This window comes from Phyllobates terribilis, unplaced genomic scaffold, assembly GCF_046119375.1.
Source record: "Phyllobates terribilis strain yellow unplaced genomic scaffold, ASM4611937v1 Scaffold_11__3_contigs__length_659146591, whole genome shotgun sequence".
Lineage (NCBI taxonomy): Eukaryota > Metazoa > Chordata > Amphibia > Anura > Dendrobatidae > Phyllobates > Phyllobates terribilis.
This window is the reverse complement of record NW_027362771.1, coordinates 353,066,699-353,138,787: the sequence shown is the minus strand read 5'-3', so window position 1 is coordinate 353,138,787 and position 72,089 is coordinate 353,066,699. Positions and strand designations below refer to the sequence as shown.

Sequence of the window (72,089 nt, the reverse complement as noted above, 5' to 3'; positions counted from 1 at the left end):
GAAGATCTCCATTTTTTTTTCTCTTTCCCGCATTTGCAGTGGGGAGGTGCAATCTGTCAGCCTATCAGCAGCGCACACACGGAGCGAAGTGCTTTTTTTCACACAAGCAAGGGCATGTGTGATTGGCAGTGTATGTCACATGTCCTTGCCCTATAAGACCAAGCCATTTTCCCCGTCGCCACCATTTTCTCACTGCTGCAGCTGCGTGTTAGACGGCACCGCTGTTGCTGTGTGCGCTATACCTTGTTAATTTCAAGCCAATTTTCGCACAAATATACAGATAGCTTGGGAGTAGGGAATAGTTGTGATTGCAGTCCTTTTAAGGACTAGGTTACAGCATTTCCTACGACTTTTATCAGGCAGGTCTGTGCTCTTAAATAGATAGATTGTGGGAGTAAAGACTAATTGTAATTGGAGTCCTTTTCAGGACTAGGTTACATCAGTTCCTATCAGTTTTTGCCAGGCAGGTCTGTGCCAGTGCTGTGCAAGTTTTTTTCACAGCATTTGGCTGAATCTAGCAAAGCTAATCCTTTTTGGCCTATTGCAGAGTGTGTTAGTCAGTGGAGTAGCCTATCTGTGTTGCAAGATATACCACCTGTGTATAGAATACCAATTTTTTTACTGCACCTAGTGAAGTAAAATCTTTTGGGCATAGCATCATTCTATTAGTCCATCTATACTGACCTCCATCAGGTTGCAAACTGAATATAATTTTTTTCTGCATCTAGCTCTGAAAAAATATTTGGGCTTCTAGCAGTGTGTGGGACTTGGTCTATTAGTCCATCTATACTGACCTCCATCAGGTTGCAAATTAAAAATAATTTTTTTCTGCATCTAGCTCTGAAAAAATATTTGGGCTTCTAGCAGTGTGTGGGACTTGGTCTATTAGTCCATCTATACTGACCTCCATCAGGTTGCAAATTGAATAAAAAAATTTTCTGCATCTAGCTCTGAAAAAATATTTGGGCTTCTAGCGGTGTGTGGGACTTGGTCTATTAGTCCATCTATACTGACCTCCATCAGGTTGCAAATTAAAAATAATTTGTTTCTGCATCTAGCTCAGAAAAAATATTTGGGCTTCTAGCAGTGTGTGGGACTTGGTCTATTAGTCCATCTATACTGACCTCCATCAGGTTGCAAATTAAAAATAATTTTTTTCTTCATTTAGCTCTGAAAAAATATTTGGGCTTCTAGCAGTGTGTGGGACTTGTTCTATTAGTCCTTCTATACTGACGTCCAGCAGGTTGCAAATTGAATATAATTTTTTTCTGCATCTAGCTCTGAAAAAATATTTGGGCTTCTAGCGGTGTGTGGGACTTGGTCTATTAGTCCATCTATACTGACCTCCATCAGGTTGCAAATTAAAAATAATTTTTTTCTGCATCTAGCTCTGAAAAAATATTTGGGCTTCTAGCAGTGTGTGGGACTTGGTCTATTAGTCCATCTATACTGACCTCCATCAGGTTGCAAATTAAAAATAATTTTTTTCTGCATCTAGCTCTGAAAAAATATTTGGGCTTCTAGCAGTGTGTGGGACTTGGTCTATTAGTCCATCTATACTGACCTCCATCAGGTTGCAAATTAAAAATATTTTTTTTCTTCATTTAGCTCTGAAAAAATATTTGGGCTTCTAGCAGTGTGTGGGACTTGTTCTATTAGTCCTTCTATACTAACCTCCAGCAGGTTGCAAATTGAATATAATTTTTTTCTGCATCTAGCTCTGAAAAAATATTTGGGCTTCTAGCGGTGTGTGGCACTTGGTCTATTAGTCCATCTATACTGACCTCCATCAGGTTGCAAATTAAAAATAATTTTTTTCTGCATCTAGCTCTGAAAAAATATTTGGGCTTCTAGCGGTGTGTGGGACTTGGTCTATTAGTCCATCTATACTGACCTCCATCAGGTTGCAAATTAAAAATAATTTTTTTCTGCATCTAGCTCTGAAAAAATATTTGGGCTTCTAGCAGTGTGTGGGACTTGGTCTATTAGTCCATCTATACTGACCTCCATCAGGTTGCAAATTGAATAAAAAAATTTTCTGCATCTAGCTCTGAAAAAATATTTGGGCTTCTAGCGGTGTGTGGGACTTGGTCTATTAGTCCATCTATACTGACCTCCATCAGGTTGCAAATTAAAAATAATTTTTTTCTGCATCTAGCTCTGAAAAAATATTTGGGCTTCTAGCGGTGTGTGGGACTTGGTCTATTAGTCCATCTATACTGACCTCCATCAGGTTGCAAATTAAAAATAATTTTTTTCTGCATCTAGCTCTGAAAAAATATTTGGGCTTCTAGCAGTGTGTGGGACTTGGTCTATTAGTCCATCTATACTGACCTCCATCAGGTTGCAAATTGAATAAAAAAAATTTCTGCATCTAGCTCTGAAAAAATATTTGGGCTTCTAGCGGTGTGTGGGACTTGGTCTATTAGTCCATCTATACTGACCTCCATCAGGTTGCAAATTAAAAATAATTTTTTTCTGCATCTAACCCAGCCAATAGTTTTGGCCTAATACCACAGTTTGGCCACTCAGCTCTGCTCGGTTACCATCCATTGTTTTTTTGTGCAAACAACTCCAGAGTTGTGAATTAGTTAACCACCAAAATGAGTGGAAAAAGGCCTGCTGCTGGTGGAAAGGGGAATAGGCGTGTTGGGAAGGGGAAAAAAGGTTGTGTCCGTGGGGTAGGTGCAGAAGAAAGACCATCTTCCAGCCAAACTAAAATGTCTACTTCTTTTAGCGGACAATGTGATAAGATCCCTTTCTTACGGCCACGCCAATCGCTACAAATTCCAGATGAGGCACAAAAACAGCAGGTGCTTCAACGGATATCAAGTGCTCCTTTAAGTGGGCTCTCCTCCACATCAACTTCAACATCACAAATACTCCAGTCCTCAAAGGTGTCACCCAAATCGCACTTGCTTCCTCACAGCTCCCAAATCTCCAGCTGCCCGTCTGAGTATGAGGTAGAACAGATGGTTGAGTCTGCAGAGCTGTTTACTCATACTATAGCCTGGGAATCAGAGGTCGACTCCAGCGCTTCTGTGAATCCAGACGAGGAAATGATCTGCACTGATGCCCAGAATCTTTATGAGTCGGATCCAGGACCAGACGCAGAAGGTTCTGACCATAATGTAGACCCTCATTCCCAAACTGTAACTCCTGTTGGTGGAGACAATGAGGAAGACGATGATAAGACTCAAATACCTGATTGGAGCGACAACTTTAGTTTTTTGTCAGGGCAGGAACAGGTTGGCTCTGAGGACGACGGGTGTGATAACGCACAGGGTGATGATGATGAGGTCGGAGATCCCACTTACTGTCAACCCACAGTCAGCCAAGAGATGAGGTCAGCAGAGGAGGTGGAGGAAGATGCTAGTGACGACGAGGTCAGGTTGCGCCTTCCTGGACAGAGACGTAGTACTGGAAGCACGTCAACAACTGCATCCTCAAACACAACTCTGCCTCTCACCACAAGTCGTGGTGGCTCTTCAGGTCGCATGGGTGCTAAGCCTTGCATAGCCTGGGCATTTTTTCAGATCGATAAAGATGACCCAACTCGTGTTATCTGTAACATTTGTCAGCAAAAGCTAAGTAGAGGCCAAAAAATACATAGTTTGAGTACTTCATGCATGAACCGGCACATGGACATGAAGCATAAGTTGCAGTGGGAAGCTCAGTGTGCTACAATGCGGTCTAGCCGGCCGGGCCAACCACCGTCTGCCATATCTTGTGCATCCGCGGCCTCTTCATCCTCTGTGACTGGGGGGACAGCAGTCACACCTGTTTTGGGGCGCAGACCTGCCACCTCTTTACCCGCAACAGCCAGCGTGATTGGCAGGTCATCATTTTCTTTGGAGGTGGTAACACCAGCTGGTCTTGAGCGCTGTCCGACATCGATAGCACCACCTTTGGATCAAGGCAACCTAACATGTCCGCCTGCATCTTCCTCACAGACCGGCAGTTTGCCGGGGACACCCTTATCAACCCCGTCTAAGCACAATAGCCAGCCCTCGGTCCCTCAGATGTGGACAAGTAAAAGACCATTTCCTCCTAGCCATGAGAAAGCTAAGAGGTTGAATTTCACCATCTGCAAGCTCTTGGCTACAGAAATGCTGCCTTTCCGCCTGGTGGACACAGAGGATTTTCGAGACTTTATGTCCGTCGCAGTGCCCCAGTACCAGATGCCCAGTCGGCACTACTTCTCAAAGAAAGGTGTGCCTGCGCTCCACCAGCATGTCGCACACAACATCACCGCTTCTTTGAGAAACTCTGTGTGTGACAGGGTGCATTTCACCACAGACACTTGGACGAGTAGGCATGGACAGGGGCGTTACATGTCGCTGACTGGGCACTGGGTAACTATGGTGACAGCAGGACAAGGGGCTGCTGTCCAAGTCTTGCCGTCCCCACGAGTTGTGCATCAATCCTCTTTATGTCATTTTTCCTCCACTGCTTCTGCCTCCTCAACCTCCTCTCGGTCTTCCACCTGCACCCAAAGGCTGTCTGGTCATGCCACAAGCTTTCTAACTGCGCAGAAGGGATCCTGCACACCTCCTTACTATGCTGGCAGTAGGGCTCAACGTCATCAGGCGGTTTTTACATTGAAATGTCTGGGAAATGTGAGTCACACAGCTGAGGAGTTGTGGTCAGCTCTGGAGAACCAATTTCATGAATGGTTGTCTCCACTGGACCTGAAACCAGGGAAGGCCGTGTGCGACAATGCTGCAAACCTGGGTGCGGCCCTTCGCCGGGGCAATGTCACACACGTGCCTTGTATGGCTCACGTGTTGAACCTGGTTGTCCAGCAATTTTTAGCCCACTATCCCAGACTAGATGGCCTTCTGCAGAGGGCACGGTCGCTGTGTGCTCACTTCCGCCGTTCGCATCCCGCAGCTCAGCGACTTACATCTCTACAGAAGTCGTTGGGCCTGCCACTTCACCGGCTAAAATGCGATGTGCCTACCCGGTGGAATTCAACTCTGCACATGTTGCAGCGACTGTGGCAGCACCGACAAGCCCTGGTGCAATACGTTCTGACGTATAGCCTGGGCCAACGAGATTCAGAGGTGGGGCAAATCACGCTGGAGGAGTGGTCTCAGATCAGGGACCTATGCACCCTTCTGCACAGTTTTGAAATGGCGACGAAGATGTTTAGTGCTGACGATGCCATTATCAGCATGACTATTCCGGTGATTTACATGCTGGAGCACATGTTAAACAGAATTCGGAGTCAGGTGGTGGCACAAGAGGAGGTGGAGGAAGTAGAGGAGGAGGAGTTGTATGCGGAAGGGCTAACATCTGCAAGGTCCAGACGGTCGGCAGCACCAAGGCGGCAGGCATGTGAGGGTGGGGGAGATGATTTTACCAGGGCGCATGGTAGCAGCCAAACTAGTGAGGAAGGTGCAGGAGCCCAGGAAGAAGTGGAGGACGAACTGATGGAAGACTCATCAGATGAGGGAGACCTTGATCACATTTCTGTTGTGCGAGGTTGGGGGGAGAGGACAGAGGAAGGAAGCATGATTGCTACCTCGCCACCAACACAACAGGGACTTGGTGCTCCTGGATGCGCAACACACATGAGTGCCTTCTTGCTGCACTACCTGCAACATGACCCTCGAATTGTGAGAATTAGAAATAATCCTGACTACTGGGTTGCCACACTGTTAGATCCCCGGTACAAAAGTAAATTTGCAGAAATTATTCCTGCCATAGAAAGGGATGCACGCATGCAGGAGTATCAGCAGAGACTGTTGCAGAATCTTACATGTGCTTTTCCACAAAATACCAGTGGTGCACGTAGTGAATCTCACAGTTCCAACTTGCCAACCGTGGGACCGTCAAGTGTTCAGCACTCAAACCGTAACAGAACCACAGTATCTGCTGGTAACATCAATTTTGCGGAATCATTTCACCACTTTTTTAGCCCATCCTTTGCAAGGCCACAGGAGACAAGAAGTCTGACACATAGTCAACGCCTAGAGACGATGGTACAGGAGTATCTCCAAGTAAACATTGAAGCCACGACTGTGTCACTGGACCCTTGCTCTTTTTGGGCTTCCAATCTGGATAAATGGCCGGAGCTAGCCACTTACGCCTTGGAGATCTTGTCATGCCCCGCAGCCAGCGTTCTGTCTGAACGTGTGTTCAGCGCTGCTGGTGGTGTGCTGACAGATAAGCGCACGCGGCTCTCCACTGATAATGTAGACAGACTCACGTTCATAAAGATGAACAAATCATGGATCCGAAACGACTTTTCTACCCCTGTGTCATCCTGGGGAGAGTAAAAGCTTGATGATTGGTTAAAATCACCCTACCAACCGTTTTAAGCTTTCAAATTACTAATCATGTTTATCTGTATCTTGACTGGAAAATAATTTGGGCTTTGTAGCAGTGTGCAGCACTGATCCTATTAGGCCATCTATAATAAGCTTCACCAGATTTAAAATTAAAAATAATTTTTAGCTGCATCTAGCCCGGAAAATAATTTTGGGGCTCCGAGATGCGCAAGACACATAAGTGCCTTCTTGCTGCACTACCTGCAGCATGACCCTCATATTGTCAGAATTCGAAGTAATCATGACTACTGGGTTGCCACACTCTTAGATCCCCCAAACTTTTCGATCAACCTTTTCATTTTAATAAAGACCAAAAAAATGGTCATTTTTGAAATTATAAGCATTAGCAGGTTGTTAGAAACTGAAATCAAACAGTTTTCAACTCAAAACTTTATTCTAGGTGATGTTACATTTTCACATAGGACCCCTTGTTCGAAAGGAGCTTCTGAACTCTCTCGTCCATTGAATTTGTCAGGTTTTGGATGGTTTCTGCTTCAATTGTTTTGCATGAGGACAGAATACCCTCCCAGAGCTGTTGCTTAGATGTGAACTGCCTCCCGCCATCATAGACACTCCTTTTAATGATGCTCCAAAGGTTCTGAATGGGGTAGAGGTCAGGGGAGCATGGGGGTCACACCATAAGTTTGTCCCCTTTTATGCCCATATCAGCCAGAGATGCAGATGTTTTATGTGCAGCATGAGATGGTGCATTATCATGCAGAAAAATGATCTTGCTGTGAAATACACGGTTCTTCTTCTTGAACCATGGCAGGAAGTGCTGTTTGAGAAAATCCACATACATTATGGAGTTCATCTTTAGCGCCTTCAGGGATCCTAAAGGGGCCGACAATCTCTCTCCCCATGATTCCAGCCCAAAACATTACTCCACCTCCTCCTTGTTGGCGCTGTAGCCGTGTTTGCGTGGGGTGTCCATCAACCAGCCATCCTCCACTCCATTCATCTGGACCATCGAGCGCTGCACGGCACTCATCCGTGAACAAAACAGTTTTGAAATCAGTCTTCATGTAATGTTTGGCCCACTGGAGCCGTTTCTGCTTGTGTGAAGTGGATAGAGGAGGTCGACAGGATGGCATATGCACAGCTGCAAACCTCTGAAGGACCCTGCATCTTGTTGTTCGGGGGACGTTGGAGGCACAAGCAGCTTCAAAAACTTGTCTGCTGCTATGACAAGGCTTTTTTGCCGCTGCTGTTTCAACCTGACGTAATTGCCTGTAGGAAAGAGTCCTCAATTTGCCCTTATCAGCACGCACACGTGTGTACTGTGAATCAGCTACATACTTCTTGATTGCCAAGACACTTCATCCTGATCATCGCACAATGTTGATTGTAGTCATGCCTTGACCTAAACACTCCACAATTTGTTGCTTCTCAGCAGCCGACACATCCTTTTTCTTTCCCATTTTGGCAGAAAATGTAGGCTGCTTAATAATGTGAGAGAGCCTTCTTAAGTAGTCTTGCCTTTCATTGGACACACCTGCCAAACTAATCAGCACAGGTGTCTGCAATTGCTTACAGTGATATAAAGAGCCCTGACACACATCACCATCAATGAGTTTAACTGACAAACAAACAAATTCTTCCCTTATCACTCCTAAACACTTTTTGCATAATAATTTGGAACGCGGTGTACATGTGCTTTTCCACAAAACACCAGTGGTTCACGTAGTGAATCTTACAGTTCTACCTTGCCAACCGTGGTCTGTATGGAATTGTTCAATAAAGGGCCCAAAATTAAGATAACATAGATGGGAGAGGTCTCTATGAATAGGAATTCCTAAGTATTTGATACCCTGTGAGGGCCAGGCAAAGGGAAAGTTGGACTGGATGGAATCCTATATGGATTTAGGGAGGGAGACATCGAGGGCCTCAGACTTCGCTGCATTGATTTTAAAATTTTACCATGTAACAAAGTGATCTATTTCAGCCATAACAGCAGGGATGGATATATGTGATTGAGTGATATATACTAGGACATCATCAGCAAATAGAGAGCACTTGTACTCGGTGCCTCCCACCTCAATCCACCTAATATTGGGGTTATGGCGAATTGATGAGAGCAGGTGCTCCGTCACTAGGATGTATAAGAGAGGGGACAGAGGACATCCCTGCCTTGTCCCATTGGTGATTGTGAAAGGTGATGAAAATGTTCTGACGCACCCCCTGGGCCTTGGGACACCCGGAGCCGGACCCTTTTTGGTGGATGCTGGTGGTTGTAGTCTTCGTGGCGGCGATCCGGTTCCGTGGCTCAGGGCGGTCAAACCAGTGGCGGAACTATTTATGTGGTTTTGATGTTTAAATGTCCGACTACGCCACCCGTGGATTGCGGTCAGAGTGAACCGCCGCTACAGGGCAGACCGCTAAGGCTGGTGTTGTGGGTGCAGCAGAGCGTAGCATAACTCCCCACGGGAGGAGTATAGCCTCAGGGCAGTGTATGCGGAGGATGGGGGTGATGGTGCAGGGCAGCAGCAGTAACGACACGGAGTCAGTGATGCAGTTCAGGGCCTTTACTCACAGTTCTTATTATCCAGACCACGTCTGCAGGTAACGGCTGCCCACGTCGTACTGTGCTCACCAGGTGAGGGGCTCAGACAACTCCCAGATAACTTTGGAGCGCTTCACAGGACCCCCTTTGTGTGTCCTTTGTCTGGCCTTTCTTACCAACACTTCTGTCCGGCTGCCTCGGGCCTCCTCTTGGTAAACTTGGCGCCAGTTTCCCTGACCCTATGTGGTGCCTTCCTAGCGGGTGGAGCAAGGGGCTGCGCCACATAAAATGTCAGAGCCTCCGGTTTCTAGCTGAGGGTCGTTTCCTGCCTCCACTAGTTCGGGGACCGGTCTCCCCCTTTGGCCTGACCCCTCCACGCAGGTGGATTCGGGCGTGCGGTGGCGACTCGCCCGTCCGCACCCCTGGGATCCCTTCATTCCTCGTTCCTGGAGCCTTCTCCGCTCCTCTTCCTTCCTTCTCCCTCTTGCAGGCCTGGGCCTCTGTTACTAGGCCCGCCTCCGGAGCAGAGCTCATGCAGAGCCCCTGCTCCCTGCCACTTCTGCTCAGACTTCTCTGCACTGAACTAAGATGGTGCCCACCTTTTATACTCCCTTCTCAATGCACCCAGGAACTGCTTCCTCCCTGCTCCTGCACTGCAGGGTTCCCCTTCCTCAGTGTTCCCTCCCCCCACTCCAGCCAGGGACAGGGACTGTCGTGCCCATCTCAGGGGCATATTGGTCGCCCTGCCCCACGGCAATGTGGTGTAATGCATGCAGGTGTCGGGTCCTGATCCACACTCCATCCTAATCTGAGAGTGAGATATCACACCTCTGGGTGAGGTGCAATACGTCTGTAGCAACCGAGCCCTCGGTGCTACAGTTCCATTTATCTTCAGCCTAGGTGACGTATTGTGATACAGGGCCGTGATTTTGGCTATAAAAGGGTCCCCTAGACCCCTACCCCAAGCTTTTTAAGAGAATCATATATGGCGTGCCAGGAGACTCTATGGAATGCTTTCTCAGCATCCAACAAGAGTATCTACTTACAAATTTTTAACTGCATCTAGCCCAGGAAATACTTTGTGCCTAGTAGCAGTGTCTGCTAGTCAGCGGATTATCCCGGCTGTGAAGCAAGCTACACCACCTGTAGTTTGGACACTTAATTTTTTCAAAGGAAATGCTTCGGGACCACGGGATACTTAGTGAAGAGCATCAGGAGGCACCCCAAGGCATAGGGGCTGGGACTGGCACTAGGATGCCTTGCGGTGGACAGCCGAGCTCGATCCTTATAAAAGCTTTTTAACTGCAGCAGCTTTAGTGGACGCTACTGGAGCTGGAATTACGCGGCTGCTGGCATGAGACTTGCCCTCCAATAGATCCTTGTAAATGGATTTAAAGTGTATTCATTCAAATTAGAGGGACAATTTAAATTAAAAAGCTTAGAGCTGCCTCCACCACAGGGGGGCTCTCTCGACCCACCAGCGGACAGGCACCAGTATTGGGAGAGGGGGGCTGGCCGTCAGGGTTCACCGCGGCTCTGGCACAAACCCGGCGACACGGAGGTGGCACGGGCAGGAGCGGACTGGCCGTCTCGGCTTCTCACTTTTTGGATTTTAGAAGGGCATGACATGCCTATATCTGTGTCTCCCCCTCCTTTTACTCCTCCACCTCTTTTCTTTTCGCATGACTATATGTACTTGTCACTTTTCCTTGTGTTAGTTGTGTCTTCTGAGCAGTTTGTCAGCTTTTGGACACCTTTGAAGGTGTTTTCTATGTGTTTCTATGTGTTTTTGTTTGCCTGCCATTGGTTTTAACGGTGTTCGAAGGTGTTCGACGAACAGTTCGACGAACAGTTCGGCGAACACACGGGTGTTCGACGAACCGAACCGAACTCGAACACTACGGGGGTGGCTCAACACTATTTACCAACTCCTGGAAGATGGCTGGAGCATTACAGAGATCGAAGGGCATCACGCGGTACTCATAGTGTCCATCCCGGGTGTTGAATGCCATCTTCCACTCATCTCCCTGGCGGATCCCAACCAGAATGTACGCCCCACGCAGGTCGAGCTTAGGGAAGACCTTTGCACCCTTTAGGCGGTCAAACAGCTCCGAGATGAGAGGCAGGGGGTACTTATTCTTGATGGTAATCTCGTTTAGGCCCCTATAGTCGATACAAAGACGAAGAGAACTGTCCTTCTTCTTGACGAAGAAGAATCCTGCTCCAGCCAGAGAGGTGGATTTCTGGATAAATCCCCTAGCAAGATTTTCTTCAATATATTCAGACCTGGCATGGGTCTCGGCCAGCGACAAGGGGTAGATTCGCCCGCGTGGAGGTGAAGCACCAGGTATTAGGTCGATGGGGCAATCATACAGCCTATGAGGTGGTAGTGTCTCTGCCTCCTTTTTATCAAAAATGTCCGCATAGGACCAATAGGGTGCTGGCAGGCCAGGTAGGTTAGCCGGAGTAGACGGGGGTCGAGCAGGACGAACTGGAACCAGATAGGTCTTATAGCATTCCTGACCCCAACGGAGCACCTCTCCCGAGCTCCAATTCAGGACAGGCTCATGTTTCTGTAACCAAGGCAGGCCAAGCAAAATAGGATGTGAGAGATCGGACAGTACGTAAAAGGAGATCTTCTCCGAGTGCAGCATTCCCACCTGAAGAGTTACTGACTCAGTGACCAACAAAATGGTTTCAGGGAGAAGCTTTCCATCCACAGAGGAAACTGCTAAAGGGTCCGCCAGATGTATGGTAGGAATCTGAAAACGCTCCACAACGGCCTGTTGGATGAGATTCCCAGAGGCTCCGGAATCCAGATGGGCAGAAAATGGTAAGAAAATGGATAGAGTCAAGGGCGGAGATGAAGAACTCTTGCCTAGGACGACCTCTCCGAGCGGTCCTAGACACTGGAGTTTCCTGGTCTCACCGGGCAAGAGCGGATCTGATGCTCAATATTGCCACAATAGAAGCAACTCCCCTCGGCACGACGGGTCTCCTGGCGAGACTTGACCATCTTGACTTGGTCAAATTGCATCAGCTCTGGAGAAGACACCCGGGGGAGTGTAGGTTGCGAGACTGGACGTTGGAGGATGGGAGCGAGGCGCGGAGGTTTCCTCTCACAAGTCATCTCCTTAGCGCGTTCCAGGAAACGGATGTCAATCTGGGTAGCTAATGACACCAGGTCGTCCATGGAGGGAGGTATGTCACAACAGGCTAGCTCATCCTTGATCCATCTGGAAAGGCCCTCCAAAAAGGTGGACCCCAGGGCCTCATTGTTCCAGGCAAGTTGAGATGAGAGGGTTTGGAAATGTACTGCATACTGGCCCACAGTGAGACTCCCTTGGCGGAGTCGGAGAAGTGAGAAGGCAGTAGAAGATTTTCATCCAGGCTCATCGAACACCTTCTGGAAGGCTGCCTGAAGATCGGACACCAGAGGATCCCCTCTCTCCCACAGAGGGTTAAGCCACGCCAACGCCTCTCTGGTGAGGTGAGACATGATGAATGCCACCTTGGCCTGGTCTGAGGTGAACTGGTGTGCCAGGAATTCAAAGTGCAGCGTGCACTGACTTATGAAGCCCCGATATAGGACGGGGTCACCACCAAAATGTGGAGGCGCAGAGAGCCGGGGTCCAAAGCCGGGTGCCACAGCGCCACTGGCTTGAGGTGCTGCCGGAGCAGGAGCGGGAGTTGACTGTCCGTAGATAGGACAGGATAGTATCCTGTTGGGATCTCTGGCGAGAGACCTCTTGGTACAGGTCAGAGAGCGAAGGAGCCTGGGAGCCTCTAGGTTCCATGGCCTGTGCAAACTGTTACGGATCCACGTGGTGGAACATCTGTGCTGGGATGCAAGGAGGGACCAGAGGGGCGTAACTAAGTGTCTACTCGGACCGACCCTGGTCGCTCCGTGTCTTAGTCGACTCCATGAACCAAGGAGGGACCGGGCAGGTGGACCAGGTGCGACTCTGGGACCGACCTTGTGTGAGAGCAGGCGACTCCCACGGGTCAGATGGCTGAAGCTGACAGGTACAGCGGGAGAGCATGGGAGGTAGCCTGACGGGTGATCCGGGTTGGCAAGCAGGCGGGCACGGCAGGTAGCCAGACGAGTGATCCGGGTTGGCAAGCAGGCGGACACGGCAGGTGGCCTGACAGGTGATCCGGGTAGACAGGCTGGCGGGCACAGCTGATAGACAGGCTGACGGGCACGGTTGATAGACAGGCTAGCGGGCATTGCTGATAGACAGGCTGGCAGGCACTGGAACCGGAGGGCTGAGGACAGTGTTAGCACACAAACAGCAACCTTGCACAGGCACCTCCATTTTGCAGGAGGTGCTTTATATAGGAGTGGTCCGCCGCCATTGGTCGAGGACTCTTTAGGACAGCGCACGCGGCCCCTTTAAGAGGGAGGGAGCACGCGTGCGCCCTAAGCACAGTGCCCGGTGCGCGCAGCAGCAGGAGCAGGGGAGCTGGAGGACGCCGGACCGGGACCACGGCGGTGAGGGGAACGGCGTCTCTGCCCGGTAGGAGGCAGAGACGCCGACGCTACACATAACATGCAGTTTTATGTGGAGTGTGTGAATCAGATAGTGTGACATAGTTTAACATACAGTGTGTAAGTATAGGTGAAAACATGTCAGAAATAACCCAACAAATAAGCAAAATGTACATTCATTCGGTGATTGAATCGTTTTGCCCAGAAGACAAAACATGATTCTCAGCAGCGCATCACCCGATGTAAATAGGAGATGTGCTGCTAACAGCATGAAACTGTATGTTGACAGAATGATCATATAAGAGAATGTTCTATACCCATTATTCTTCATTAGCCTGTCTAAAGAGGTCAGTAAACTGGATTAACGGTTTTATAACAGCTCCTAGAAATACATTCTTAATATTTTTGTGTGATATTGCAGTATGTTAACATTTAGGGCATAACTTTACATTTTTACACAGAGACACATTTTGTCTAAAGTTGGCCCTGATCCCTCTGTAACTAGCTATCTTTGTTGCTACATTCTTCACTATATCTGTATTGGTTCGGATATTGGCTGGACCACTACTTCATGAAGCTTTATTCACAGTATATTTATTATGCCAACCCAAGTGCCCAAACCTTAGGCAAAATGAACGTTCTCTAACTGTGTCACTTCTTTCTATTTGTTTTTATAACTTGCCATTTTACTTGTTTTTTACTTCACTAATTATAAACCTCTGCAGAATATGTTGTCGCTATATGGAGCTTATTTTTATTATTATTCACAGTAGAGATCAGATGTTGAAGGTTTTTTTTATGATGATGCAAAATGATTTAGAAAAAAAAAACAAATATATTCCACAGAGAATAATTATTGTAAATGTAGAAATTTATCCTGATGCAATATAAAATATATTAATAGATGATCACTACGCATTGTAATCATACGTGATGCAGGCAGAGCACATGTGCTAATGAGAAATGTATTGGAGATCTTAAAAATACAGTACATCTATCAGCAAAAATTACATGATATTATTTCTTCTGCTGTAAATGTCTAACAATGTTTACTTTTATACAAAGGCCACAGTTACATTATTTCATTTAAAAAATAACATATTTGTGCACATTATTTGACGTACAACTTACAGGTAACAGGAAATTTTACAGATTTTTAAAGTGACTAATTCTCAACATCTACTAAAGTGCTATGACTTACAGGATCAGGTTCACACTGACCTTCATGGGAAAAGGTGAATCTCTCGGTGGTTCCCTGTGCATGAGTGGGACCGAGCAGTAATAGGCAAAATACACTTGATTCACTATGTACAGACAGAAGTAACAACTCATCATTCATTTAACAAACTACCCAGTTTGTTATCTTATAAATTTGTGAATGATGGTAATATAATATTTGCATGTAGCTGATCAGTGGGCCCTCGGTGTCAATGTTACTGGGTGGGCTTTTGGCACCACAGTCCAACACTGTACAAGATGGTGAACTTCATTATTAGAACATAAATGTAACCAATAGCCTTTTGGTCAAGTATGCTGGATAGGGTGTCTTGGGAAGTTGGTGGGCACCAAAGGAAACTCTATAAGTTTGCTATTATATAAATTTATGAATGAGGGTAATATAATATTTGCATGTAGCTGATCAGTGGGCCCTCAGTGTTTTGGCACCACAGTCCGACACAGTATGGGATGACAAACTTCATTATTAGAACATAAAAGTAGCAAATACACTTCTGGTTAAGTATGCTGGATAGAGAGTCTTTGGAACTTGCTGGGCACCAACAGAAACTCTATAAGAAGGTCCTCACTTGTTATGTGTTATTTATAATAATAATACTATTGTTTTCTCATAGAGATCATTGACAGTTGCACCCCCTCATGTCATAACTGTGTATATAAAAAGGGATTCATTGCATTGCAATGATTAGCAACAACACTACCCATAATAAATTATTATTATTTGTATTAGAGTGTATATATATATTTTTAGGTGTTTTCCCATTTTTTCATGGAATTTTATGGTAGAATCAACAGCTCCAGCCTGGGCGAATTTATTCTATCTGGTTTCTCTCACAAATCACACATGCAAAAATTATTATATGTTGTTTTTTTATTCATTTATCTTGTCACTATTTTTGGAAATGCGTGCATTATTTTTCTTGTTTATACAAACCCTCATCTTCGAACACCTATGTATAATTTTATAAGCAACCTGGCTTTCCTTGATATTTGCTATTCTTCAGATATTACCCCCAAAACACTTGTAGACCTTTTTTCTCATCAGAAAACAATATCATATTTTGGATGCATAACTCAACTCTTTTTTTTTACCAGTTTTGGCAGCACAGAAAGTTTTCTTTTTGCTGTTATGGCTTATGATCGTTATATGGCAATCTGTAATCCATTGAACTATAACTTGATTATGCATCAGAAGACTTGCGTGAGACTAGTTTCTGGAGCTTATAGTGCTGGATTCCTTCATTCTCTAATAGAGACTTGTTGTACCCTTCGTCTTTCTTTTTGTGCCTCTCGTGTCCTCCATCATTTTGCTTGTGATTTTCCTCCCTTACTAAAAATCTCTTGCACGGACACTACAATTAATGAAATTGTTTTGTTTACATTTTCTTCTTCTGTAACAATGTCTTCTATCTTGATCATTGTTGTCTCATACATTTCCATCTCAGTGGCAATTTTAAAGATAAGTTGCACTAATGGAAGGAAAAAAGCTTTTTCAACCTGTGCTTCACATATCACAGCGGTGACCTTGTTTTATGGCACAGTACTATATGTATACTTAAGGCCCAACTCTACATCCTCTGTAGAAACCGGTAGTGTGGCAACAGTTTTTTATACGATGGTGATCCCCATGTTAAATCCACTGATTTATAGCATGAGAAACAAAGACATTAAAACCTCTCTGCAAAAATTATTTAATAAAAGGATAAATTAAATTCATACATTGTAACACAAAGGAGAACGGCAATTTGATTACTCTCTTAAAGAAGTTGTCCTCTACAATGTTTACTGGGCAGATCGATTTAAACCTTGGAAATAAGGCTTTCTTCAAATACCTTGCGTTTCCAAATATGCCTGTGAGCAGCGCTATCGCTGTCTGCTCATACCTATCACGTGACCCCCCAGATGCAGCTGCCTCTGATGTTTGCTGATATCTCGGCAACTTCCGGAATTAGAAGCTGACTCGGCATCACCGAGGCAGGACCTAATCTACCTGAGTGACCGGGCTGTGGGCAGAGTTTCACCGCACATCATAGCCCGGCATACGTTTCCTCTGACTGTTCCTCTCCTGGTTTTGGCTTTACAAATACTGAGGTAAAAAACCCACCAGTTACTGAACATGTGCACGTGGTCTTAAGTAAATTAGATTACTAGCAGTTTTTGATTGCGTTTTTTTTACATGCGTTTTTATCACATTTTTCATGCTGCATTTTTTTGTCTATTTTTGGTGTCTCATGTTTCAAACAAAGCTGCTTTGTTTTGATGCTTCCTAAAATTTGGATTTGACGAAACCTTACTGATATAGTCAGGTGTCCTTTACATGTATTTTTGATGCATTTCCGACACAGAAACGTATTAAAAACACGTGTTTTTTTACCTGTGGATTTTCTGCATCTAATGCAAATCTATGGGAAAAATCTACATATAAATGTCAGCGTACCAGCAAGAGAAAATGACATGTTATGGTATTGAAACACGCACCGCAGGTCAGTTTACACTGAGTAAAAACGAAGCACAGTAGGCATGAGATCTCTAGAAATCCCATCCACTTTGCTGGAACTGTAAGATGTTTCATTTTTGTTGCAGGGAATATAAACAGCGGCTAAAACTCAGTAAAAACCCATTCTGGGGATACAGCCTAAGAGATCTATTTAATAATGTACGACATTTCTATTGTGAAACCTAGTGACAGATTTGCGCTAATGAACACTATTGACAGGCAGTTGAAGTCTGACTGCATGTAGCTGTTCATTTGAAATAAGAGTAGGTACATGACTCCAATAAAAGAGAATCTGTCACAATTGTAGGAAATTCTTGCATTACTTCTGTAATAATAATTCTGGAGAATTTTTTATCATAACTCTGCATTATACTGTTTCTTTGTTAGGATACTTTCACATTGCGTTTCCTGGCCCCATCGGAGCTTACATCCGAACCCCCAGCAAAATGGGATTCGGGCGTATGCTCCGACGGGGCTATAGACTATGAAAGTGCTGACAGAGCTAACGTGTGCTCTGCCGTGCATAATTTTCGGGCGTGCACGCCTACTGGAGATGGACACCCAGATGCAGTCTACTACGTTTGAGCGTCCGCCACCTGTAGGTGTACACTTCTGAAAATGATGTAGGTCAGAGCGCCCAGTGCCCAAATCCCGTTTTGCGAGGGGTTTGGATGTAAGCTTTGATAGGGCCACTGAATGGGTGCCTGAACGCAATGTGAAAGCACCCTTATTCTTCCTGAATATTCATGAATAAATTGTCATCTACGCATTACCATCCAACATACCCTCAACTGATAAAACCCAATTGTTAACTTATTTATAAATTTCTTGGGCAAGAAAGAGAAGATTGGTATAATTCAGAGACCTAAGAAAAGATGAACTAGAATTGGTGTTTCATGAATAAGAAATACTCACTGAATTAGACATGTCATGATAGCTAAAATACAACTTTACCACAATTACAATGTTTAGAGCAGAATTACCATCATCCTGACTTATCTCATCCTCACACTTCAGGTACTAACTGCCAAAATTCAAGCGACACTACTCTGTCCTTCTCCTCCTGGACCTGTCATCTGCCTTTGTAGTAAGAGGGAATGGTCCACTGTGTCAGACTCTCTCTTCTCTTGGCATCAAAGACATGGCCCTAACTTGGATCTCAATGAAGAGAAAAGAGGAAAATCTTCAGCGTAGGATAAAGTTAAAACATAGTAATTTATTGCGTCCAAGATAAAAAAATCTTTGAGTTCATCCGAGAAATACAATCATCACATCAATCTGCTCCAGTGAGGAATTGCATCAGTCAAATCGACACGTTTCAACTCAGACGAGTCTTATTTAGATCATGAATAAGACTCCTCTGAGTTGAAAAGCGTCGATTTGACTGATGCAATTCCTCACTGGAGCAGATTGATGTGATGCTTGTATTTCTCGGATGAACTCAAAGATTTTTTTATCTTGGACTCAATAAATTACTATGTTTTAACTTTATCCTACACTGGAGATTTTCCTCTTTTCTCTTCATTGCACCGACCCGAGCCAGGACGACTCCCTGCGAGGATCTCTGGACAGAGGATTTGCAGACTGCATTCCGGTGAGCTGACTCTCCCCCTCTTTCCCTCCCTGTTTCCATATATCTTGGATCTCCTCATACTTAACAGACAGGACACTCAGTGTCTCCCACTCACACACAACCTCCTCATCTCACCCCCTATCTGTCAGTGTCCCCCCACCAAGGTTCAGTCCTAGGACACCTGCTGTTCTCCATCTACACCTTCGGCCTAGGACAGCTCATAGAGTCCCATGGCTTTCAGTATCACCTCTATGCTGATGACACACAGATCTACCTCTCTGGACCCGATATCTCATCCCTACTAACCAAAATCCCACGATGTCTGTCCGCTATCTCATCCTTCTTCTCTGACAGATTTCTAAAACTTAACATGGACAAAACTGAATTCATCATCTTTCCACCGTCTCGCTCAACGACCCCCCCCCCAACTGACCTATCCATCAAAGTCAATGGCTGCCCACTCTCCCCAAGCCCACTGCCTCGGGGTAACCCTGGACTCTAACCTCTCCTTTAAAACAAATATCCAAGCCCTTTCCACTTCCTGCTGACTCCAACTGAAAAATATCTCCTGGATCCTTCATTCCTCAACCACGAATCTGCAAAAACACTAGTGCACGCCCTCATCATCTCCCGCCTCGAACAGTGCAACCTCCTGCTCTTTGGGCTCCCTTCTACCACTCTCGCACCCCTCCAATCTATCCTAAACTCTGCTGTCCGACTAATCCACCTGTCCCCCCGCTATTTGCCGGCCTCTCCTCTCTGTCAATCCCTTCACTGGCTCCCCACTGCCCAGAGACTCCAGTTCAAAACCCTAACCTTGGCATACAAAGCCATCTTCAACCTGTCTCCCCCATACATCTGTGACCTAGTCTCCTGGGACTTACCTACATGCAACCTCTGAGCCTCACAGGATCTCCTTCTCTACTCCCCTTTTATCTCCTCTTCCCACAATCGTATACAAGATTTCTCATGTGCATCCCCCCTACTCTGGAACTCTCTACCCAAACACATCAGACTCTCGCCTACCGTGGAAACCTTCAAAAGGAACCTGAAGACCCACCTCTTCTGACAAGCCTACAACCTGCAGTAACCCTCGCTCCACCATTCGCTGCACAACCAGCTCTACCCTCACCTACTGCATCCTCACCCATCTCCTGTAGATTGTGAGCCCTCGTAGGCAGGGTCCTCGCTCTTCATGTACCAGTCGCCGACTTGTATTGTTCAAAATTTATTGTAATTGTGCTATGTATATCCTTTTCACATGTAAAGCGCCATGGAATCAATGGCACTATAATAATAAATAATAATAATATTTGGGGAGGTCCCAAAACATTGAAAATGGCAAGCAGAAAGAACAAACTTCGGTGGATTATAACAATGGCTGGGTGCGGCTGGTATACATCTTTAGTCAGCCAAAGGTACAGACAAGTCTTGTGGGATCCATGCCTGGTTCATTTTAATGAATGTGAGCTTGACCTCGTTGGCTGTGGACAAGCAGATGAGCCTGGCTGTGATCACACCCTTTGTCATGCTAAATACATGTTCCAACAGTACACTTGTCGCAAGGCAGGCCATCACCTCCAAGGCGTAAAGGGGAAACTCAGGCTATGTGTCCAATTTGGAGACCCAGAAGTTAAATGGGGCAGACAAATCACTCAGTAAGTGGAGATGCATGGACATGTACTCTGCCTCCATGTTGTTGAAACTCCGTCTCCTGCTAATACGAACCATATCAGATGATAGTGCCAGATGTTGTGACATGCTTAGGAAGGTCTTCCACATTTCGGGCATACACTACTCCCAAGGTGATGCCAGTGCCCCAGCTGCATTGGCGACTTCCTCCTCTTCCTCTGCCTTGTTCTTCCAGTGAACCCCTGCTTTCAGGTGGGAATGTCAACAGTAGTGTGTCTACCAGCTTGCGCTTGTATTCCCGCATTTTCCAATCCTGCTCCAGTGATGGCAGTAAGAATGGTACGTTGTCTTTGTAGCAGGGATCCAGCAGGGTGGCCACCCAGTAATCAGCACTGGTAACAATATGGGCAACTTGGTGGTAGTTGCGCAGGCACAGCAGCATGCATTGGCCTCTGTACACCCAGCCATGCTCCAGTGATGCCCGTGAGCTGCTTTGAGTGCCACCCTGCTGTAAACGCAGTTCGTCCTCCTCATTCTCCAAAACTAGCCTCCGGCTGGACACTTGTGTACTTGGACTCTGTTGGTACAGGGACCCACCATCCGATCCAGGTTTGGATGACTGTCCTGATCATGGTATGAATGGTCCATCATCATCTGAAGCATTTTTTTAAAGCAGGTATAGAAGTGGGATAGAAACGCTGATGATGTCATCATCGGCGCTGGCCATGTGGTGGAGTACTAGATGCAGCACTTGTTTCCCCCTTGCTGTGCTGAAGTTGGTGGTGCAGGTGTTCCGCTGACCAGATGAGAAGGTGGTGGAGGAAGCAGAATAGGAGGTGCTATGACATGCAGCAGAACCCCTACCACCTCAGGCCCAGCCACCACTACATTTACCCAGTGGGCAGTTAGGAAGATATAACGTCCCTAGCCATGCTTACTGGTCCATGTATTGGTGGTTATGTGAACCTTGCCACTGATGGAGTTGTGCAGTGCACACGTGCTTTTGTCCGTAACATGTGTGTGCAGTGCAAGGATGGCTCACCTGGAAAATTAGTGGCGGCTGTGAACCACATACTGTGGACAGCCACCGACATTAGTTTTATAAAACTGTCCATCCCCACCAGTCGGAATGGCAGCATTTCAAATGCCAGGAATTTTGAAATGTTGTCATTGAGGATCATGGCTTGTAGGTGGATAGTGGGTACTTTCTCTTTCTCTACAGTGTTTGGAGGATGCACAGCTGAACGCTTCCATGGGACAGCGAGGAGATGCTCGGTGACACTGCAGGTGGTGATGCTATCACATACACTCTTTGCGGTTAGCTAGGAGCCCTTGTTGATTAGGAGTTGGAGGAAATGGCCGAAAACACAGCAGGATGAGCCTCAGATCTTTCCTGGTTTTTCAGGTGTGTACTTCATTGCAGCTAGTGCTTTGAATTCAGATGCCTCATTATGCAGGTGGTGTTCAGGTTCAGAACATTTATGCCTCTCTTCAAGCTGTGATGGCACAGCATGCAAACCACCAGTCTTTTGTCATCAGCACATTGCCTGAAGAAATGTCATTCCAGGGAGCTCCTTTGATATGCTCAGTTTGGCGGCGTGGTGGACAGAAGCAGCCTACGTACTGGCTAGGGGCCGTCCGCTGTGCTTTTGCACCCTGCTCCCTCTTTTGCTGGGCATCTGGGGCAGCGTGTCCACCTCCTCTTTCTCCGATGTGTGCACATCACATGAATGACATTTTCCCCATGTGGGGTCTAGGACCTTATCCCCTGCATCATCTTCCACCCACTCCTCACACCTGCCCTCGTTGCCGACCTGCATACTACAGAAAGACGCAGCAATTGGCACCTGTGTTTCGTCAGAGATGCGCTGCAGTGTTCCGCTGAGCGTGTGCACTAACCCTCTCACGTTCTCATTCTCCAACTGAACAAGTGGTTGGGCATCAGTGCACCCAATCTCTTCCACTTGTGGGGCAGGGCCAGGTGGACGGCCCATGGAACCACAACCAGCGGAGTCATCAAAAAGCAGAAGTGACTGCTGAATGACTTGGGGCACAGACTGCTTGGCTGATATTAAAGTGGGTGAGGTGGAAGCCAGATGACCTTGGCCCACAGGTGCCATCTCTGCTCTTTCAGCAGGGGACCAGGTGGAAGATAATGCAAAGGAACTAGAGGCACTCTCAGCCATCCGATCAAAAACCTCCTCAACATGTTCTGGCATCACCATTCGTGCAGCGGTACTCAGCCCTATGAAGTAACGTAAAACGTTCTGTCGCTTGCATGCACCAGAGGAAGGTGTTTCATTTGGGCTAGTAGCAGGCAAAGAATGACCACATCCTCTTCCTGAAGCAGCTACACTACCACCACCACCAGCAGCTACACCACTACGACCAACAGCACCATGGCGAATTCTACTTCCCCTATTTGATGCTCTCCTCATTTTTTCCACACCAAAAAAGTGCACAGTAGAGAACAAAAAGAGTACTTTTGACTGAGTACTCCGACTGAGATGCGTGCAGAGTACACACAGGCTTTTTGGCACAGTACTCACACAGAGGCGAATGCAGAGAACACGCACAGGCTTTTTGGCAGAGTACGCACACAGAGACGCGTGCAGATTATACAAACATGCTTTTGATCAGAGTAATCACACAGGGATGGGTGCAGAGTACACACACAGAAGCTTTTTGGCACACTACTTACACAGAGCCGCATGCAGAGTACACATAGACTTTTTGGCAGAGTATTCCCACCAAGACGGGTGCAGAGTCAGTGGGTGTTCTTGTCCGCTGGCCCAGTTATCTGTAGAAAGTCCGCATGGACCAGGGCTAATACCACTGAATGCCTGCTTTCTTTTACCGTGGGCAGAACACTACTCAGACAACACAGGGTGATGGTAAACAGAGTGGCAATAATTTATTGAACCACCAGCAATCAATAACATATAGAACAGTCCCAGCAAAACACAAGATGGTGCAAATTTCAGAGTCTAACCCTTCCACTGGCCCATCGGCCATTGTTCAATGACCCTGAGTCACTGTGTTGCAAAACTGGCAGACAATACGTTGTAGATAACAGCTATTCATCAATTACCAAATATCAACTCAAGTGATCAACATTCAGGATTATTCAAACAATAGTATGTGTTGACTAACCAAAGAAGAACACAAATTTAAAAGTCAACATAACAATAAAGGTATATTGTTCCTTGCCTAGGCAATGCATGTCTGGCATAATTAAGAAGAAAAGCTGTGTCATCACAGGCCATTTTTATTTTGATGAACTGTGCACTGGTCTATGCCATACTTTTTTAATATATCAGCAGAAGATTCAAACTAGAAACGTTCCTGTGTCTACCCTTGTGAGCAGCCGAGTGAGCGAGTCTACCACTGTGCAATCTGAGGTTTCACAACTCTACAGTCACATAGAGTGACTGCAAACTTGTAGCCTAAAACCGGACAAAACCTTTAAGCATAAGTACAATTGCCATACCTATAAACAGCGAACAGTTAACTTTTAAACCACATGTATGATAATACTTGTGCATTAATATATGTTACATAATCACTACATCAGACTACCACAGTGCAAAACTGCTGTTACATTGGATTCAATGCTCATGTCAATAGCATCATTAGTATATTAATCTCCTAGTTTCTGCATCACATATACTTTACATTTCACATATTATTCTCATTAACCACATGACAGGTTATACTTCTTTCCTGGCTATTGTAGCAGAGTGCACGCTGTAAAATACGGACAGGGCTGTCATTAAGGGAAAGAGGTACAAATTGGGCAATTGCCCAGGGCCCCCAGCGTGTACAGCAGAATTACATTGATATTGGCTTTGCATTATTAATGTAATTTCCGATGTTGAGACTGATTTATCTGCATATAGGTGCTCTGTGTATGCATGTACAGTGGTGGCCAAAAGTATTGGCACCCCTGCAATTCTGTCAGATAATACTCAGTTTCTTCCTGAAAATGATTGCAATCACAAATTCTTTGGTATTATCTTCATTTAATTTGTCTTCAATGAAAAAACACAAAAAGAATTGTCCTAAAGCCAAATTGGATATAATTCCACACCAAACCTAAAAAAGGGGGTGGACAAAAGTATTGGCACTGTTTGAAAAATCATGTGATGCTTCTCTAATTCATGTAATTAACAGCACCTGTAACTTACCTGTGGCACCTAACAGGTGTTGGCAATAACTAAATCACACTTGCAGCCAGTTAACATGGATTAAAGTTGACTCAACCTCTGTCCTGTGTCCTTGTGTGTACCACATTGAGCATGGAGAAAAGAAAGAAGACCAAAGAACTGTCTGAGGACTTGAGAAACCAAATTGTGAGGACGCATGAGCAATCTCAAGGCTACAAGTCCATCTCCAAAGACCTGAATGTTCCTGTGTCTTCCGTGCGCAGTGTCATCAAGAAGTTTAAAGCCCATGGTGCTGTGGCTAACCTCCCTAGATGTAGACGGAAAAGAAAAATTGACGAGAGATTTCAATGCAATGTGCGGATGGTGGATAAAGAACCTCGACTAACATCCAAACAAGTTCAAGCTGCCCTGCAGTCTGAGGGTACAACAGTTTCAACCCGTACTATCCGTCGGCGTCTGAATGAAAAGGGACTGTATGGTAGGATACCCAGGAAAACCCCACTTATTACCCCGAGACATAAAAAAGCCAGGCTGGAGTTTGCCAAAACTTACCTGAGAAAGCCTAAAACGTTTTGGAAGAATGTTCTCTGGTCAGATGAGACAAAAGTAGAGCTTTTTGGGAAACATAGAGTGTACAGGAAAAAAAAAGAGGCATTCAAAGAAAAGAACACGGTCCCTACAGTCAAACATGGCGGAGGTTCCCTGATGTTTTGGGGTTGCTTTGCTGCCTCTGGCACTGGACTGCTTGACCGTGTGCATGGCATTATGAAGTCTGAAGACTACCAACAAATTTTGCAGCATAATGTAGGGCCCAGTGTGAGAAAGCTGGGTCTCCCTCAGAGGTCATGGGTCTTCCAGCAAGACAATGACCCAAAACACACTTCCAAAAGCACTATAAAATGGTTTGAGAGAAAGCACTGGAGACTTCTAAGGTGGTCAGCAATGAGTCCAGACCTGAATCCCATAGAACACCTGTGGAGAGATCTCAAAATGGCAGTTTGGAGAAGGCACCCTTCAAATATCAGGGACCTGGAGCAGTTTGCCAAAGAAGAATGGTCTACAATTCCAGCAGAGTATTGTATTTTGGCTAAAGGTTGTGCAACCAAGTATTAGGCTGAGGGTGCCAATACTTTAGTCTGGCCCATTTTTGGAGTTTTGTGTGAAATGATCAATGATTTGATTTTTGCTTCATTCTCTTTTGTGTTTTTTCCTTGCAAGCAAATTAAATGAAGATAATAAGACCAAAGAATTTGTGATTGCAATCATTTTCAGGAAGAAACTGAGTATTATCTGACAGAATTGCAGGGGTGCCAATACTTTTGGCCACCGCTGTATCTGTATGTAGGTGCTCTGTGCATGCATGTGTCTGTATATCAGTGCTCTGTGTATACCTGCATCTGTATGTAGGTGCTCAGTTTATAAATGCATCTCTATGTAGCTGCTTTATGTATGCATGCGTCTGTTTGTAGGTTCTCCATGAATGCATGTGTCTGTATGTAGGACCTCCGTGTATGCTTGCATATGTATGTAGGTGATCTGTGTTTACATATACAGTTTGTCTGTATGTGCTCTCTATATACATATATGTGTGTATGTGCTCTGTGTAAATACATATGTGTGTGTAACATGCAGTGTGTGTGTGTGTGTGTGTGTAAATGTGTGTGTGTAACATACAGTGTGAATGTCACATACGGTGTGCGTAGCATTCACATTTATAAATGCCAGCAGCACAGACGAGAGTTCATAGGTGTAATCATCGGCAATCGCCCAACGAACAAACAAAATGCTGCTCATTCATTGGTTGATTGGATTGTTTATGGGGGAACAAAATCATTGTTTTTCAGCAGCACATCACTGGGTGTAAACAGCAGATGCTGATAACATGATATGTATGAGGGCAGGTTGATCTACTAGTGATGGTTTTTTCCCCATCATTCTTCCTCAGCCTGTGTAAGGAGCCAGGTAAACAATCACCAAATGACTTGAATATTCTCGATCGCACTCATTTAACGGCCTGAACTTAATCCATGTAAATACAACCTAAATGTTTTTTTGTGATGATTCAATATTTTAGCATTTGGAGCCCAAGTTTAAATTTTTGCCCAGGGCCCCACACTGTCTAAAACCGGCCCTGTATACAGATGATAGCTGCTGAGGATAGTGCAGGCTCAACTTTTAAGTTTGTGCTATTCCCCTGCTGTATATATGTTGCAGACTGACTCAGGTACGTAATATCAGTGGCTCATCATATACAATATATCATATATTATATACAGTGCCTTGAAAAAGTACTCATAACCCATGAACTTTTCCACAATTTTTCACATTACATCCACAAACTTAAATGTATTTTATTGAGATGTTTTGTGATGTATCAACACAATGTAACAAGTATTTTGGAAGTGTGAATGAAATTATACATGGTTTTCTAAATATTTAAAATATATAAATCTGAAAATTGTGATGTGTATTTGTATTCAGCCGCCTATAGACTGGTACCCCGAAATAATATCCTCAAAGGCCAATTGCTTCCAGAAGTCACATAATTAGTAAGTTGAGTCCACTTGTGTGTAACGTATTCTCAGGATAACTATAGTTACTCTGTGAAGGCCTCAGAAGTTTGTTTGAGAACATTAGCGATCAAACAACATCATTAAAACCAAGGAACACACCAAACAGGTCAGGGATACCAAACAGGTCATGTTTTTTGGATTTCCTTAGTATTGCACAGGTGAGAGAACCTGTGGCAATTTCTGCTGCCTTGATAATAATTGCATCACCTATGCAATACAAGGGAAATCTTGATCTGCTGGGGGCCGTGACGACTGGAGTTTGGAAAACTCTGGTTTAGATCAATGCATATTCATGTGTTTGAATGGCCCAGTCACAGTTCAAACCTAAATTCTGTTGAGAATCTGTGGCAAGACTTGAAAATTGCTGTTCACAGACGCTCTCCGTCCAATGTCACTGAGCTAGAGCTGGTTTGCAAGGAAGAATGGGCAAAAATTTCAGCCTCTAGATGTGCAAAACTCATTGACACATACCCCGAAAGACTGGCAGCTGTAATTGCAGTGAAAGGTGGCCCAACAAGTTTTTGACTCAGGGGGACTAAATACAAATGCACGTCACAATTTTCAGATGCATATTTTTAAAATATTTAGAAAACCATATATCATTTCCTTTAAACTTCACAAATACTTTGTGTTGGTATATCACATAAAATCTCAATAAAATACATTTAAGTTTGTGGGTGTAATATAAAAAAATGTGGAAAAGTTCATGGGGTATGAATACTTTCTACAGGCATATATACTTTCTCTCTCTATATATATACTAGATGGTGGCCCGATTCTAGTGCATCGGGTATTCTAGAATATGTATGCGGCTGACCGGGCGCAATCAGTATAGCGGTATTTAAATTTGGCGCCAATATCGCTGATTGGTCGCGGCTGGCAGCCGGCAGTGTAGTGTACCGCAAGCTGCCGGCAAGCCAGGACGGACCGAATAAAGACTGCGGGGGCCATCGGAAGGTAAGTTTAGATTTTTTTTTTTATTTTTTACCATTCTTTTACAGTCACACTATATAAATCCATGCAGTTTGCATGGATTTATATAGTGTGACCAAATTGTCAAGCACTTTCCAAGTGATGCTAAAATTGTTTGGAAAGCGCTTGACAACCCGCATGCGGAAATGCATGTGAAAAACGCTTCACATCCGCTTGTCCCTGGCAGGAAAAACGCTTCTACAATCCGCATGCGTTTTTTCTGCCAGGGAGATGCAGAAATGCTTAGGAAAAAAAACAAAGCATTTCTGCATGGTGGGCACATAGCAGTAGTGTAGCAGACCTATCTTTCGTCAAACTCAATTTGACAGGTGCCACGCCCCCTATCAAAGTGTATCAAAGTGTCTAGCCACACCCCTCATCCCCTCCCCTATCAGTTTGTGTGTTGTATCTTATTCATCATTTTATATGAATTTTATGAGTTTGATGCTGCTATCTGATTATTTACTCTTATTTGATAGTGTATGAGTTTATATGAATTTTATTGTTCCAGCAGCTCTGTGTTTATATGAATTATATGGCCAAGTTACAACTACCCCCCAAGTATATAAAGTGTGTGTTTTATACGGATGTAAAAAGCAAAGACACAGTAAAAGTATTAAAAGATTTTATTGTTTTAAAGATAAATACATCTCCAAGACATTTCAAAGACAAAAACCACACTTTCACAAATGGTGAGATTCATGAATCAGGCATGTTACGCATATTGAACCAATTTCTGAACACGTTGAAATTGGGCATATTATGTATATGGCCAAGTTACAATTCTCATTTTATATGAGTTTATAGCCTCAACATTTTATTCTCATTTTATATGAGTTTTATAGCCCAAGACTTTATTCTTATTTGATAGGCTGATACTTATTGCTTGGGCATATTATGTATATGGCCAAGTTACAATTATCATTTTATATGAGTTTTATATCCCCATACTGTTTATTTGATAGTGTGGATCTTATTGCTTGGCCATATTATCTATATGGCCAAGTTACAACTACCCCCAAGTATATAAAGTGTGTGTTTTATACGAATGTAAAAAGTAAAGACACAGTAAAAGTATTAAAAGATTTTATTTTTTTAAAGATAAATACATCTCCAAGACATTTTAAAGACAAAAACCACACTTTCACAAATGGTGAGATTCATGAATCAGGCATGTTACGCATATTGAACCAATTTCTGAACACGTTGAAGGATGGTGATGCAATTAGTTGTGGCCACACAGGGAAGTGTAACATTTATAGTTCTTCACAGACCAGATGCCGAAAGATGGTGAAGCAATTAGTTGTGGTCACAAAATCGCACACATCTCTGCTTATAAAGACAGCTTTTATTATTATACTTTGAATGTGCAGATAAGAGTGATGTTACAAGACCTGAGACTATTGCATCATTTTCACGCTTATTATCACCAAAACACTTTAAGACCTTATTGAAGGACAAACCACGGGCTAGATTAAGTTTATAGCCTCAACATTTTATTCTCATTTTATATGAGTTTTATAGCCCAAGACTTTATTCTTATTTGATAGGCTGATACTTATTTCTTGGGCATATTATGTATATGGCCAAGTTACAATTATCATTTTATATGAGTTTTATATCCCCATACAGTTTATTTGATAGTGTGGATCTTATTGCTTGGGCATATTTTCTATATGGCCAAGTTACAACTACCCCCAAGTATATAAAGTGTGTGTCTTATACGGATGTAAAAAGCAAAGACACAGTAAAAGTATTAAAAGATTTTATTGTTTTAAAAAATAAATACATCTCAAAGACATTTCAATAATATAAAAATCCTTACAGAATATTATAAAAAGTATCACAAGTACAATTAATATACAATTCTTACAAAATAATATAAAAAGTGTTACATTCACATGTACCAAAATGCATGTAATAATAATAATATACATTATTACATTTCTTGCAGATTAATATAGAGTGTTACAATTCAGTCAGATCATTTATCCAATACAGCACTTACATCGTGAGCCACATGGATTGTAGTAATGGTAGAGACCTTTTTTTTTTAGGCAGCAAAATTCCTTGTGTGATACCTAATGATGGAGAGTGTAAAGATTGAATTGTGCGGGTTGGTGTGGATACCGTCCGGGGTGTAGATACATCGCTACCTTCACTGATGGAAATTTTTAATCCATCTAAAAGCTGTCTAGTAGTGGGATTGGCCACAACTGTAGATGGAATATTTAGCTCTGCCATTGCCTGCATAAATGAATCCCAACCCCGAGGCAGATTCCTGCTAGCCAGGGCATGGCTCTGTGTTGTACTATGTACCAAATCCAGCAAGTTAGATCCTGGTATTACAGTTCCTTTGAAAATAAATTCGCTTTTATCATTCCAGGATGTAACATTTTTATTTTGCAGCAGCCTGTTTAGTAAAAATTCAGCATTCTTTTTATATCGTTCGTTTACATGGCTTACAATTTCACTGACCTCTTGATTTTTATCAGGGCCTGAATTTGGCAATTGTTGCTGATCAGATTCAGGAGGGCTAACGAGATTTAAAGTTGTTACTTCTTTTGAACTGTGCCTCGCATGTACCAAGTATCGTTGTAGCACGGAACTATACATTTTAATTTTCACATCATCGGGTATGTCACGACGTTGTAAAACTGCGCTAATTTCGTCATCAAGACAACGAATAACACCAGACCCTCCACAAATCTGATGTGGGGAAAAGAGAGAGAGATTTCATCATATAGTTTTTGCCAGCATGAATAAAACCAAACAATATTATTGGGTTTGTGAGAAAAATGAGTTTCAATATTATGTAACAGCTGTTTTACAAAATAGCTCTTTCCAGAATTAGACGGGCCGGCTAGAATGCAGGAGAATGGGTGTTGTAGCCGCGGATCCATCACAATACTCAACTAATAGCCAAATGGCAGGGTGGTGAAGTCGTCTAATAGGCACCGCTTTGTGTAAACGCACTTTTGTGTTTTGCGCAGTGGCCTTGTTTCAATGTCCCAGTACTTTTTATTTCTCACAATGCCCGGCTGTTCTACGACAATTCGCTTCTGTGTTTCTGTGTCAGAATTATGCGGGTAGTCCAGAACTAAATCTTTCAGACTGCTAAAATTAATAGATTGAGTGTTACCGACATTTAGTGTTATACCCTTAACTTTTAAGACAGTTTTACCAGTGTTGAGTTTGTATCCGTAAGTTTTGGGACCCGCAGATACAAACTCTGTGATGTGAGTGTCATCGGGTATCTCACTGGTCAGGTCACCCAGGTAATCGCCTAAAGTCGGCTGCCACTCACCTTCCCTCTGCACAAAAATAACCGAATCTGTGTCGTGATAAAGACACCTCTCCTGCAACCGGCCCAGCAGAGAATAGAGCTCTAGCCGGGCATACGCGGTTGTAAAACACGCTATAAAAATGTTTGTGTTTTTGTTGACCGTGTGGTGTCCTTTTGCATATTTCCAGTTAATGGTTGCAGTTTCATCATCAATGAAATGTAACATTGAAATGTCATAGTAAGGTAGAAACACATGCTGAAAAAAGCATCGGGGTTGCTAACAATGCTGGTACATGGTAAATTAGATCTCTGTGCAAACTTTCCCCATAAAGAATTTAAGAAAAGTTTGGAGATCTGTCTCTTTGCAGGATTCACGCCTATATTTTCAGGCCGTAATTGTACACCTTCTTTTTCAAGAAAGGAGTCAATGTACTGTTTTTTCTTGACAACGTCACTGCACCAGCTGGGATAACCCGAAGCCTCCTGCTTATCCCGAAGATGTAATTTAATGTAGGGGGCAAACAGATCATCAGTGCTGTTAGGAAAATGCCATATTTCGTAGATGTGTGCGATCCTATACCCTTTTTCTATGGCCAGCTCAAGCTCTATAGTGCACCATGTACCTGTCGGGGAATGCTCTTCATCACTATGTGCACAAACATCCGTTTGTGAATTTACAACGCATGTGTAGCAAAGGGGGAACATTAACTTTTTGTTGAGTTTTACAGGGAGAACTGGAAAGAATAAATCTCTCGGAGGGTAGACCTTGACTTTAGCAATGCCAAAGTATTTTTTAATGAAACCAAAATCATCATAGATGATATCTGGGTGGCCTACAGGGTATGTTTTAGTTTTGTTTACAAAGGGATAAAGACTGGTGAAATCATAGTAATGTAATGTCTCCCCATCTCTCAGACTGTGATAGAGTTTAATGGCGTTAGTTCGCCCGCCATAAAGAGCATCGCGTGGGTCTAAAGGTGTTGGGAATTCCATTTGGAGAAGAAATGTTTGAAGGTTAGAATCTTTTTCAACCATTTCACCCCAGTCGTGCTCCCACATCACTCTTACGCTGTATCCGCAGCACTGCAAGTAACGCTTTTTAGCTAAAAAGGCGTAATATAACTGGCCATAAGATGTATTTGTGACTTTATTTGTGTCATTTTCATTGTAACATACAGGACACCCATGATAAAAACAACCCTGAAATTCAAATGCTACATGCTGTTTGTTAACATAGGCGTAACCATCTAAAAAATATCTCCCGACTTGTTTTTCGCCGCCCCTCAAAGCATGCTGAATGGTAATGTTCTCTGTATGTGCTACATACATGACCCACTGTATAGCGGGTGACGAGTAGCGCTTTTTTGTCTTGTGATAATTATCACCGGGTAAAATGGCGATGGTTTTTTTTTTTGGTAGAAATTTAAATCTGTACATTGCCATACATACAAAGGCCAGGGTGATGAGTTGAAAAGGATCAACACATCGGGACACTACAATTTTTTTCTTTTGCAGCTTACAGTATGTTTTAACATTTTTTCTCGTCATTTCCATAATACGCTCTCTGTAAAGTTCACACGAGCGTCTCAAAATCTCAACATCTTGCTGACAATAAGATTTTAGCTCAGCCTTAAAGTCAAAAGTTGAATTTTTCCCGGCCTTTTAGCTGCTTTAGAATCGTGGTTGGTTCTAGCAACAGACCCCGCATGAAGCAATTTGCCGCCTGTATAAAAATTTTGTATTTAGTTTCATGTGTAAATACATATGAACAACTGTTGTTTTTCAAAGAGACGTGACCTTTTCTTTTCCTATTCATCAGGTGGTGTGGTGTTCTCGACTTTTTAGGTGGATTAGAAGTCAGCGTGTTTTCCGGCGTATACGTCGCCTGCAGCACCCCTGCATCTGTATACATATTAGAATTTACATTCATGTATAAATACACAGGATGACACATTGTGTAAATAGATAGGTGTGTGCATATATGTATTTATATAGTTGGAGCATACCACTGATCGGCTGTTGTAAATTAGTTTCGCTTGTCTCTCCTGCAGTGCTGGTACAGGCCATAGTTTCTGCAGCTGCGATACCAGTAACATCAATATTCATATCTGCTAGAATATCGTCAAGCTCGCAATCCATATACGCCGCTTTAACAAGAAAGAATGAAATATAAAAATAATATATAAAACATCTACATATAATTGAAATAAGATAATAACAATTCTAGCTATATTCGATGTAATGCATACCTAATTCTGTATCTGTAAGCATGTCAACGTATGGATCCACAAAATTTTGTCCTTCCATCTAAAATAAAATTAAGTATGTGTGAATTTTCTGTGCTACCTGTACTAAATCTATAGTAATACAATAGTGATTTGAATGACGACTGCCTGCATTCAAGTACGGTATAATACTGAAACTAGCAAATTTTCTGCATTTTATATAATTAATATAACTTTAAAAGAAGTAGATTATGTTACACATCATGTAAATTAAAAGCAGCCGCATAAATACCACTATATTAAGCAAGCAAAACTACCAAACTAATACAGGGTAAACTCTTTATACATGATTAAACACTGTGCAGTGAATGCTCTATTTAGTGATCATTAACATCTAGTAACTATTATGTTATTTCAGTTGTAGCATATTGAATATATGACTAAATTATTAAAACAAATAATACCTTTAACTATGCACGCTTAAACATAATTAAACAACTGGGTATAGTGGTAAGACAAAATAACTAGATAATGCGTAATGGGCTGATTATACTTACTTTTAGACCCGATCTGAGCTGTGAGGAATGTTGCTATGGATCAACACTTTCTGTCTCAGAGCTGTGTGTCATGCTATCAGGCTGGAAGAATACATGAATATAAAGGAGGCTACCAGAAAAACACACCTTCTGTTAACTCCCACAAACACCCACAAACACAGCCCAGTTACGCCTCTCCACAATGATTCTTGATTGTACGCGAGCTTGACGATATTCTAGCAGATATGAATATTGATGTTACTGGTATCGCAGCTGCAGAAACTATGGCCTGTACCAGCACTGCAGGAGAGACAAGCGAAACTAATTTACAACAGCCGATCAGTGGTATGCTCCAACTATATAAATACATATATGCACACACCTATCTATTTACACAATGTTTCATCCTGTGTATTTATACATGAATGTAAATTCTAATATGTATACAGATGCAGGGGTGCTGCAGGCGACGTATACGCCGGAAAACACGCTGACTTCTAATCCACCTAAAAAGTCGAGAACACCACACCACCTGATGAATAGGAAAAGAAAAGGTCACGTCTCTTTGAAAAATAACAGTTGTTCATATGTATTTACACATGAAACTAAATACAAAATTTTTATACAGGCGGCAAATTGCTTCATGCAGGGTCTGTTGCTAGAACCAACCACGATTCTAAAGCAGCTAAAAGGCCGGGAAAAATTCAACTTTTGACTTTAAGGCTGAGCTAAAATCTTATTGTCAGCAAGATGTCGAGATTTTGAGACGCTCGTGTGAACTTTACAGAGAGCGTATTATGGAAATGACGAGAAAAAATGTTAAAACATACTGTAAGCTGCAAAAGAAAAAAATTGTAGTGTCCCGATGTGTTGATCCTTTTCAACTCATCACCCTGGCCTTTGTATGTATGGCAATGTACAGATTTAAATTTCTACCAAAAAAAAAAACCATCGCCATTTTACCCGGTGATAATTATCACAAGACAAAAAAGCGCTACTCGTCACCCGCTATACAGTGGGTCATGTATGTAGCACATACAGAGAACATTACCATTCAGCATGCTTTGAGGGGCGGCGAAAACAAGTCGGGAGATATTTTTTAGATGGTTACGCCTATGTTAACAAACAGCATGTAGCATTTGAATTTCAGGGTTGTTTTTATCATGGGTGTCCTGTATGTTACAATGAAAATGACACAAATAAGGTCACAAATACATCTTATGGCCAGTTATATTACGCCTTTTTAGCTAAAAAGCGTTACTTGCAGTGCTGCGGATACAGCGTAAGAGTGATGTGGGAGCACGACTGGGGTGAAATGGTTGAAAAAGATTCTAACCTTCAAACATTTCTTCTCCAAATGGAATTCCCAACACCTTTAGACCCACGCGATGCTCTTTATGGCGGGCGAACTAACGCCATTAAACTCTATCACTGTCTGAGAGATGGGGAGACATTACATTACTATGATTTCACCAGTCTTTATCCCTTTGTAAACAAAACTAAAACATACCCTGTAGGCCACCCAGATATCATCTATGATGATTTTGGTTTCATTAAAAAATACTTTGGCATTGCTAAAGTCAAGGTCTACCCTCCGAGAGATTTATTCTTTCCAGTTCTCCCTGTAAAACTCAACAAAAAGTTAATGTTCCCCCTTTGCTACACATGCGTTGTAAATTCACAAACGGATGTTTGTGCACATAGTGATGAAGAGCATTCCCCGACAGGTACATGGTGCACTATAGAGCTTGAGCTGGCCATAGAAAAAGGGTATAGGATCGCACACATCTACGAAATATGGCATTTTCCTAACAGCACTGATGATCTGTTTGCCCCCTACATTAAATTACATCTTCGGGATAAGCAGGAGGCTTCGGGTTATCCCAGCTGGTGCAGTGACGTTGTCAAGAAAAAACAGTACATTGACTCCTTTCTTGAAAAAGAAGGTGTACAATTACGGCCTGAAAATATAGGCGTGAATCCTGCAAAGAGACAGATCTCCAAACTTTTCTTAAATTCTTTATGGGGAAAGTTTGCACAGAGATCTAATTTACCATGTACCAGCATTGTTAGCAACCCCGATGCTTTTTTCAGCATGTGTTTCTACCTTACTATGACATTTCAATGTTACATTTCATTGATGATGAAACTGCAACCATTAACTGGAAATATGCAAAAGGACACCACACGGTCAACAAAAACACAAACATTTTTATAGCGTGTTTTACAACCGCGTATGCCCGGCTAGAGCTCTATTCTCTGCTGGGCCGGTTGCAGGAGAGGTGTCTTTATCACGACACAGATTCGGTTATTTTTGTGCAGAGGGAAGGTGAGTGGCAGCCGACTTTAGGCGATTACCTGGGTGACCTGACCAGTGAGATACCCGATGACACTCACATCACAGAGTTTGTATCTGCGGGTCCCAAAACTTACGGATACAAACTCAACACTGGTAAAACTGTCTTAAAAGTTAAGGGTATAACACTAAATGTCGGTAACACTCAATCTATTAATTTTAGCAGTCTGAAAGATTTAGTTCTGGACTACCCGCATAATTCTGACACAGAAACACAGAAGCGAATTGTCGTAGAACAGCCGGGCATTGTGAGAAATAAAAAGTACTGGGACATTGAAACAAGGCCACTGCGCAAAACACAAAAGTGCGTTTACACAAAGCGGTGCCTATTAGACGACTTCACCACCCTGCCATTTGGCTATTAGTTGAGTATTGTGATGGATCCGCGGCTACAACACCCATTCTCCTGCATTCTAGCCGGCCCGTCTAATTCTGGAAAGAGCTATTTTGTAAAACAGCTGTTACATAATATTGAAACTCATTTTTCTCACAAACCCAATAATATTGTTTGGTTTTATTCATGCTGGCAAAAACTATATGATGAAATCTCTCTCTCTTTTCCCCACATCAGATTTGTGGAGGGTCTGGTGTTATTCGTTGTCTTGATGATGAAATTAGCGCAGTTTTACAACATCGTGACATACCCGATGATGTGAAAATTAAAATGTATAGTTCCGTGCTACAACGATACTTGGTACATGCGAGGCACAGTTCAAAAGAAGTAACAACTTTAAATCTCGTTAGCCCTCCTGAATCTGATCAGCAACAATTGCCAAATTCAGGCCCTGATAAAAATCAAGAGGTCAGTGAAATTGTAAGCCATGTAAACGAACGATATAAAAAGAATGCTGAATTTTTACTAAACAGGCTGCTACAAAATAAAAATGTTACATCCTGGAATGATAAAAGCGAATTTATTTTCAAAGGAACTGTAATACCAGGATCTAACTTGCTGGATTTGGTACGTAGTACAACATAGAGCCATGCCCTGGCCAGCAGGAATCTGCCTCGGGGTTGGGATTCATTTATGCAGGCAATGGCAGAGCTAAATATTCCATCTACAGTTGTGGCCAATCCCACTACTAGACAGCTTTTAGATGGATTAAAAATTTCCATCAGTGAAGGTAGCGATGTATCTACACCCCGGACGGTATCCACACCAACCCGCACAATTCAATCTTTACACTCTCCATCATTAGGTATCACACAAGGAATTTTGCTGCCTAAAAAAAAAAGGTCTCTACCATTACTACAATCCATGTGGCTCACGATGTAAGTGCTGTATTGGATAAATGATCTGACTGAATTGTAACACTCTATATTAATCTGCAAGAAATGTAATAATGTATATTATTATTATTACATGCATTTTGGTACATGTGAATGTAACACTTTTTATATTATTTTGTAAGAATTGTATATTAATTGTACTTGTGATACTTTTTATAATATTCTGTAAGGATTTTTATATTATTGAAATGTCTTTGAGATGTATTTATTTTTTAAAACAATAAAATCTTTTAATACTTTTACTGTGTCTTTGCTTTTTACATCCGTATAAGACACACACTTTATATACTTGGGGGTAGTTGTAACTTGGCCATATAGAAAATATGCCCAAGCAATAAGATCCACACTATCAAATAAACAGTATGGGGATATAAAACTCATATAAAATGATAATTGTAACTTGGCCATATACATAATATGCCCAAGAAATAAGTATCAGCCTATCAAATAAGAATAAAGTCTTGGGCTATAAAACTCATATAAAATGAGAATAAAATGTTGAGGCTATAAACTTAATCTAGCCTGTGGTTTCTCCTTCAATAAGGTCTTAAAGTGTTTTGGTGATAATAAGCGTGAAAATGATGCAATAGTCTCAGGTCTTGTAACATCACTCTTATCTGCACATTCAAAGTATAATAATAAAAGCTGTCTTTATAAGCAGAGATGTGTGCGATTTTGTGACCACAACTAATTGCTTCACCATCTTTCGGCATCTGGTCTGTGAAGAACTATAAATGTTACACTTCCCTGTGTGGCCACAACTAATTGACCACAACTAACAGCTAATTGCTTCACGATCTGTCGGTATCTGGTCTGTGAAGAACTATAAATGTTACACTTCCCTGTGTGGCCACAGCTAATTGCATCACCATCCTTCAACGTGTTCAGAAATTGGTTCAATATGCGTAACATGCCTGATTCATGAATCTCACCATTTGTGAAAGTGTGGTTTTTGTCTTTGAAATGTCTTGGAGATGTATTTATCTTTAAAAAAATAAAATCTTTTAATACTTTTACTGTGTCTTTACTTTTTACATCCGTATAAAACACACACTTTATATACTTGGGGGTAGTTGTAACTTGGCCATATAGATAATATGGCCAAGCAATAAGATCCACACTATCAAATAAACAGTATGGGGATATAAAACTCATATAAAATGATAATTGTAACTTGGCCATATACATAATATGCCCAAGCAATAAGTATCAGCCTATCAAATAAGAATAAAGTCTTGGGCTATAAAACTCATATAAAATGAGAATAAAATGTTGAGGCTATAAACTCATATAAAATGAGAATTGTAACTTGGCCATATACATAATATGCCCAAGCAATAAGTATCAGCCTATCAAATAAGAATAAAGTCTTGGGCTATAAAACTCATATAAAATGAGAATAAAATGTTGAGGCTATAAACTCATATAAAATGACAATTGTAACTTGGCCATATACATAATATGCCCAGCAATAAGTATCAGCCTATCAAATAAGAATAAAGTCTTGGGCTATAAAACTCATATAAAATGAGAATAAAATGTTGAGGCTATAAACTCATATAAAATGAGAATTGTAACTTGGCCATATACATAATATGCCCAAGCAATAAGTATCAGCCTATCAAATAAGAATAAGGTCTTGGGCTATAAAACTCATATAAAATATCAGCCTATCAAATAAGAATAAAGTCTTGGGCTATAAAACTCATATAAAATGAGAATAAAATGTTGAGGCTATAAACTCATATAAAATGAGAATTGTAACTTGGCCATATACATAATATGCCCAATTTCAACGTGTTCAGAAATTGGTTCAATATGCGTAACATGCCTGATTCATGAATCTCACCATTTGTGAAAGTGTGGTTTTTGTCTTTGAAATGTCTTGGAGATGTATTTATCTTTAAAACAATAAAATCTTTTAATACTTTTACTGTGTCTTTGCTTTTTACATCCGTATAAAACACACACTTTATATACTTGGGGGGTAGTTGTAACTTGGCCATATAATTCATATAAACACAGAGCTGCTGGAACAATAAAATTCATATAAACTCATACACTATCAAATAAGAGTAAATAATCAGATAGCAGCATCAAACTCATATAAAATTCATATAAAATGATGAATAAGATACAACACACAAACTGATAGGGGAGGGGATGAGGGGTGTGGCTAGACACTTTGATACACTTTGATAGGGGGCGTGGCACCTGTCAAATTGAGTTTGACGAAAGATAGGTCTGCTACACTACTCATAGCCTAAAGTAGTGCATACTGTGATTTTTTTTACACACAGAGCCAAGTGCCATGTCTAAAAATCTTCATGTAAACTAACAGTGAAAGTCCTTGTGCTGTACACTACTGTTCAAAAGTGTGGAGTCACCCAGACAATTTAGTGTTTTCCATGAAAACTCATACTTTTATTTATCAATGAGTTGCAAAATGAATAGAAAATATAGTCCAGACATTGACAAGGTTGGAAATAATGATTTTTATTTGAAAGAATAATTTTCTCCTTCAAACTTTGCTTTTGTCAAAGAATGCCCCCTTTGCAGCAATTACAGCATTGCAGACCTTTGGCATTCTAGCTGTTAATTTGCTGAGGTAATCTTGAGAAATTTCCTCCCATGCTTCCTGAAGCCCCTCCCATAAGTTGGATTGGCTTGATGGGCACTTTTTGCGTACCATACGGTCAAGCTGCTCCCACAACAGCTCAATGGGGTTGAGATCTGGTGACTGTGCTGGCCACTCCATTACAGATAGAATACCAGCTGCCTGCTTCGTCCCTAAATAGTTCATGCATAATTTGGAGGGGTGCTTTAGGTCATTGTCCTGTTGTAGGAATCAAGCGCTGTCACCAGGGTATGGCATGGCATTGCAAAATGGAGTGATAGCCTTCCTTATTCAAAATGCCATTTACCTTGTACAAATCTCCCACTTTACCAGCACCAAAGCAACCCCAGACCATCACATTACCTCCACCATACTTGACAGATGGCTTCAGGCACTCTTCCAGCATCTTTTCAGTTGTTCTGCGTCTCACAAATGTTCTTCTGTGTGATCCAAACTCCTCAAACTTTGATTCGTCTGTCCATAAAACTTTTTTCCAATCTTCCTCTGTCCAATGTCTGTGTTCTTTTGCCCATATTAATCTTTTCCTTTTATTAGCCAGTCTCAGTTATAGCTTTTTCTTTGCCACTTTGCCCTGAAGGCCAACATCCCGGAGTCACCTCTTCACTGTAGACGTTGACACTGGCGTTTTGCGTGTACTATTTAATGAAGCTGCCAGTTGAGGATCTGTGAGGCGTCGATTTCTCAAACTAGAGACTCTATTGTACTTGTCTTGTTGCTCAGTTGTGCAGCGGAGCCTCCCACTTCTCTTTCTACTCTGGTTAGAGCCTGTTTGTGCTCTCCTCTGAAAGGAGTAGTACACAGTACATCTTCAGTTTCTTGGCAATTTCTCGCATGGAATAGCCTTCATTTCTAAGAACAAGAATATACTGTCGAGTTTCACATGAAAGTTCTCTTTTTCTGGCCATTTTGAGAGTTTCATAGAACAAACAAATGTAATGCTCCAGATTCTCAGCTAGCTCAAAGGAAGATCAATTTTATAGCTTCTCAAATCAGCCAAACCATTTTCAGATGGGCTAACATACTTGTCCAAGGGTTTTCTAGGTTTTCTATGCATCCATTAGCCTTCTTATACAGTTAGCAAACACAATGTACCATTAAAACACTGGAGTGGTGGTTGTTGGAAATGGGCCTCTATACACAATACATGTCGATATTGCAATAAAAACAAGATGTTTGCAGCTAGAATAATCATTTACCACATTAACAATGTATAGAGTGTATTTCTGATTCATTTAATGTTAGCTTCATAAAAAAAAAATGTGCTTTTCTTTCAAAAATAATGACATTTTTAAATGAACCCAAACTTTTGAACGGTAGTGTACGTATGCAACTGTTTTGCATTCGGACAGCATATGGATGTTTAACATGCTTGTCTTAGGCTAAACACCTGTATAGAAATAACACAGTTATTTAACATTAATTAATATACTGTCTGAGGTTGCATGTGCATCACTTAAAACTCCTGCTCACAGGAGTATTATAAGTATACCAGAACCACTAACCTATACCAATCCACAGTATTTTATAGAGAAATTTACAGTATGCAAACAAGTAAAATTGCTCTTATGGTCTCCAGACCAATCTCCGGCTATCATTTCATCCAAGACAAAAAGCGAGACTTATCACTTGAGAATAGACCTTCCTGCTTACATTGCCGTCTTGCTCTGCACTATGATAGCCTTTGAGAGCAGTGGCGTGAGGTCAGTTGTATCTGTAGGTGGACATCTGGCTCATAGCTCAATGTCATGAAATTACCTTTTGATGGTTTGTGTAGACACTGTTTGATACTTTAGGCTTGGAATGTGATGTCCAATTTCATGTATTGCATAGAATAGATGACTACGTACCATTCTTTGTATCTGATAAGACCACTTAGCCAACACCATGAAGAGTGCTTCATGAGGGAATGTCCAGAGATTATGATGTATAGTGGCATATCGTATTGTAGCTCAGTCTTACATTGATCAATTCGGAAAGAAGGTTCGCACTACTGTGCAGTAGCATAATTGTGCTTGGAATGATGTAGTATAATAATCCAAGTTGATTAGAATGCTTTGTCACTGAAGATAAGAAACTTTAGAAATAGTTGAACATTAGTGCTTTATTAAGAAACTTTAGAAGTAGTTGTACATGAGTGCTTTCTTAAACCGACAAGTGAATAACAGATGTGAATTCCAACGTTTTGACCATTTTGTCTTTTTCAAGGATATCTGTGAGTGAGTCTGTCGGTGCCAGTGAAATCCGTGTGCATGCCCGCATTGTGGGGCATGCCTGTGGTAGAATGGTCGAAATGTTGGAGTTCACATCTGTTATTCACTTGTCGGTTTAATAAAGTGCCTAAGTTCAATTACTTCTAAAGTTTCTTATCTTCAGTGCTGAAGGGTTCTAATTAAGTCAGCGTTACATTGATTTGATAGTGGAACAAAACGAGTGATACAGACATTTCTTCACAATGTCCCAAGAGCCGTTTTTCAACACAACAATACCAAGCAGTATGTTGCTCATGCTGCTGTGAGCAGCCTGTGTGTCCTAAGCGTGCTACCCTGGCCTTGTCTTTCATCGAGTACACCATGGACATTATTGGTTGGCAATTGCAAAGGGAGCTGCAAGCAGGGGATCTTGATGATTTTTATCCCCAAATGCATTTAGTGTGGCAGAACATAACATAGACAACCATTAATAACCTCATTTGTAGCATGTTGAGGTGTGTAAGTGTGTGTATATCTGTGTATGGAGCTAATACTTGGTACTGAGGAAATCTAGATATTGTGAAAATTTTGTTTCCATTTTTTCACTATTCACATATCATTAACATGCCTATTCAAATAAAAGTAACAGGTCTATCGATCCTCTGATTTTCATAATTCCAGAACTTTTCCTTCTTGTTGTTGCAATTTTAATGCTGAAAAGTGTATTACTGCAACAGAAATTTGTGATAAATTGCACTAAACTGTGGATGCAATGCTATCCCAATTACTTTTAATCTGGGAAAAGTTGCCTTACTTTAAACAATTTTATCATGTTATAGAGAGAAAAGATAATGCCAAGTACCGAATCTGAATTTCTCAACTGATCCATACACATTTCTATTTCTAAATGCCATTTTTCATAAAGACTAGTGTTGAGCATTCCGATACTGTAATATCGGGTATCGGCCGATATTCGCGGTATCGGAATTCCGATACTTAATTCCGATACTTTTACAATATCGGATACCGGAATCGGAAGTTCCCATAATGCCTGCGCTCTGCAGTGTCTGTGAAGGATGACAAGTTGGATGGCAGCGCTCAGCTGAGATGCAGCCTGTCATCAGAATGCCATCCCAGCGGGGGAGAATTCTCCTGATTGTTTAAAAGCCGGCGGGCGGTATAAAGCCGCCGGCTTTTAAACAATCACACAGCCCCATACTGCTTCCCCGCAGCCTCCCACCCCGATCCTCCGCTCCCCTCGCCACCTCCCATCCCGATAGTAAGTTAGGACCGGGCGGGGAGCGCAGCTCCAAGGAGCGGGGAGTGAAGGACCCGGGCGGGGAAGCCGGCAGTGAAAAGACTTCACCGCCGGCTTTCCCGTTCTGTGCTGCGCTTTCCCGCCGGTTATTTCAAATGAACAGCTGAGGTATCAGGTGATGCCGATCAGCTGTTCATTTGAAGTAGCCGCGGTGCCCTCAGAGGGTTCATGTGAGTTCATGCTTGACTGCATGAACTCACATGAACTTTCCCACGGCCGCACAGGTCAGCCTCACCTCCCAGACCATCAGCCCGTCATGATTAGTGTGTGTGCGGAGTGTGTGTGCGGGGTGTGTGCGCGATGTTTGTGCGGGTGTGCGCGGTGTCTGTGCGATGTGTGCGGGTGTGCGCGGTGTCTGTGCGTGCAGGCAGACATAGGCCGATGTGACACTACTACTCCCATCGGCCTATGTCTGTCCCCCGTCCACTCCTGCCAGCAGGATCAGCTCGATGGGAGCAGTAGTTCCCATCAGACTGATCCTGCTATTTAAATTGCCCTACTGTGTCCCCAATAAATGTTAAATACATGTCATTGGTGGCCAGTGGTTACCTAAAAGAAATTAGTTCATACATTACCTGTCCCCGCCGATCGCGACCTAAAATAAAGTAAAAAATAAAAAACTACACCTATACTCACCAAGACACCTAATTCCCCGAAGCCATCGATCTCCTGTAATAAAATAAAAAATAATAAACCACAACCTTATCCTTACCCCTCCGTAGTAGTCCACGAGTGTCCCACGATGATCTCCAGTTTAGAGCAGCCACATAGAATGTGACCGCTCTGAACCGCTGCCGCCGCTAGAATGACGGGGCCGTAAGGGTTCACCAGAGTTAAGGCAGCGGTGCTCCGGTTAGCTCCTTTACGGCCCTGCTGTATCGTGAGAAATTCCCACGGTACAGCAGTGCCGTAAAGGAGGTCTCCGAAGCTGCGCTGCCTGAATGCACTCCGGTGACCTCAGTCAGTGGCTCCCGCTGCCGGGAGCGGACGTGTTCCCGGCAGCGTAAGCTTACAGCAGCCATGCACAGCTGTCACCATCTCCAGATGTGACAGCTGTGCATGGGAGATCAGCGCAGGAACGTGGACAGGTAACTATTATTTTTAGTAAACTAAGAATTAAATAAAATTGTGTGTTTTATTTCAAATAAATTATTTTTTTCTGGGTGTAGTGTGTTTTTTCTTTTTAACACTTTGTAGGTTAGTAATGGGGGTGTCTTATAGACGCCCATCATTACTAACCTGGGCTTCATGGCAGCTGGCGCTGACATGAACCCCACCACTATTACCCCCTGCCACCGCACCAGGGCAGCGTGGAAGAGCGAGGCTAAGTGCCAGAGTTGGCGCATCCTATGGATGCGCCATTTCTGGGGCGGCTGACGACTGGTGTTTCTAGCCTGGGAGGGGGCCAATATTCATGGCACCCTTCCTGGGCTATTAATATCAGCCCCCAGCTGTCTGCCTAGCCTTTGCTAGCTATTAAAATAGGGGGGACCCCACGTCATTTTTTTTGGGGGGGTCCCCCATTTTAATAGCTAGTAAAGGCTAGGTATTCAGCTGGGGGCTGATATTAGTAGCCTGGGAAGCTCCGTGGGTTTTACCCCCTTCCCAGGCTTCAAACATCTGCCCCAGCCGTCTGCTTAACCTCCGCTAGAGACTAAAATTATGGGGGATACCACGCTATATTTTTTTTAAATAAATCCATTATTTTAACACTAAATGACATTTGAGGAGTTAATAAAGATGCAGTCCCTAAATTATTATTTATTTTTTAATTAATTTTTCCCAAAACTTTTGACGTGGGCTTCGCCATATTTTTGTATGCCAGCCAGGTACAGCATCCAGCTTCTATGAACGCGCCATTTTCCGGGGCGGCTGCGGACTGCAATTTTCAGCGGGGGGCAGAAAGCTTGGGCCTCCCTGCGCTGCAGATTCCATCCCCCAGCTGCCTAGTTGCACCTGGCTGGACACAAAAATAGGGAGAAGCTCCACGTTTTTTTTTTTTTAATTATTTCATGAAATTCATGGAATAATTAAGAAAAAAAGGGCTTCCCTATATTGTTGTGTCCGGCCAGGTACAAATAGGCAGCTGGTGGTTGGGGGCAGCCCGTTCCTGCCTGCTGTACCTGGCTGGACCCAAATATAGTGCAAAGCCCCACGTCAATTTTTTTTTAATTATTTCAGGAAATTCATGAAATGATTAAAAAAAAATTATGTGGGGCTTCGCCCTATATTTGTGTCCAGTCAGGTACAGCAGGCAGGAACGGGCTGCCCCCAACCACCAGCTGCCTATTTGTACCTAGCCGGACACAACAATATAGGGAAGCCCTTTTTTTCTTAATTATTCCATGAATTTCATGAAATAATTAAAAAAAAAAATACGTGGGGCTTCGCCCTATTTTTGTGTCCAGCCAGGTACAACAAGGCAGCTGGGGGCTGGAATCCGCAGCGCAGGGAGGCCCAAGCTTTCTGGGCCCCACCCGCTGCAAATTGCAGTCCGCAGCCGCCCCGGAAAATGGCGCGTTCATAGAAGCGCCATCTTCTGGCGCTGTACCCAACTCATCCAGGGCCCTGGTGCGGTGGCTCACTGGGTAATAAAGGGGTTAAGGCCAGCTTGGCATTATCAGCTGGCCCTAAGCCCGAAATTCATGGGGTCACGCCAATATTAGACATGACCACCATGAATTTCTAGTAAAGTATTTAAAAAAAACACAGACACCCAGAAAAAAGTCCTTTAATTGAAATAAAGACACAATTCTTTATTGTTCTAAATTAAACCATACTTACAGTCACGCCCATTCCAGCTGAAGCCAACGATCTCCTGCAATAAAAGTAAAATAATAAAGCAACCTCATCCTTACCTTTCCATGGTTCCCAGGACAGCTTCAGCTCTGCTACATCGAGATGACAGGCTGGACCGCAGCAGAACGCTGCCATCCAGCCTGTCATCCCGCAGACACTGAGAAGCGCAGGCATGCTTGCGCTCCTCAGTGTCTCGCTGTGACGGCATCCAGATGAGCCGAGGTCATGTCCAATGAACTCAGCTCACCTCATGCACGTCACTGACAGCGTGGGAAAATTCTCCTGCACTCAGCGCTTCAGCGTGAGAATTTTCCCACGCTGTCAGTGACGTGCATGAGGTGCGCCGAGTTCATTGGACATGACCTCACCTCATGCACGTCACTGACAGCGTGGGAAAATTCTCACGCTGAAGCGCTGAGTGCAGGAGAATTCTCCCACGCTGTCAGTGACGTACATGAGGTGAGCCGAGTTCATTGTCGGCTCATCTGGATGCCGTCACAGCCAGACACTGAGGAGTGGAAGTATGCCTGCGCTTCTCAGTGTCTGCGGGATGACAGGCTGGATGGCAGCGTTCTGCTGCGGTCCAGCCTGTCATCTCGATGTAGCAGAGCTGGAGCCGTCGTGGGAGCCATGGAAAGGTAAGGATGAGGTTGCTTTATTATTTTTCTTTTATTGCAGGAGATCGTTGGCTTCAGCTGGAATGGGCGTGATGGTAAGTATGGTTTAATTTAGAACAATAAAGAATTGTGTGTTTATTTCAATTAAAGGACTTTTTTCTGGGTGTTTGTGTTTTTTTTAAATACTTTACTAGAAATTCATGGTGGTCATGTCTAATATTGGCGTGACCCCATGAATTTCGGGCTTAGGGCCAGCTGATAATGCCAAGCTGGCCTTAACCCCTTTATTACCCAGTGAGCCACCGCACCAGGGCCCTGGATGAGTTGGGTACAGCGCCAGAAGATGGCGCTTCTATGAACGCGCCATTTTCCGGGGCGGCTGCGGACTGCAATTTGCAGCGGGTGGGGCCCAGAAAGCTTGGGCCTCCCTGCGCTGCAGATTCCAGCCCCCAGCTGCCTAGTTGTACCTGGCTGGACACAAAAATAGGGCGAAGCTCCACGTTTTTTTTTTTTAAATTCATGAAATTCATGGAATAATTAAGAAAAAAAGGGCTTCCCTATATTGTTGTGTCCGGCTAGGTACAAATAGGCAGCTGGTGGTTGGGGGCAGCCCGTTCCTGCCTGCTGTACCTGACTGGACACAAATATAGGGCGAAGCCCCACATCAATTTTTTTTAATTATTTCATGAATTTCCTGAAATGATTTAAAAAAAATTGACGTGGGGCTTCGCACTATATTTGTGTCCAGCCAGGTACAGCAGGCAGGAACGGGCTGCCCCCAACCACCAGCTGCCTATTTGTACCTGGTTGGACACAACAATATAGGGAAGCCCTTTTTTTCTTAATTATTTCATGAATTTCATGAAATAATTAAAAAAAAAAAATAAGTGAAGCTTCTCCCTATTTTTGTGTCCAGCCAGGTACAACTAGGCAGCTGGGGGATGGAATCTGCAGCGCAGGGAGGCCCAAGCTTTCTGCCCCCCCCCCCCCTGCTGAAAATTGCAGTCCGCAGCCACCCCGGAAAATGGCGCGTTCATAGAAGCTGGATGCTGTACCTGGCTGGCATACAAAAATATGGCGAAGCCCACGTCAAAAGTTTTGGGAAAAATTAATTAAAAAATAAATAATAATTTAGGGACTGCATCTTTATTAACTCCTCAAATGTCATTTAGTGTTAAAATAAAGGATTTATTTTAAAAAAAATTGACGTGGGGCTTCGCCCTATATTTGTGTCCAGCCAGGTACAGCAGGCAGGAACAGGCTGCCCCCAACCACCAGCTGCCTATTTGTACCTGGCCGGACACAACAATATAGGGAAGCCCTTTTTTAAAAAAATTATTTCATGAAATAATTTAAAAAAAATTGACGTGGGGCTTCGCACTATATTTGTGTCCAGCCAGGTACAGCAGGCAGGAATGGGCTGCCCCCAACCACCAGCTGCCTATTTGTACCTGGTTGGACACAACAATATAGGGAAGGCCTTTTTTTCTTAATTATTCTATGAATTTCATGAAATAATTAAAAAAAAAAATGCGTGGGGCTTCGCCCTATTTTTGTGCCCAGCCAGATACAACTAGGCAACTGGGGGCTGGAATCCGCAGCGCAGGGAGACCCAAGCTTTCTGGGCCACCCCCGCTGCAAATTGCAGTCCGCAGCCGCCCCAGAAAATGGCGCGTTCATAGAAGCGCCATCTTCTGGCGCTGTACCCAACTCATCCAGGGCCCTGGTGCGGTGGCTCACTGGGTAATAAAGGGGTTAAGGCCAGCTTGGCATTATCAGCTGGCCCTAAGCCCGAAATTCATGGGGTCACGCCAATATTAGACATGACCACCATGAATTTCTAGTAAAGTATTTAAAAAAACACAACACCCAGAAAAAAGTCCTTTAATTGAAATAAACACACAATTCTTTATTGTTCTAAATTAAACCATACTTACCATCACGCCCATTCCAGCTGAAGCCAACGGTCTCCTGCAATAAAAGAAAAATAATAAAGCAACATCATCCTTACCTTTCCATGGCTCCCACGACAGCTTCAGCTCTGCTACATCGAGATGACAGGCTGGACCGCAGCAGAACGCTGCCATCCATCCTGTCATCCCGCAGACACTGAGAAGCGCAGGCATGCTTCCACTCCTCAGTGTCTGGCTGTGACGGCATAAAGATGAGCCGAGGTCATGTCCAATGAACTCAGCTCACCTCATGTACGTCACTGGCAGCGTGGGAAAATTCTCCTGCACTCAGCACTTCAGCGTGAGAATTTTCCCACGCTGTCAGTGACGTGCATGAGGTGAGCTGAGTTCATTGGACATGACCTCACCTCATGTATGTCACTGACAGCGTGGGAGAATTCTCACGCTGAAGCGCTGAGTGCAGGAGAATTTTCCCACGCTGTCAGTGACGTGCATGAGGTGCGCCGAGTACATTGGACATGACCTCGGCTCATCTGGATGCCGTCACAGCCAGACAATGCAGAGCGCAAGCATGCCTGCGCTTCTCAGTGTCTGCGGGATGACAGGCTGGATGGCAGCGTTCTGCTGCGGTCCAGCCTGTCATCTCGATGTAGCAGAGCTGAAGCTGTCGTGGGAACCATGGAAAGGTAAGGATGAGGTTGCTTTATTATTTTACTTTTATTGCAGGAGATCGTTGGCTTCAGCTGGAATGGGCGTGATGGTAAGTATGGTTTAATTTAGAACAATAAAGAATTGTGTCTTTATTTCAATTAAAGGACTTTATTCTGGGTGTTTGTGTTTTCTTTTAACTTTGACTATGGGGTTAGTAATGGGGGTGTCTTATAGACGCCTCTCCATTACTAACCTGGGCTTGATGTCAGCTGGCATTATAAGCTGACATCAACCCCAACCCTATTACCCCCTGCCACCGCACCAGGGCAGCGTGGAAGAGCGAGGCTAAGTGCCAGAATTGGCGCATCCTATGGATGCGCCATTTCTGGGGCGGCTGACGGCTGGTGTTTCTAGCCTGGGAGGGGGCCAATATTCATGGCTCCCTTCCTGGGCTATTAATATCAGCCCCCAGCTGTCTGCCTAGCCTTTGCTAGCTATTAAATTAGGGGGGACCCCACGTCATTTTTTGGGGGGGGTTCCCCCATTTTAATAGCTAGTAAAGGCTAGGTATTCAGCTGGGGGCTGATATTAGTAGCCTGGGAAGCTCCGTGGGTATTACCCCCTTCCCAGGCTTCAAACATTTGCCCCAGCTGTCTGCTTAACCTCCGCTAGAGCCTAAAATTAAGGGGAACCCCACGCCAATTTTTTTTTAAATAAATCCTTTATTTTAACACTAAATGACAAGTACAGTAAGCAACACTGTCACTGTACTTCATATATATGTGACTGACATGTTTCTATCTATCTAATCTATGTGTGATTCTCTATTCTTTCTATTCTAAATTGTCGGGTACAGATGCTGAATTGCCGGCCGGCTTTCTTAAAGAGACGGTGCATGAAAACACTATTATTTTTTTAAATAAATCCTTTACACTAAATGACAAGTACAGTAAGCAACACTGTCACTGTACTTCATATATATGTGACTGACATGTTTCTATCTATCTAATCTATGTGTGAAGCTCTATTCTGTCTGTTATAAATTGTCGGGTACCGCTGCTGAATTGCCGGCCGGCTTTCTTAAAGAGATGGTGCATGAAAACACTATTATTTTTTTATATAAATCCTTTACACTAAATGACAAGTACAGTAACCAACACTGTCACTGTACTTCATATATATGTGACTGACATGTTTCTATCTATCTAATCTATGTGTGAAGCTCTATTCTGTCTGTTATAAATTGTCGGGTACAGATGCTGAATTGCCGGCCGGCTTTTTTAAAGAGACGGTGCACGAAAACACTAATATTTTTTTTAATAAATCCTTTACACTAAATGACAAGTACAGTAAGCAACACTGTCACTGTACTTCATATATATGTGACTGACATGTTTATATCTATCTAATCTATGTGTGAAGCTCTATTCTTTCTGTTGTAAATTGTCGGGTACCGGTGTATGCCGCTGATGAATTGCCGGCTTTTCATGTCATTCTACATTATTCTTACTTGTTTTACTTCATGTAGAATTAACCTACAAGGAAAGAAAGGGTTTATTTTCATTCCGATATTTGTGTCCCATTGACTTGCATTGGTTTCCGGTATCGGAATCGGCGATATCCGATACTTTTTGGGTATCGGCCCGATCCAATCCGATACGATATTTCCTGATATCGGAAGGTATCGCTCAACACTACTCAACACTAATAAAGACACATATGAGAAAGTGGTAGTAGAACATTTTTTTAACATTAGATTTGCTTTTATTTCCAGATTATAAAAGTTTCTGCCAAACTGCTCTTTGGGTTAAAATTATGGAAAAAAATTACATTTGTGTCTCTATGTAGATTGTCATTTAGGCATCCAAATATCTGTATTATGAAAGATGCCTTATCAGTAATCATGACCTACAGCACAACATGCTTTTGAATGACTGTATTATAGCTAATTTAATTTCTTTGTTTCTCAAGCTATAAATTAATGGATTTAACATAGGTAATACCACCGTGTAAAACACAGTTGCCATATTTACATTATTTCTAAAGGATGGAGATTTTGGACTAAGATATACATAAAGAACTGTGCTGTATAATAATGTCACTGCAATGATATGGGAGGCACAAGTAGAATAGGCTTTTTGCCTTCCTTCTGGAGCTCTTATTTTTAGAATTGTTGTAAAAATGGACAGATATGACCCAAGTATGACCACAATAGAAGGCACGGTGATAAAAGAAGAAAACATGAATAGAACAAGTTCATTAATTGTCGTGTCTGTACAGGAGATACTTAATAATGGAGGGAAATCACAAACAAAATGATGAAGGACATTAGATGAACAAAAGGAAAGATGGAATGTGCAGCAAGTTTCTATTAGAGAATGAAGAAATCCAGTACTATAAGCTCCGAGCATTAACCCCAGGCAGGTCTTCTGCTGCATTATTAGATTATAGTTTAGTGGGTTACAGATCGCCACATAACGATCATAAGCCATAACAGCAAAAAGGATACATTCAGTACTCCCGAGTGCACAGAAAATGAACAGTTGTATGGCACAACCCAGATAAGAAATAGATGTCTTACTGAAATACAGGCCTACAAGCATCTTTGGAGCAATGTCTGAAGCATACACAATATCTATAACAGAGAGATTGCTCAGAAAAAAGTACATGGATGTATGGAACCTAATATTGTTACAGACAACATAAATGAGACCAATGTTCCCCAAAATAGAAACAACATAAATGATTAAAAACACAAAAAATAAGCACATATCTGGGTAAGGTCTATCAGAAAAGCCAATAAGGACAAACTCATTTATCGAGGAGCGGTTGTTGTCTTCAGAAATTCCCATTGAGATTTATTTAAGAAATTTCTGCAAAACAGAAATATATTTAATGTGGCATAAATACATTCTTTGTATTTAGATTATCTTTCTTACATTCACAATACATGCAATTTCAATGTAACTGATAACTATAGGTTCTATAACAGTAGGGCTTCCCTGGGAAAGGTTGATAAACCCCCCCCCCCAACAAAAAAAATTGCTAGATCCAATAATAATTCAACACAGTTCAAGCTGCATTAGCTGACAGTGAAACTCAAAATCTAAGCTGTAATCTGTAAGACTTTCTCCAGTTAGTTTATCCCTATTTTACATTAGTCTTCACAAACCAACACTTATGCCCATAATCTTAATGAACAACTGGTTGTCCTCATCTTTTTTTCTCTTTTTTGCTAATAACTTTGCTTCCTCTTGTCATCTGTCCCTCTTCTGAGCTTTAATACAATTGCAAACATTTTTTTAGCTGGTCCTAGAGGTTCTCCCTCTTTCCCTTGACTTCATCATATACTTAGAATTTACCATACAGTCTTCTATCCTCACCTTATTTTTAAGTTGCGCATACATTTTAGGAAAGTTGGCCAAACCAGCTATCTATTGTGTATGAGGTGGCCCTGACCTGAGAGCTGATTTTGTGAATCTCAACATGCTTAAAAAGGTCTTTGGAAACCCATCAAGTGAATATCAAAATCAATATTTTTTTTCTAATTGTATATTCTGAAAAAATTTCATAAACTCCTAAAAATGCCACAAAATTAGTTTCTTCTCACTACAGTAGAATTTTGTGCAAACACTCCTTAAACTGTTATTCCAATTTTGCCATTTATTTTTATAAATGTAACACTATACATTCAGTTCAAAGGTATGCCAGAATAAGCATTTGTGCAGTAATATTTTAAGCATACAATATCCATCTACTTTATTATAAATATCACATACTCTAGTTGTGAATAATGTGTATAACACGTGTATAATAACTTACTGTCACTTGAAAGTCTCATTATCGTACAAGGCAATGTGATTAAAATCATGAAGACAAGCTACTGCTTGTTGATTTATATACTCTTTTCCTTAAAGTGATTTGAGCTATACGTATTCTGTTCCTTAGCATTAATTAATCCCCATAGAATCAAAATATAAAGGGAATAAAGAATAGTTGAAGCTTTAATTATATGATCTTTCTATTTTACATAGGCTTCATTTATTTCAGAGTAAATATCAAATAGTGCCAGTGAATTTTTAGGCTATGTGCCCGCGATGCAGAAATGCTCCGGATTTTTCCAGAGCGTTTCGCATCTCCCTGGCAGAAAAAACGCCTGCGGATTTTACATGCGTTTTTTCAGCCAGGGACAAGCGTTTGTCACGCGTTTTGCACATGCGATTTAGCATGCGGGTTGTCAAGCGCTTTCCAAGTGATTTTAGCATCACTTGGAAAGTGCTTGACAACTTGGTTACACTATATAAAATCCATGCAACCGGCATGGATTTTATATAGTGTGACCAAGTTAGTTAAAAAAAAAGAATAGAAATGGTAAAAAATAAAAAAAAACATTATACTCACCTTCCGATGGCCCCCTGTCTCCTTATCCAATACGTCCGGTATCCCCGATGTCTTGCGGTGGTGTAAAAGGACCTTCCATGACGTCATTTAATCACGTGACAGGTCACGCGACCGCCGACGTCAGCGGTCGTGTGACCCGTCACATGACTAAATGATGTCATGGAAGGTCCTTTTAGACCATCGTGAGCCGCCGGGGAGCCAGGACGCATCACCAAGGAGACCGGGGGCCATCAGAAGGTGAGTATAATGTATTTTTTTATTTTTAATTATTTTTTTTTTACAGGTACTATGGTACCCAGGTCTGGAGGAGAGTCTCCTCTTCTCTAGACCCAGGTATTATCCGCACATTGAATCGCTTAATATCCGCATGTGCACATGTAGTCATGCAGATATTAAGCGATTCAATACAAGTCAATGGCGACGAAAACGCCACGATTGCGCAAAATAATTGGTAGCGCTGTGGATTTTTCCGCAATGATAATCCGTAGCGGAAATTTCCGCAGCATGTGCACAGCACATGCGGATTATCATTGGGGAATATTGCAGACCTTCTACCAAGCGTTTTTTAAGCGTTTCTGCGGAAATGCTTAAAAAACGCATAGTGGGCACACAGCCTTAAGAGTGCTGTTTTATTAATATTGTATACTGCAGATCTTTCGAAAAGAAAAGACATGCTACTTTGCTAAAATTATTGGGATTCATGTCCAGCTTGCCGGATTTCAATTCAAAAGATCCACTATGGAACAATGGTCATGGGGTATACTATTTTTTTTTTTATTGTTTATTATTTTGAATGGGGCGAAAGAGGGGTGATTTAAACTTTTATATTTTTTTATTTTTTTAATATTTTTAAAAACATTTTTTTTACTTTACATTAGCTTCAATAGTCCCCATGGGAGACTAGAAGCTGCGATTTTCTGATTGCCTCTGCTACACATGTTAACAGCCGCGGGTGGATCGCGATTCTAACCGCTGTTGTTAGCGGCACATGGCAGTTGATCAGATCAACTGTCATGTCCTCGGAAAGGTGAGGGCTCATTGCCGGAGAATGCACCAAAGGGAGAGCCCCGACATGTGCTGTACATGTACTGCATATGTCTGAAAGGGGTTAAGTCAGTTCTATAAAACAAAAAAAAAAGAAAACAAAATAATACCAAAAAATAATGTTGGATTATTCCTCCTTTGCATCTTTATTTATTTTACTCAGTTCTATAGTACCATTAATTCCACAGCATTTACAAACATTATTGGCACTGTCTCAATTGGGGCTCACAATCTAGATTCCCTATCAGTATGTGTTTGGAGTGTGGGAGGAAACCGGATTACCAGGAGGAAACCCAAACAAACACTGGGAGAAGATACAAACGAAGATGTTGTCCTTGGTGGGATTTGAACCGAGCGCTGCAGAGCTGCAGTGCTAGCCACTAAGCTACTGTGCTGCCTTGCCTCTTCTCCCTATACTGCCATGTCCACCTCCTCCTCTACCTGGACCTGTTCCTCCTGGTTCAAGATTCTTATTTTTTACTTCAGCACTACTTAGCGTAGGGTCAGGGCCCAGCTGTAGTGAGAGACAGTATTACATTTTGTGTGTGCGCAGTTTTCCAAAAACACTCTCTATGTGTACTCTGCACCCATGTCTGTTATCGTACCATGCGTAACAAAAAGTTTTTATAATCTTCAACTGTGTCAGTGGGAGTGATGGACATCTAAACATATTTTTCAACTCTTATGCAACCATGTCTGTGATAGTACTATGCCAAAAGATGCTGTGTGTATTCTTTAACCCACATCTGTGGGAGTACTTTGCCAAAAGCTGCTGTGTGTATTGTTTAACCCATATCTGTGGGAGTACTGTGCCTTTAAGCCACTGTGTGTACTCGGCAACCCTGCCTGTGGGTGTACCCCATTGTGTCGGGGTGAAATTTTTAATCAGCATTCTCAGGTAAAAGTGGAAACATACTCTGTGGATGAAATTTGTTATCAGCTTCTGTGGGATAAATGTGGAAACAGGCTTTGTGAGTGAAATTTTTAACTGGACTGACGGTATTAAGCCTCGCTGCGGACCACTAGTTTGATCCAAGATCATACTACCAGCTTTTCATCTGCGGCATTTGTAATGTATGCCACTGGAGCAGACATTTTGGAGCTGTGGGGGTACCGTACCCCATGCTCTGTGTGTGAAATTTGTAGATTGCTTCTGTAGGGTGTGACAAAGTCACTGGTAAAGTTCTGGAGGGGAGATATGTTTCCCTGAGGCTACTAGCCTCAGTGAATTAAAACCATTACGTTTCCTCCAGCATGATATGTGCAAGGAGTTACCATTTGTAAAAGGGAGTGATTTTTGTAAATGGCCATTGTGAAGGGCGGGAGGCCATTCACCATATCTCCACTTCAGTGTGTGGTTTGGTGTTTAAATAAACTGCCTGCTAAGGCATTCAGCATTCAGTAGGTCTGGAGCGAGGAAGTCCAGATCTGTTTATGTGGAGCTATCCTGAATCACGTGGAATTGCTGAACTCTGAGCAGGCGGATCCCTGCTACCACAAAGACTGTGCTTTTTGTATTACCATTTTGCTTTATTTTCCCTGCTTTTCCCAAAGGACCGTGTTTTCTTTTATGGACTCAGTGTTGGTTTATGCTGTATTATAATAAACCAACCAGAAGTTTTAAAGAGACGTCGTACCTGTGTCTACCTCCGTGTGCAGCTGAGTGAGCGATCTACCACAAGGGGTACTTTGCCCCATTGGACTTGCAGTAGAAAGCCTCAGTCTCTATGAGGGCACTGTTAAAATTTTAATGTTATTCATTTACTTTTTATTTTACCATGACTGCTATGGTGACAGAACCCCTTTAACTCATTTCCCTATCCACATTTATTTGAAGGGCAATTGTCCTGTGACTTGGATCAAATATTTACATATATTCATAATTATTTTGTGGTGCAGAAGCATAGTCCGCAAAAAGACACAGAGATGTGATCAGCTCCATAGAAAATAATGGATACGTGTTCTATCTGTTATAAAAACATGCATAGAATACATATTTGAAAATGGATGTCTGAATGAGGCTATAGGTCAGGGTGCACAGAAAACTCTTGTGTATCACCATCCCGGCTTTCTCAGGGATAGTGTGTCAACTGAAGGTAGAGGGGTTGTCTGGTCAAAACCAATAAGTCTACAGTCACTCTGTGTGACTGCAGACTTACGAATACCTCCAGCGCACACATTGTGTACTGTGGAGATTCGCCGATTTCAGACCCCCCGGCCAGTGGGCGTGGCTCACTCTCCATACACTTATATGGAGCAAGGTTGCGCCCTCTACTGTAGTCGGCCACACCACTAGATGGCCATGTCACTAGACGTGGAGTGGTCTCTGCTCAATACAAGTAAATAGAGCGAGGCTGTGCCCACAGGTCGTGGGTATGTATAACTCATACATACCATGTATAACTCATACATGCCTTCCTGTCCCGAGTCTGAAACCAGATAATCCCCGCAGCGCACAGTCTGAGCATTGGGGAGATTTATAACTCTGCACTCACACAGAGTGACTGCAGATTTATCCGTTTTAACCAAACAACCCCTTTAAATAATGGATATGGACATGGTAACAATTTACACAATTTTTACATCAAGCAAATAATAATCTGCTATGATTCTAACCTAGTATATATTGACCTTATGGTGAACTGTGCATTAAATCAGAGTTTACAAGCAGGTACAGCACAAGCCCTAGATTTCCGTCACATACAGCGTTTAAAACAATTACAGTGCAATGTACAAATTCCACTTTGCTTCAATTCCTTGTGACAATTTTCACTGTGGATTTAACCTTTTGCATTGCATTGGGTAAAGTACACTGCAAAATTTGCATGCAACACAGATCAGAGTAAGATATGTCTCAGGTTTTCTTTTCCAAAAAAAAGACAGATGAAAAAGCACATTCGCTTTAATAGGTCAATGATCAATTTGCAAAATAATGGTGTGACGACATCGCGTTTATTCTTTATTATGCCAGATGTATTATTCAGTAGGGCCAGGGACATGAGCTATTGTTCATATGAGACTGAACGCTGACTCTTATTGTAGGTAGAATTGATGTTTGCTGATTTGTTGAAAGCTTATTCATTATATATTATATCAGTCCTACAATTTTTCTTCTTAATAACCTCTGAGGACAAAAACACAGGTTAATTGAACAATCAATGTTTGATTACCCACTGTATCAGTCCATGCAGCTTGTGGTTCTGAAAACAATACAGAACAAAATATGCAGGTTAAATGAACACTCGAACAATGAGATATGACCTCCTCCCACCTCACCCAAACCTGTGGATAATGCCCTGAAGGACACCTGTGGGTATAAAAAGGGATCTCTGTCCTTCTACAGAGAGACTCTAGATGGCAGCAGCTGAGGCACCATGACTCCAACCGGACGAATACAGATTTGATCCACTGCTCATCACTGAACTTACAGAGACGTTTGGAGAACCCACTTTGGGACAATCAGGTCACCTGGCCAGATACCTCAATGGACTGCCAGCTTTCTAAGCTTGCCGCTACCTCCTCTCTATGGGTGCCTGCCAAAAACAGGGTGCCATTGGTAGTTGGCCCTTGAAGCCCCGAAGTTGCAGATGTTCTAATTCTCGGCGAGCCAGCGGAAGGGTGAGACTTATGTACTTGTGGGACTGCACTATATTTTGCTGACTGTTGGTGATCCAATAAATTATTACCCTAGTGTGTTACCCTCACCCTATGTTGTCTGAGTAGTATTCTGCCCATGTGAAAGGAATATGAGTACTGTGTAAGGAGTCAGTGGGATGAGCCCTGGTCCATGCGGTCTTTCTAAAGACAACCAGGCAAGTGGGCAAGAGCACCCTCTGACCCTCGTGTCTCCACAGATGGATAGCACACTTACCAAAAAATCTAAGTTGTGAAAGAGCCCTTATTGACAGAGAAGGGGGATGGGAGGAGGCCCTTAACCACTTATGGCATTAATATAGAAATAGAAATTTCTCTAACTCTCCACCATTATAGACTATTTATGAAAAATTCTGTTTCCATATCACCTATAAGTTACTGAATGAGGACCTAGAAAAACTCAAGATAATAATGTTCACTAATTCCTAAGATTTACTGACTGTGGTGAACAGTAATTACTAAAATGTAACTTTTATTAGGACATTAAAAATATTTTTATCACCGTACTTGTAAACAGTCTATCTACTCTAATCCTTATAACAGGGACATAGCAGATACTAACACCATTAAAATTGATCAAATAGTACAGAACCCTGTGTGGAACTCTGTGTTTGTCATTCATTTCACATCACGCGCAAAAGAGCTTATTATTGCTCTTAGTCAAAATATTATTGACGGTTGAGTGTTCTATTCCACTTTGTCTTCACTCATCAAATAACTGTAATTATAGCATATACACATATTCCTTTTTTCTAAAATAAGGGAATTTGTGCTATTCAGCCATCACCTAGTGACCTAGCTCATTGCACGCATTGTGGCCGGGAGGATTAGCCTCTGTGCTGCGTAATGAAAAAAGCAGTACAGCTCTCAGTAGAAATTGTAATAAAACCTCCTGATGTACTTATAAAATATGATAAGTGAAATGTCTCGAGGTAGGATAACTGAGGCAGTTTAGCTGCAGGTGGTTACCAAGATTGTGTCAGATGACAAACAGCCTAAGAATTTTAATAAATGAGTGCACTGAGCTAGGTCACTAAGAGAGGGATGATACATGCTCTATATGTAGAAGTGAAGTCTTATCTCATGCACTGTGGTTTAATAAAACCTACTGTTGGATATGAGCTATGATATAAGTAGTATAGAGTAGTAACTATAAACTTAGGTGATGGCTCAATTTCACAAAGTCCCTTATTTTAGAAAAAAAGGGATATACAGTTGTTCTCAAAAGTTTACATACCCCAGCAGAATTTTTCCTTTCCTGGCCTTTTTTCAGGCAATATGAATGATAACAAAAAAACTTTTTCTCCACTCATGGTTATTGGTTGGGTGAAGCCATTTATTGTCAAACTACTGTGTTTTCTCTTTTTAAATCTTAATGACAACCAAAAACATCCAAATGACCCTGATCAAAAGTCCACATACCCTGGTGATTTTGGCCTGATAACATGCACAGAATTTAACACAAATGGGTTTAAATGGCTATGTAAGATGGCCAATGGACATGTCCTTGAGGGGAGATATGTATCGCTGAGGATGGTAACTTCAGTGATGTAAAACCAGGAAAAAGCATGCTCCAGCAAAAGTAGTGCTGAAAGGGTTAATTAGGTGTATCAGGGCTGTTTTTCACGAGCAGTCATTAGAGATGGGCGGGATTGGCTGCTCACATATTCCCTCCCCAGGGCATGTGTATAAAATGGAGACCAAGTGTCTCATTCAGTGTCTGTGGCTGGAGGTGTGGAGACCACGAGAGTGTTTGTGCAAAAGGACACTGACCGTGAGCGGGCGAACCCACCATATTGTGTGTTTATTTTCTGTTTTTGTTACACTGTGCCGGACAAGGCTTTCTTTTGTTTACTTCTAAGAGTGGGGTTTATGAAGGCATAATAAACCTGCCTTGGACATTTTTAAAGAAACAGTATCCTGTATCTACCTCTAAAGCGGCTGAGTGAGTACCAAACTCTACAGCTACTAAATGTAACATCCTCACCTGTGACCTGTTTGCTTGTAATCAGTGTGTGTGCATAAAAGCTGAGTGAGTTGTTTCTGGGATCCAGACAGACTCTTGCATCTTTCATCCAGCCACTGGATAGTGAGTCATGGGGAAAGCAAAAGAATTGTCAACAGATCTATGGGAAAAGGTAGTTGAACTGTATAACACAGGAAAGGGATACAAAAAAATATCCAAGGAATTGATAATGCCAGTCAGCAGCATTCAAACTGTGATTAACAAATGGAAAATCAGGGGCTCTGTAAAAACCAAACCACGGTCAGGTAGACGAACAAAAATTTCGGCCACAACTGCCAGGAAAATTGTTCGGGATGCAAAGAAAAACCCACAAATAACATCAGCTGAAATTCAGGACTGTCTGAAAACTAGCGGTGTGGCTGTTTCATGATGCACAATAAGGAGGCACTTGAAGAAAAGTGGGCTGCAGGCCGAGTAGCCAGAAGAAAGCCAATACTGCGCAAATGCCACAAAGTATCTCGCCTACAATACGCCAAACAGCACAGAGATAAGCCTCAAAACTTCTGGAACAAGGTAATTTGGAGTGATGAGACTAAAATTTAACTTTTTGGCCACAACCATAAACGTTACATTTGGAGAGTTCAACAAGGCCTATGATGAAAGGAACAACATTCATACAGTAAAGCACAAAGGTGGATCGCTAATGTTTTGGGGATGTGTGAGCTACAAAGGCACAGGAAACTTGGTAAAAGTTGAAGGAAAGATGAATGCAGCACGTAATCAGCAAATACTGGAGGCAAATTTGCACTCATGAGCCCGGAAGCTGCGCATGGGACGTACTTGGACGTTCCAACATGACAACAATCCAAAACTCATTGGAGCAGAACAAAGTGAAGGTTCTGGAGTGGCCATCTCAGTCTCCTGACCTCAATATCATTGAGCCACTCTAAAGAGATCTCAAGCGCGCAGTTCATGCTAGACAGCCCAGGAATTTACAGGAACTGGAGGCTTTTTGCCAAGAAGAATGGGCAGCTTTACTATCTGCGAAATTAAAGAACCTCATCCACAACTACCACAAAAGACTTCACGGTATTAAGAACTGGAGTATGTGAACGTTTGATCAGGGTCATTTGGATGTTTTTGGTTGTCATTAAATTTAAAAAGAGAAAACAGTAGTTTGACAATAAATGGCTTCACCCAACCAATAACCATGAGTCTAGAAAAAGATTTTTTTCTATTCATATTCTCTGAAACAAAGCCAAGAAAGGAAAAATTCTGCCGGGGTATGTAAACTTTTGAGCACAATTGTATGTATATGCTATAATTACAGTTATTTGATGAGTGAAGAAAAGTGGAATAGAACACTCAACAGTCAATAATATTTTGGAGTGCCAGGGCTAAGTGCAATAATAAGCTCTTTTGCACGTGATGTGAAATGAATGACAAACACCGAGTTCCACACAGGGTTCTGCACTATTTGATCATTTTTAATGGTGTTAATATCTGCTCTGTCCCTGTTATAAGGATTAGAGTAGATAGACTGTTTACAAGTATGGTGGATGATAAAAATATTTTTAATGTCCTAATAAAAGTTAAATTTTAGTAATTATTGCTCACCACAGTCAGTAAATCATATCACCTATAAGATCATAACTGATTGAGGGCCCATAGCTCAACCCACACAGCTGTCAGTAAGTGAGAGTGTGTACATGTGTATATGAAGTATGAATGTTTATACTGATGTACAATGTGTTTATAGATGTCTGTGAATGAGGGATGTCCTCATTTAGTAAAAGATGATATGGGTGTTGTGGGATGTGGTCCTCCAGTCACCCATAACTGATTGAGGGCTCCATCCCCCACCACCAATATCACCCCTTACTGAATGAGGGCCCTCCTCACTCAAACTGATATCTATACACAAGGGTATAAGTGTTCACACATAGTGTACACACGTACACAATAAGTACATACCCAATAAATATAAACACAGAAAACCTTACTTTACAGCTGAGTTGCTGAGTGCAGGAAAAAGGCCCCATGCAGTGTAGCTGCAGCCTGAAAACACCCTTCTTCTCTCTGCCCTTTCAGCAAAGAAGGCAAAAATGTGTGTATGTGGGGGAGGGAAGGAGGTGTTAAGGTGGCAAAGGGAATTTTATTAAGGTAGTACTGCAGAACCAAATGTAGATGCTAGTACTACCTTAAATGATGCCTCAGAGTTCAGCCACAGTGTCTCTGCTCCAGACACACAGAAGCAAGTGGAAGGGCCCACTGGAGGATCCTCAGGTGCTCTGCTTGGCCAGTCAAACACTGTATACATACAGCTTGCTAGTATGCTATAAAAGAGGGCTTAAAGATGATGGTTGTACTTTATATGGGGAAAACCTGGTGACAGCTTCCCTTTAAACCTGGTGACATGCAAGTTGCCTTTACCATATTTGTCTGATACTGCCCCTCCAATTTGAGCACTTCAAACATAAATGAATAGCTTTTAAAACCAGAAAATGCCATGAGTGTTGTGTGTAACAGAATCCACCAGCAGCAGAATTGTGACAAACATGTCAAAGGTCTGTTGCAATTGAAGGGACTCTGTCAGGAGATTTATGCTGCCCAAACCACGGGCAGCGGAAATCGCAGCCTGGCTGCACAAGAGCAAGCAGGTATACTATTCTCTGAAATGCTCCAATGTTTCCGAGAAAATTTTCATTAAAGATACTTTAATTCTCACAGCTTGACTGCACGTGAATGCCAGTTCTCTCCCTATGTACACACAAGGAAGAGACCTGTCAATCACCTACTGAAGGAATGGGAAGAGCTTGTCAGGGTCAGCACCAAACTATTCTCATCTCCCCCTATGGTCCAAAGATCTTCAAAGTATATTTTCTCTGAAACCCCAGAGCATTTCAGAAAATAATATTGTGGCACCCCGAGGGCTCGGCTGCCACAGGGGTATTGCACCTCAAACCAGAGGTGTGGTATTCCACTCCCGGGTAAGGATGGAGTGTGGACCAGGACTCAGTAAGCTGCATGCACCACACACACCCCATTTCCAAGGGACAGCTCAACGGTGCTCCCACTAGACAGAAGTGCAGGCACGACAGCATCTGTTCCTGGCTGGAGTGGGGAGGGGGAGGAAAACCCAGTGGTGTAGGAGCAGATAGGGGAGGGTTTCTGGGCATAGGCAGGAGCCCATTGGTTGCTAGTCACCTGGGCTCACACATAGAGGGAGGTATATAAGGTGGGCACCATCTTAGAACAGTGTTCAGTCTGAGAGAGGAAGTGACAGAGCAGGGCCTCTGTGGAGCTCTGCTCCGGAGGCGGGCCTAGCCTGTGAGGCCAGAGCCAGCAGAAAAGACAGGAACAGAAAGGAAAGGAAGAAAGGAACAGAACACCAAGAGAGGCCCAGAGACACGAAGGCAGAAGGAACCTTAAGGACCCAGGAGATTGCGGGTGACGGGTTGGCAGAACAGGGTACCGGATCCCAAATTGGTGGAGGCGGCTAATCCTCAGCCAAAGACCGGCGGTCGTGACTATATCTCGGTGCGACCCCTCACTACACCTACCAGGAAGGCACACCACATAGGGTCAGGGACGCAGACATCAGCGTGCCCAGAGAAGGCCCGAGGCAGCCGGACAAACGTAGAGTCACTGGTGGGGCACGGCCAGAGAAAGGAAGAGAAGGGAGCCCTGTGCCACGCTCTGGAATTGCCTGGGAGTTGGTCGAGCCCCTTGCCTGGTGGACGCAGCACGGCTTGGGCAGTCACCGCCGGTACCGAGGTGACTAGGACCAGTAAAGAACTGTGAGTAAAGCATTGGAAACTGCAACCACACGTCTCTGTGCTTCTTTGCCGCACCAACACCATCAGTACTGGGACGCTCACACCATCACTTCCATCCTCCACACTAGCTGCCCTGAGGCAACACTTCTCCCGTGGGGAGTTATCCCATACTCGGCTGCGCAAACAACATCAGCCTCAGCGGTCGGCAGCGCAGCGGCGGTCCCCACTGACCGCAATCCACGGGTGGCGTAGTCGGACAATTACAATACCAATATACTGCCACTGGTTTGACCGCCCTGGGCACGGACCGGGTCAGCGCCACGGAGACTACAACCCCCAGCATCTTACAGAAGGCCCGGCTCCGGGTATCCCCTGCACAGCACAGGCCCAGGGAGCGCGTCAATATACCTAGCTACATTCGAGCAGCCAGTGTCCGACTCATGCTGCCTGCAGTTTGGGCAGAATGAATCACCTGACAGGTTCCCTTTAAGTTTAAGGAACTTGTATTAAGTATTTTACAGCTGAGTCTCCTGTCGGTACATCTGTCAGTATACCGTGTTCGTCACATCAACATTCTGAATTCCATTCTGTTCTGTATTGGGAACGGAATAATGGAATTCACATTAGGGAAGGATCTGTTACATGACAGTCCCCACTGACTTAAATGGGATCCATCATGTTTCTGTTAGGCTGTCCATCATTTAAATAGAAAAATAGGGCAGCAGTAAAAGTGACAAAATCTACAATGGAGCTTCCTAATAAAGGCATTTTACTTAACAGAGGCTCTAATGTAGATATGAGCCTAGGAGTATAGCAGCTCCTCATTATCACTATTTTCTCCATGTTTTTATGGACATATTGGCATATATATCTTTCACAGACTCCCTGTTTGTTTCTTCAGGCATTATATGTTAGCATCCAAACAGACTATACGATTTTTTTTACAATAACCCATTGTATTAGGCTGAAAAGAAGCAGTTTTTATACTGTTTTCTGAGTATAAAGCTAGAAGTATATCCAGCAGGAAGGAGAAGTACAAGTCCTTGCTTTTTTATTTTTCTTTCTTTTTACATACACTTGTGATTTTTGCTCAAAAACTGCATCAAAAATGCACATGCGAATACAACTTAAAAGAGAATGGCTTGGGGGAGCGTGGCCTATAAAAAAAGGGTAGAGTGTATTTTCATTAAAAATTTGAGCTGTCTGTAATTTTTTATCCAATTGTCAAGAAAAAAATTGGAGCCAAGGTTATCAATCCTGCACTGCCAGACCTTACACAGTTGCCGTTTTGGGGGGATGCCTGCTTTGAAAAAAATTGAAACTGCGTTGATAATGCCGGTCCTGCAATATCAGCATAGTTTAGGTGGGTTGAATTCCATTTGGTGACATCGTAGTCGTGTTACCAAAGAACCTTCTCCCTTTTGGAGTCTGTAGGAATTGAAGAGGAGAGAGACTGGTGAGCTTTCTACACTGTTCTTGTGTATATAGTGTAGACAATGTGGATCAACCCTGCTGCCAACACAGGCTCTCAATCCCTGCACGTCCTGAGTAATTCCACTTCATATGGTGAGCTGGTTGAACTTTTTCACTTTCATAGTGTAGACAATGTGTATATGGTATAGATTACATATATATAGCGTAGATGCTGAGTGCGTGGGTTTGATGAAGACTGAGCATATATTCCGTATGTGTGTATACCATAAGTGTGTACCACAGAAGTGACGCACCCCCTGGACCTAGTGTGGACGTGTGTGGGATACCCGGAGTCGGGTCTCTGGGGGTTGTAGTATCCGTGGCGGTGACCCGGTCCCGTGGCTCAGGATGGTCAGGCCGATGGCGGTATTTTGTGGGGGTTTTAGGTTAATTGTCTGACTACGCCACCCGTGAATTGCGGTCAGCGCGGACCGCCGCTGCAAGGCTGACCGCTGGGGCTGATGGTGTGTGCAGCTGAGGTAGTGTGACTCCCCACGGGAAGAGTGGAGCCCCAGGGCAGTGTAGTTGATGGTGAGGGTGATAGTGCACGGGAGTCCCAGCACTAGTACTGCTGGTGCGGCGATGAGGCAGGAACGACTCAGAGTCTTTGCAGTGCAGTTCAGGGTCTTTACTGGTGATATTAAGGCAGACCCTCCCGGGAGTACTGGCTAACATAAGGGGCCTGGTCATTCTGTGAGCAAACAGGAGTTCCCCTGGCCAGGTGGAGTTGTAGGCCTCCCGTCTATCTGCACTCTTTCTGGCTACCTTGCTGTAAGCGGGTAGAAGTAGCCCACATCCCTGAGTATACCGTGTGGTGCTCACCCGTATGGCTGGTGACTTGGGGCCTTCTGTTAGCCTCCGCTCCTGGATGGCGGTGCTGGTCCCTTCCTTGTGACTGAGCCTCCGGGCTTCTATGGCCAGAGGACCTGGAATCCCCTGCCGGCTGGTTTCTGCTGCTGGGTGGATATCATTCCCCACAGCCTCGGACTCCTGTGTCCGGTTATTAGATTCTTCTGCCAGGGCGAGCTATATCTCTGCTTAGCTTCCAGCCCCTGGTCTTCTGCTCCTAGCTCCTACAGAGCTCCTTGCTGACACTTTCCTTGTGTCTGGAACTGTCTCCAGGCTCTGACTTCCAGACTCTGACTCCCTAATCCCGCCCCAGACCCAGTTTATAAGGGCAGATTCCTCCCCTCCCAGGTCTGGGCGGGCGGTGTTGCATGCTTAGGGCTCCTGACCAGAGAAACCTCCCACTTGCTCTCAGACGTAATATTCCTATTACTGTGGCAACCAGACCCCTGGGGTGCCTCATTCCCCCCTAGTGAATTTTAGTACTCTGGGACTAAACACATCTTTTTAAGAAAACACAAATACAGGGTATAAACAATAATACAACATATATACAAGAAGCTTTAGTCTTTAGAGGTCACGGCGTGTCCGTAACCGGGTGTCCATATCACCCAACAAGGTGAAGTCTTGGCACAGAGTAGGTGACCTGTCCAAAGCAAACCCCAAGCGTTGGCCCTCGGCGTGGCTGCAAGGCTGAGACTAGCTACTTTGGGCCACAAGGAGGCCACGCCAGACAGGTTTTCTCTTCTGCGGCCATCTTCGCAAGAGGCACCAAGGTGCAACTATCTACAATGTAGTTCCGGATATTCAGCGTCCATAACCTGTCAGTCCAAATAAACCTGAAGGGTAACTAGAGAAACATAATTAGTACCCAGGTAACAAAACATAAACCATTTTCAACATTTACGCTTGTACAGGTAAATATATATTACAGTTTAGATTCTCCAGCGAGCGGGCATTTGTCCTCTAGTGCGCCTTGTGGACCTACGTAACCCACTATCTGGCTCTGCACTACAGGGTGTAGGAGGTGTTGCGGGTAGGTCTGGCAGCTTTCTGCGTACTCTTTGGCTTACTAGGGGCACGGCAGGCTCACTACTAGCAGAGGGTTGATTCTCCTGGGCTGCTGGTATGGGTTCTTCTGCCTCCTGGGCCGGCTGCTCTTCTGACACTACCTGTTCTTCTGTAGGCTCTTATGGGGCTGGCTGGAGAAAGGTGAGGACGGGTACCACGACTGCGTTGTTGATCTGAGTCCAGGACCGGGGAAAGTCTCCGAGTACGGTACTGATCATTTCTTCCCTTTCCTCTGCGGGTTGAGGGTTTTCTTGATCTTCTTCAGGGCTTTGCAGCTGCTCGGGACACTTCTTCAGGTGGTCTCTGGAGACAATGACTGTGGTCTCTCCTCTGTCCTTACTGATGATACATACTTTTGGGTTCTCATGACTTGAGGGCAGTACGGTGTACGGGTCCTTCTCCCACTGGTCGTCCAACTTGTGGAGCCGCCTCTTTCTCTTCAAGACCTGCTCTCCAGGTACCAGGGGAACAGCGGGAGCATACTGGTTATAAGCCTTCTCTTGCCTTTCTCTTGCTTGAGACAGACTCCGCTCGACGCTCTCCTGTACTTTCCGATAATGCTGCTGCCGTTCTGTATCCCAGTCTGCCTCTGGTGAGGTGTCCTCAGGTGTCAGGACTCCCATATCCAGGTCAATAGGCAGCTTACCAGGTCTTGCTCTCATTAGGTAAGCCGGGGTACAGTTGGTAGAGCCCACGGGGATGTGATTGTACAAGTCCACCAAATCAGGCAGTTTTTCAGGCCACAGACTGCGTTCTTCCAGGGGCAACGTTTTTAGCAAGTCTATCACCACCTGGTTCATTTTCTCACATAGTCCGTTGGTCTGAGGGTGATAGGGCGTTGTTCTTATCTTCTTGCAGCCATACAGATTGCAGAACTCTTGGAAGACCTCCGCTTCGAAGGCTGGCCCTTGGTTAGTCAACACTTGCTCCGGATACCCGTGTGGATGGCAGAAGTGCTGCTGGAAGGCTCTAGCTGCTGTTTGAGCCGTTAAGTCCTTGACAGGGACCACCACCAGGAACCGGGAGTAGTGATGTACGATTGTGAGGGCGTAGACGTACCCAGATTTGCTTGGAGCCAGTTTCACATGGTCCAGGGCTACCAGTTCCAGTGGCTGCCTGGTGATGATGGGCTGCAGGGGAGCCTTCTGGCTGGCATGGTCCTTTCTTCTTAGGTTGCACGGGCCACAGTCTCTGCACCACCTCTCGATGGCTCCTCTCATGCCCACCCAGTAGAACCATTCACGCAACAAGAACTCCAGCTTCTTCCATCCGAAGTGTCCTGCTCCGTTGAGGTATGCCTCCAGATCCATAGCCGCGTCTCGTCTTGGGACCACTACCTGCCAGGTCAGCTCATGTGTTCGAGAGTTGACCATCTCGGGCACAGCTTTTCACTGTAGAGAAACAGCTTACTTTTCTCCTTCCACAGTTGCTTGGTCTCCTCCGGAGCGTCTGGGTCAAGACAGGTCATCAGCCTGTGTCAGCATTTCCTTCACCAGACGGACTGCGGGATCACTGTCTTGTGTCTCCGCCCAGCTGTAGTGGGGTAAGGGATTGAACGTAGCAGAGCGCCTGTCCTTCACACGGTGGGAATACAGGGTAATCCCATGACGGTGGAACGCAGGGAGTTCGACTTCTTCCAGATCTTCTGGATCTTCCCCTACGTCCGGTAAGTTTGGCATTCTGGACAGGGCATCCGCGTTGGCATTTGAGCGTCCCGCCCGGTATTTGATGGTGAATTCGTAGTTGGACAGGCGGGCCATCCATCTCTGCTCCAGGGCACCAAGTCTTGCAGTGTCCAGGTGTGTCAACGGGTTGTTATCCGTGTACACGGTGAACTTGGAAGAGGCAAGGTAATGCTTGAAGCGTTCGGTCACTGCCCACACCACTGCCAGGAACTCTAGCTTGAATGAGCTATAATTCTCAGGGTTTCTCTCTGCGGGCCATAGTTTTTCGGCTGGCGTAAGCGATTACCCGTTCTTTCCCCTGCTGGATCTGGGACAGTACGGCTCCTAGCCCGATGTTGCTCGCGTCCCTGTGGAGGATAAAGGGCTGGCTGTAGTCAGGGTACGCCAGGATTTCATCCCCCGTGAGGGCCATCTTCACCTGGCAGAAGGACTCCTCTTCCAGCTTTTCCCACCTGAAAGGCGGCTTCTGGTTTTTGGCCTTCCTGGATTGACCTATCAGGAGGTCCTGCATAGGGGCTGCCATTTTGGTGAAACCGGGAATGAATCTTCGGTAGTAGCCTACCAACCCGAGGAACTGCCGCACTTCCTTTATGCTGGAGGGTCTTGACCAGTCCTTAATCACGGTGATCTTATCGGGGTCGGGAGCCACTCCGTCAGCACTCACCACGTGTCCCAGGTACTGCACCTTTGGTTTCAGGAGGTGACACTTGGAGGGTTTCACCTTTAGGCTGTAGCTTGCCAGGGCGTCAAACACTTCTGCCAGGTGTTTCAGGTGGTCCTCATAGGTTTTGGAATAGACGATGACATCGTCCAGGTATAACAGGACCGTCTCGAAATTCCGGTGTCCCAGACAGCATTCCATCAACCGCTGGAAGGTTCCTGGTGCGTTGCAGAGCCCGAACGGCATACAGTTGAATTCGCTGAGACCCATCGGGGTGGTGAATGCGGTCTTCTCCTTGTCTGCCTCTGCTACAGGAACCTGCCAGTACCCGCTAGTAAGATCCAAAGTGGAGAAGAAATTAGCAGATTTTAATGCAGTTAAAGATTCTTCTATTCTAGGTAACGGGTACGCATCTTTGTGTGTGATACGGGTGACCTTTCTGTAGTCTACACACATTCTCATTGTGTTGTCCTTCTTTTTCACTAGAACTAGTGGAGCTGCCCAGGGGCTACAGCTGTCTCTGATTACCCCAGCCTCCTTCATGTCCCGCAACATCCCCTTTGCATGCTGATAGTGTGCAGGGGGTACAGGTCGGTATCTTTCCTTTATGGGTGGATGATCTCCTGTGGGGATGTGATGCTCTACCCCCTTTACTCGCCCGAAATCAAGCGGGTGTTTACTAAAGACTCTTTCGTACTCCTGAACCACCCGGTAGACTCCCTGTTTTTGGTGTGAGGGAGTGGAGTCAGTACCCAAATGCAGTTGCTGACACCAGTCCTCCATTGGTTTCTTAGAACCGTTATCTTCCTCTGGTTGAGATGGAGGCAAGGGTTCCACGGCCCTTACAGAATTTTGGTTTATGGTGAACAATTTGGCTAGCGTGGCATACCGGGGCAGGTATACTTCTCTCTCCCCAATATTTATGATGCGGACGGGCACCCTCCCATGGCGTACATCGACCACCCCCCGTGCTGTCAAAATGGTGGACCTACTGCCTGAGTAGACGGTTTCTACCATTGCTTGGTAGTCTCTACCTCTTAGACCAATAGCTGCCCGGCACCAGATCATCATCTCACTTTTCGGGGGCATGGCAATGGGGAACGGGTCACACATTCTCACGCTACCTATCTCACCACCAGATAGTTCCACTTGTTGCCGCTTCATCAGTGCCCGGATCTCTTTTTGGAGCACACGCTGCTGGCTGTAACTGGCGTTCTTGGCAACCTGCTGTAAAATGAGAATCACCTCTGCAAGACAATTTTCAATCATGTTAGTTCCCAAGGTTATTCTAGGGTGACCCTCATGACGGTCAATGTCCACAATAATCAGTCCTTGTGCCGCCAGTTCGACTTTACCGATCTTAATGGTCACCTCCTTGAATCCCACCTGTGGCACAGGCTGACCATTGCTGGCGATGATACTCAGGTCGTCATCTGGGTAGCGGGTTATGTCCGAGTCATTCCAGTACCGCTTAAAGAGCACGTACGGGATGGTGGTCACCTGTGACCCAGTGTCCTGTAGGGCACTCATAGGAATGCCATCCAGTACCACAGGCAAGACCGGACGTCCCCCTACATATTTATCACGCCAGTTCGATGGGCCTGATGATCTTATGCCTGGGGGTTGGCCCTCTACCCCAGGTTGTGCCCGTTTAAATGACAGTACCTTGCCATATGTCCGGGTTGATTGTAGCGGCGGCAGATGGGTTGTCC

The 72,089-nt window shown here is 43.6% G+C and overlaps 3 protein-coding genes and 1 long non-coding RNA gene across 6 annotated transcripts; 2 read left to right on the top strand and 2 right to left on the bottom strand.

Annotated features, from left to right (window-relative positions):
- Positions 1 to 15,335: 15,335 nt before the first annotated feature.
- On the top strand, positions 15,336 to 16,277 carry LOC141165175 (olfactory receptor 5I1-like). Its single transcript, XM_073650807.1, has one exon. The coding sequence runs from the start codon at positions 15,336 to 15,338 to the stop codon at positions 16,275 to 16,277; it is 942 nt and encodes a 313-aa protein (XP_073506908.1).
- Positions 16,278 to 29,727: 13,450 nt separating this feature from the next.
- On the bottom strand, positions 29,728 to 34,255 carry LOC141166318 (uncharacterized). Of its 3 annotated transcripts, XM_073652888.1 has the most exons (5): positions 34,048 to 34,255; positions 33,515 to 33,572; positions 33,272 to 33,412; positions 33,063 to 33,167; positions 29,728 to 30,688 (listed from the first exon to the last, which is right to left on the bottom strand). In XM_073652888.1, exons 2-5 carry the CDS (start codon positions 33,570 to 33,572, stop codon positions 30,654 to 30,656), a joined length of 339 nt encoding a protein of 112 aa, XP_073508989.1. In that variant the 5' UTR covers positions 34,048 to 34,255; the 3' UTR covers positions 29,728 to 30,653. The 3 variants fall into 3 exon arrangements, 2 of the variants coding, with proteins under 2 accessions (XP_073508989.1, XP_073508988.1); XR_012251280.1 differs by lacking the exon at positions 33,063 to 33,167 and having other exon boundaries at positions 34,048 to 34,250; XM_073652887.1 differs by lacking the exon at positions 29,728 to 30,688 and having other exon boundaries at positions 30,696 to 33,167; positions 34,048 to 34,247.
- Positions 34,246 to 37,914, top strand: LOC141166319 (uncharacterized). The gene is made up of 2 exons (XR_012251281.1): positions 34,246 to 34,371; positions 36,954 to 37,914. It is a non-coding gene; the product is annotated as an uncharacterized lncRNA (long non-coding RNA).
- Positions 37,915 to 51,698: 13,784 nt separating this feature from the next.
- Positions 51,699 to 52,649, bottom strand: LOC141167280 (olfactory receptor 5D18-like). Its single transcript, XM_073654711.1, has one exon. It carries the CDS (start codon positions 52,647 to 52,649, stop codon positions 51,699 to 51,701), a length of 951 nt encoding a protein of 316 aa, XP_073510812.1.
- Positions 52,650 to 72,089: the final 19,440 nt, after the last annotated feature.

Excerpts from the sequence above, each read along its gene's own strand:
- LOC141165175 (XM_073650807.1), top strand. The coding sequence starts at position 15,336 with ATGGAATTTTATGGTAGAATCAACAGCTCCAGCCTGGGCGAATTTATT.
- LOC141166318 (XM_073652887.1), bottom strand. The coding sequence starts at position 32,819 with ATGGAAATGACGAGAAAAAATGTTAAAACATACTGTAAGCTGCAAAAG.
- LOC141167280 (XM_073654711.1), bottom strand. The coding sequence starts at position 52,649 with ATGGGAATTTCTGAAGACAACAACCGCTCCTCGATAAATGAGTTTGTC.